The sequence below is a fragment of the Phaseolus vulgaris genome, chromosome 3, assembly GCF_000499845.2.
Source record: "Phaseolus vulgaris cultivar G19833 chromosome 3, P. vulgaris v2.0, whole genome shotgun sequence".
In the NCBI taxonomy this organism is placed as follows: domain Eukaryota; kingdom Viridiplantae; phylum Streptophyta; class Magnoliopsida; order Fabales; family Fabaceae; genus Phaseolus; species Phaseolus vulgaris.
The window spans coordinates 45761794-45833882 of NC_023757.2; the positions used below are offsets into that span (position 1 = coordinate 45761794).

The following is a 72089-nucleotide window of genomic DNA, read 5'->3' on the forward strand; positions in this document are numbered from 1 at the left end:
ATATATTTTACAGATATTTGTTTTCAACTAAACTATTGAAAGAAAAAATACTTATGCTTTTTTTTTAAATCAACACAAAAGATATAATAAAATTTAAAAACAGAAATTAAATATGTCATAACGTAACTCTTTATAAGATTATTAGAGTATTTAAATGCACCGTAATTAACTTAACTTAATATAGTATTATCTTCTAGTATGTTTATCAAATATATTGGAAATGTTTGTTTTACTATACAACACATCAGTGAACAATACTTTATTTTTAAATAATTTGTTGCATGCTCTTGGAATTAACAAAAATATCATCAGTGTTTTTAAATTTGCAAAAGATAATAATGTGTATTTTGAATTTTATTATAACCATTGTTAGGTTAAAAATCAAGTCTTCTTAAAGGAAAAAAGGAAAAATTAAGGATGGATTGTATGTTTTTCCCACGTTTCAGCATTCAACTAGTTTTTTACCTATTGATACTTCTTTAGTTAGACAATCTACTTTTAATCTTTAGCATTCTACACTTGATCACTCTTTTTTTTTAGGATGTGAAACAATTTAAATTAATGTAAAACATTTTTTTATTATTATCCATGTGCTAAATGTAATATTATATTTTCTATCACCTACAACTTTGTATACCTTCCTTTACAACTTGTCTATATTTATGTTTGGGGATCCTTCTCTGTGTGTGTGCGTCTAAGGGTGCTAAATATTATATTTCATTGATGGATATTTTTTTTATAAATATACTTGGATTTTCTTTCTTCATACTAAATTTCAAGTTACTGCAAATTGTTTGGGTGTGCTTGTTATCATTTGTTGCATCCTTACAATCGTCATAAGCTAGATTTTTGTTCTACTTGCTTTTTGTTTCTAGGTTATAGCTTGCAAAACAAATGATACATATGTTTTACGTCATATTATATTTAACGAACATGTTTCCTTACTCAAATCCATGTCATTTTTTCTGTTCTACCATTCCTATAAATGTTTTGTCTCACTAGTTTTTCTCCTTTAGTTGTCATTAAATATGTATCTCATCCTAATACTATTAATAGATTTATGCCTACTAATTTTACATAGTCCATGTTCTACTATTTTACCTTTTCCATCTACTAATAACAACCTTAATGCTTCTATTAAAACTCTAAATATTGATTTTTTATTTATTAAAACTCTAAATATTGATGATATCAATTCTCATGTTACTTCAAAAGTCACCCACCATTTGGTTATTAGAGGTAAGGCTAGAATTTTTAAACCAAAACTTTATACATTAAATTATTCTTTTGTTCTTTGTGATTCAACATCTATTAAGCAAGCATTATCTTCCCCTAATTGGTATAAAATCATGCAACAAAAATATAATGCTCTCATTAAAAATCTCATTAAAAATCATACCTAGACTCTTGCTCCTCTCTCTTCAGGTGCAACGATGGTAGGTCGTAAATGAGTGTTTAAAAATAAATTTAATGTTGATGAAACTTTTCAAAGGCATAAGACCATATTTATTGTCAATGGATTTAATAAGATATGGTGATTTAGAGGAAATTGCTTACATGTAACAACAACCTGGGTTTGTTTCAGGTAATTGTAATCTTTTTTGTAAGTTACAAAAAATTACCCATGGCCTTAAGCAGACACTACATTCATGCTACTATAAGCTAAGTTACACCTTGTAAGACATGGTTTTCAACTCTACAAAAAGTAACTTGTCTCTCTTTGTCAAATTATAGGAATCATTTGTTCTTTTAGTTATTACTTATGTTGATGATATAATCATCATAGGTACCTCATCTAATGTTATCAATTATCTTATATCAATGCTACATAATTATTTTTCTTTGAAAGATTTAGGGCCTATGCATTACTTTTTTGGTGTTGAAGTTTCTTGGACAAAATATGACAGCATTTATCTATCTCAGTCTCGGTATATTAAGGAACTTTTAGCTCACACAAAAATATTGGATTCCAAGCCTCAACCAACTCCGATAATTTCATCCCTTCGTCTTACTTTACAGTAGGACCTTTACCATACATTTTGATCATGCGACCATAACTTGCTTATGTTGTCAATTAGGTGTGTCAATACAAGCATTGCCCACATGAGCATCATTGGAAGTAGTAAAACGCATCTTGTAATATTTTGTTGGATCCACGGATCATGTTTTTTTCATTTGAAAAAAGTAAACATTTCATATCCTTGACTTGTGATTTCGATTGGGGCCTTGATGTTGATGATCGTAAGTCAACTACTGAGTATTGTATTTACCTTGGGTCAAATATTGTATCTTGGCCTTCGCACAAATATAATGTGGTATCCCGGAGTAGCACTGAGTCAGAATATATGAGTAATTTTGCGACTCTGGTTAAAATCAAAGGGTTGTCTTCAATTCTCACTAAAATTTGTGTTTTGTCCTCTATTCCAAATATCTTTGTTAGTCACTTCATCCTTGATTTTGCCTTATCTTACATATGAAGAGCACTTGGAAGGATAAACAGGTGAGTGGAGGGAAAACACGGACAAAAATAAGTAGTAGGGGTAGGAAGCTCGTGAGTAAGACCTTGATCACCATCAATAATGAAGTCTTCAAATGTCTTTACATAAGATCTTTGAATATTGTTTGAAAGATGTCTCTTGACAAGGTAAAGGGGAAAGAACCATATTATCAAAAGAACCTCAATGATAAAAAGTCTAGACAAGTCGGTCATGATCAAGATCCTCAATGATAAAAAGTCTAGACAAATTGTTCATGACTTTTATATACTCATAATCTATAATGAGTGAGTTTGTCCAATTCTCTACTTCTTTTCAGTCAAAAAGTGATGTTATCATTGTATTGGTTAACCACCATGTTAGATATTGTTTATATCTAAATGTTAACTCAAACTTAACATTATCTTTCCTCCTACTATTTTGTATTTATTGGTTTATATTTATATTTTAATTTTTTACGTAGTTTAAGTTTAAAAAAAACTAATTAACACTAAATAATTTATCACATGATGTTATGTGGAAATTATAAAAAAAATTGTAGAAAAGAAATTCAGTGTAACTATAATTTAAATTAAAAAAATAAGTAAAATAATTAAAGAATTTAATTTGATTAATACTTATTAAATTAACTCATTTAAATAAAATAATTTATTTATATAAAAAAATATACTTCTAAAAAATAAATAAAAGTAGTGAAAAATTAATAAAATTAAATATTTTAAAAATTAAAAATTATAATTATATAATAATATTTTTTAGAAACACAAATTTTATTTATATAATAAAAATTATCTAGTTATATATTTTTTTATGTTATTTTACATGTATCAACTAGTTATCTATCACCTCTGATATAATAATTGAGATTAAACTCACATGTATAAAAGTATAAAGTATGTGTAAGACCAATAAACTATTTACTAGTTTATTTGAGTAGCTTATGAACTAAATTGACTAACTCATAAGGTAAACCGTATTTGATAAGTAATTCAAAGTAATTTATTTTACAAGTTATTCAACTAGCTTATAAATTATAAATTGTAGTTTATATAATTTTCTTCTATTATTATCTCTTGTATTTTAATATATTTATCTATCATCCTTAATTATGTTTTTATCTATTTTGATATCATAGACACGATTAATTATTACACTGCTTTTTAATTTGTTGAGTTGCTTTTTAATTTTTTACGTAGTTCAAATAAGTTAAAGTAACGAATAATTAATGATGCTATGTGAAAATTACATATAATAAAAATGGTAAAAAAATCAACATAACAATAGTTTAAATTAATAAAAAAATATTTAATTAATACTTATATAAACTCATTTAAATAAAATAACTTATTTAAATAAAAAAATAAAAGTGTTAAAACATTTAATTATTTAAAACATATAAAAATTTAATTAGATAACATATATTTCTAAAATTTTATGCCATTTTATACTTATAAACTAATTTACCAAACATCTTTAACATGATGAGTTAACTTATTAGTTTTTAACTTTTTAAGTTAAAAACTTACCAGACTAGTTTACTAAATCGAAGCTAATTTATCTATCAATTACCAACTAATTTTGTCAAACACATCAATCAACTATGAGTTTATCAATTAATACCTAGCTTATGAACTGAGAATGAGCTTAAAAATTAAAAGCTAACGAACGTATCAACTATTTTAGTTAACTTATGAATTAAAAACTATCTTATCAACTACCAACTAAATTACCAGTGTAATTTTGTCAAATAAACTGTTAAGCTTATTAACTATTATCTTAAAAAATATCCAAAAAAAGTTGCTTAAGATTTCTTTTTTAGAGACGAAGCATGCTCGATCATTGCCGATGATTGGGGTATGATAGGGGTAGGGGTGGGGGAATTGTTACTTGTAAGTTCTCAATCTAGTAACTAAATTAATATGTTAAAAGATTATTTATTAATTGATAGATTAAATATTTTTTTCTATTTTTAAGCGAAATTAATTATTTTCAAATAGCTTGTAGTAAGGAAATAATTAAAATAGTACTATGAATTTGTTTTAACAACTGGAACATCTATTTAAGCCTTAATTAATTAAACATTTATTACAATATATTGGTACTTTAGCAGCTTGTTTTAGATTACTAAAAAACAAATTTTTAAATAAAATATATTTGACGATAAATTAAATCTTAACAAATATATTTAATAATAAAGTCTTTATATATCACCAGGGTTGACATAAATAACAACTTATGCCGTGATATAAGATTTGAGGAATAATAATATCACATATGAATACTTTATATATATGTTCAAATCATCTAGCATTAGTTATTTGTGAATAATTCTTACTAGGGGTTAAAAGTACATAAATAAGATCTTTATAAGCCACATTCGAAATATTTAAGAAACTTTTATAATATAATGATATCTTTCTAAAAAATATATATACATATGACTTTGGAATATTAAACTGAATGTTTTAAAAAAAATCATCACTCACCAACTGCATGACCCAAGAAAAGCAACCATGTGTAAGGGTGATTGATACTTTCTTATGGAGAAAAGAAACAACAATTTTTCTGTGTTTCTAGGGCTACCTCAATGTTTATATATTATCTAAAGGTTTCAATAGAATTAAATAACATTTAATTAATATAATTTTAAATTAGGTTTAAAATAAATAGGTTATTTTTTAAAAGACAATAAAAATAAAATCACTTTCTTATAAAAGCTTATAATTTTTAATATATAAAATCAACGAATTTTGGTTTTGATTTATATAATTTTTGTTTGTTTGTTTTCATTTATATAAAATTTGAAATCAATATTTTTAGTTCTTATAAAATTTATGAATTTTTATTTAGTCTATAAAATATATTTTTCTTTAATTTTTATCTCTAAAAATTTACAATTATTATTCTTAATATTCTTAGTAACATAGACAAAAAAATATTTATTTTATAGATATTAAGAATTTTCTAAGTGTCATGTCACAACACTAATATATACATGATTTAAAATAGTCACTTGACATTTTATTCAATACAAAAAATAATAATATATAATTTTATAATAAGAAAAAAAAATGTATACAAACCCAACTTACTCATTTCAGAATAACTAAAAACACATTTAAGCATCTCTTTAATAACTCTATACAAATTAAATTTTGTTACTGTCAAGTTACTGTAGTTTTATATATGTTAGAATTAGTAAATACATTAAAAATCAGATAAGTAAACAAGTTTGTTTGATTTAAAGAATTAACAAATATTGTTTGTGTGTTAGCAAAAATACATAATAAACATTGCTAACCTTTGTCTTAAATCTTTTGAAAAAAATCAAATTAAAACTTATTAATTGAGTGCATATTAACAAACCTTATTTATAATAATAATAATTTTAATTTTATAAATAATTTAATATTAACTGTTTTAAGAATAGTAAATATTAGTTTCTTTACCTGTTAAAGGAAAATAGAAAATGTTGATTTGGAAAAATAGGGAAGTGGATTACACACAGCACAACCATGTCGCAATAACAAACAACGATAATGAATAAAGTGTGACGGAACACACCACAATCATCCACCTTCACGGAATCTCCTAAACCTGGTAGTAGCGGTTTAAATTTAACGTTTATATTACAGATATAATAGTAAATATTAGAAAAAACAACTCAGAACGCTGCTGTAGAAAAAAAATAAAAAATAAAATAAAAATCACGAGGGAGAGGAGGGAAGAAAAACCCAATATTTTTTGTTTGTTCCTCGCAAGTAAAAAAGGAAGGGACAGACAGTGAAGATCCATCCCAAACGAACCAAGTGCCGCAGCAGCGCGCTGTTTGGGAGCAACGCGAAATCTGACCCACATTCCTCATTTTCTCACTCCTAAAAGCCTCATCCAAACAGCCCCCTCCGCCTCAGATCTCGCTGCGAGATGGATCAATTGTCGGCGATCAGCGAGGACCTGGCCGAGATCGACGGGCAAATCGCCGACAATTTCCGCTTCCTATCGTCAGAACCTCAACCTCCTTGCTTCCTTTCGTGTTTCGTTTCTACGTTGTTTTCTCATATGTTGTTCTTTTGTTTCTGCTACAGAAATGGATTTCAGAAGTTGGAGAAGATTAAGGATTCGAATAGACAGAGCAGGCAGTTGGAAGAACTCACGGAGAAAATGAGAGAATGTAAACGGTACTTTTCACATTCCATATACGTATCATTTGTTAAACGAGTTTCGATGTTGTTGTTTATCATTCGGTATTGGAATTGCATTTGTGTCACATTGATGCAAGCTTTGTGCAGGAGAGCCTGTATAATGTGTCACATGTTTCAGATCTGTAGTATTGAAAATTCATGACCAGAAACTTGTATATAGCGTGAGGTTTTGATCTGTGTTCAAAAGCTTGATTGTGTGATTTTCGTGAAATCGTTTGGCATTGGAGCACACATTGGATTTGAGGTTTTGCCGTGGCTGCTTCGTCTAGTGTGTTTACGGTTGGATCTCATTTTGCAGGCTTATCAAGGAGTTCGATAAAGAAGTCAAAGCTTTGGAGAATAGCTTTGATAGAGAAACCAACAAAATGCTGAATGAGAAAAAGCAGTCATTGGTGAGATGCTTGTAGATTTTTTTTGCCTATATTTTAACCGATATTATTCACATTTTAGGTTTATTGGTTTCCATAAATTATGCACGACGTTTGTCAATGTTACTTACAAGCATCTTCTATTTTTGTTGCAGATCAAAGAGTTAAACTCATATGTTGCTTTGAAAAAACAGTAAGTAAAAACATGGTATAAGCTATCGATTTAGCCCGTTTAGCAGACATAGGTTTTTCTTGCTTCTTCAACTTCGAAAGTCATTATATTCTGACATGATTGAATGTATTCCTTGATAGCAATGACCAATTCTAGTGTGTGCTATATTGCAATGCAGGTATGCTGTAAACATTGAGCATAAACGAATTGAACTCTTTGAGGGGCCATCTGAAGGTTATGCTGAAGAAAATGGCTTGCTAGCATCCTGTAAGCAGACTGATTTCTTTATGTTGTACATGCGAGTAGTTATTTTTCGTGTCACATTTTCTGCTGTCAAATAAATGAAAGTCTATAATAATTTTTGTTTTACTACCTGGTACATTATTGCTAGAACAGACATATATGTTGCCAACCAGTATGTAAGTCGGATAAAAACAGTATAATTAGAAGGAAATAAATTTGTCTAAAAACAATGTTGTTTCTACTTTTGCTTCCTGGGAGAAGCAATAATTTATTACTTCTCTTTTAATGTCATATTTTCTGCCTTCTTTGTCACTAAAAAACATATGCATATCTTTTGGTCAAACGCCTGGAGGTGTTAAACGCCTTTGAAAAGAAAGGAAACTAAAAACAAGCTGTTTAGCAAATAGAATTAAGATATATACTATTGTGCTTAACATTGACCATTTATGATTTATTACAGCAATGACAAACGAACAGCTAATGGAACAGGGGAATAGGATGATGGATGATACAGATCAAGCCATTGAAAGGGGAAAGAAGGTTGGTCTATTTACTGGGTATCACATCTTTTAAAATATGCAGTGTACAACCCATTTATTTGTAGTTTGGTTGCTGTTGTATTTTTTCTAGTCCAAGGAAACCAGAGTGAAATCACTTGGTTCCTCCACGTGTTTCTTGTATGTAGCAGCTGTGGAAATGCAGGGACCTTATGTTATCGTTACCGTCTTTCTGGTCTTCTTATTTTTCTCTCCTGCTATAATCTTATTTGTTTCTTGTTGTTTAACTGGCACTTGCTTGCCATTTTGCTTCCTACAATATATTTGCTACATGTTCTTCCTCAATTAAATTTATACATTGTAAACTTTTTGAGTTTTTTAAATTGACATTATGCTGTTGCAGAACTGCTGTCCCAATCTTGCTTTTGTTCACTCCCATTTTCTCTATCATCATCTTTGCTGGAATTTTTCTGGCTCTCCAGGAAATGAAGTAGGTGTGATGGAGGGTGAGGGAGAAAGAATATTTTTCAATAATAGTAGGCTATGCAAAGGCATAGCTATATAAGACTACAATCCCTACCAATTGGCAACATAGCTTATATCAATCATTTTCAGCACACCAAAATATCATTAAAGAAATAAAGCAAACAAAAAAGAGTGGGGGAACCAAACCAAATCCACTATTACTTTAGAAAATCTAGTTTGACAGGCCAAAACGATCTCTACAAATGTCTTGCTTAACAAAAGATGGGATATCATTGCAAAGAACTAACCCAGAAAAGTAATCCCATTGACCACAAGTTTATCAGCACAACTTGAAAATGTGTGAAACCCTAAAATACACACGCTTGATGAGCTCAGGACATTTCCACCTGTTTCTTAAGTTCCAAGGTACCAAGGATACATCAGAAAATGCTTTAACCATGAATAGAGAATCACATTCCAGCCAAAAACGCAGTCACCCTCTGCCATAAGAAATTTCAATGGCCAAAATAACACTCATAATTTCAACATAAAAGCACCCTTAACACCAATTGGAGCAGCAAAGCATCCTGATGCAGTAGTCAAATTATTTCTGAAAATTCCAACACAAGCAGCTGGTTCAGGGAAAGCCTCTAGCTGCCTATCAGTGTTGTTATTTGTGATACCAGCACAAGTACTACCTGCAAGATTAGCAATTGCAAAAATTCTTTTCTTCATGAGCCTACCATTGTCAAACCTCCATTTATTTCTGCTGAACCATTTTTCATTAATGATACCAATCACAGCAGCTTAGATAATGGTCCTCACCTGATCACTCCATCTTCTTTTGATAACAGACCAAGTAGACTCGAGAAGTGTGATCAATAGGAATTCTGATAAAATGGTAAAGTTAATTCCACAACCTGGCAGCAGAAGTGAAGAAAGATATGACCAGCTGTTTCCTCATGCTGACAACAATGACTACACGTGGAAACTACTGTACACCATGAAGGATTTAGAAGGAGAGATTGCCCTGTTCCAGATGTTTTTAGTCCTGGCCATGATCTGTCCATATTCTTTTATGTGCTTTTACGCTAGTCTCATTGAAAGCATACCATCAATTGTATTTTCCCATCTCAAACAGTCTTGGCCTTCACAAAAAGGAATATAAATTCTACTGATCTCAGCAACCAGATCAGAATGGTTTTGTACCAAAATTCCAGGAATATTTCATTTATGATTCTGAATAAAATCTGCAACAGAAGCTTTCAAAGAGTTAAGTTGTTAAGAAATATTGAGAGTTTCTACAATAGGCCTAGAGAGCCTCTTATCTATCCAAAAGTTGATGTTCTTCTCATCTCCTAACTGCCATGTAATGTTATTAAGAACTTCCTCAATATTGAGTTTTATCAGTGCTCAAATTGGAAGAAAGATTGAAAGGCTAGAAGGCTTAATTCTTCTCATAACCCTTGCTTGAATGATTTTGCCCATTCAGATGACACGGTTAACATTTCCCAACCAAGTTTAAGCATTGACGCATGTTGGATATAAAAACTTCATCTCAATCCAAGGCCCCCTTCTGTTCCTTCTGTTGCAGGCCGACAAACACCCTTGTTCAAAAGAAGCATATCTTATTTTATCTTATTTTAAGATGATTGTAAGGTTTTTTGTATGACATAGTATATTCTTTTAGACCAGTGTAGCAATTAGAGAAGTTATCCATATGCATTGTTGAATTTTATGTGGAAAAAACATGTGTTTTATGTGTAACTAACCTGAATGGCCATAATTGAACTACCTGTCCGCTGGAAGTTTGAAGGGATGAGAAAGTTGTGAAAAGAAAAATTCTTGATGATGTTTAATTTGAAGATTCTGTACATTTAATTTTTGCGTCCGTCTTGTGGGTATAGGGGGGAAGTTTGCTGATTGGAAGTTGATTGCTTTTAATCCCTTTGAATCATAGGTCGTTCAAGAAACAATAAATGTTGGTACAGACACTGCAGCAGCTCTTAAGGCTCAGGTATGAATCTTATGCATAGTCCCATACCCCAAAATTAGCCAAGAAAAAAAAGACTTGAATTTGACATGGGGCTAAGTGTACGCTCTTCTATGTATAGACGGAACAAATGAGCAGAGTCGTCAATGAACTGGATTCGATCCATTTCTCTTTAAAGAAAGCATCACAATTAGTGAAGGAAATCGGTAGGCAGGTCAATTTCTACAGAATCCACATTATTTCATTGCAATATAGTTGCTATATGAATCATTCATGTAACGTATAGGTGTTTTTATAATAGGTTGCTACTGACAAGTGTATTATGGTGCTGCTTCTCCTTATTGTCGTGGGAGTAATTGCTATCATTATTGTGAAGGTAAGAGCATATTACGTTTTAACTAAAGGTTTTATTCAGAACCGTTATCCTCTATTGATGTATTTCTAGGTAAAATTAATTGGGCCGGGAATTTTTTTGTACTTAATGGTAAAAATTGCTTGACAATGTGTAAGGATAAATCATGTATATGTTGCTTATGGAGGATATTATATTTATTTACCGATTAACCATGAAAAATAACTTCCGTTGCCAAGTCTTACTGGATACGGAATTAGATGGCCTTCATAGTAGTTTATGTATTTTTATGCGATATGCCAAGATTCATGTTTTTATTATTGATCAATGCAGCCACGGCAGACATCAGAAATTACTTCCAAAATCTATTTGCAATATGTTTGAAAAAGATTGTTTTCACCGTTACGGTGCCCAAAAACTAGTCCCCATCACTTCAATTCATCCTCCAAAATGCCGGTGGCATTGGAAAAATGTAAAACAAAAATATCCTTGATTGAGTCCAGGGCAGTTAAAAGTGGTGAAAGAAGTTCTAAAATTCAAATGTAGTTTCGGATGTGACAATTAAGAATGTGATTTTTCTTTTTGGTAAAAAGTTTCATTCACAACCTAATAGAACTAGATTCCAGAAGCCTATTGCCAAACTAGTTTTTATTGATTAAATCTTGACAGTGCTGAGATTATTATGACTTACTTTCAAAATTTCAGCTTGTGCATCCGGGGAACAAGGACATTCGCGACATTCCAGGACTGGCTCCTCCAGTTCAGAACCGAAGACTGCTTTGGAGTCACAGTTGAAAAGTTAAAATGAACATGGTGATGAGATGACTGGATAAGCGCGTTGGGGGCACTAAAATGAAAATGTTTATGACTTCATCAAATTGATTTGATGCTCTTTGGTTTGATGGTGATGACATTGGCTGAAGTTATTTCCAGAAACAGAGTTGCCATTAATTGAGTTTGTATTACATAATAGTGAAGAGGGGTTGGTTGGCCTGAGGCATAATAGAACGTGGGTCTAGGAATGCATGCTGGATTTTTTCTTGAACCGAACCAGTTTTACTACTATACAGGTTCTGTCTATCGAATCATAGGGAAAACCAAACAAATGAGCCCTCGAGATTATTTGTTGATTGTCTTGTTGTCCATCTTGTAATATACGGTGCCTTTTACTGTATACCTTCACTTCTAAAAACCTACCTAGTATTATCAATTTATAATATAAAGCACTGATTTATTATTTTTAAATCTTGCAAATCTTTTTGTTTTGGTTTAATCGATGTCCACATTGCTGCTCTCTGTCACGCATGGATCCATCAGCTCATGAATGGTTTTGGGGATTATTTTATTGCTGAGACTGAGACAATCTATTTGGTTGCAAAATTATTTTTTTAGGTGGTTCCTGTCTTCTAGTAGCTGCTTGCATGACTTTTGATAAGAATGATATTTTTGACGTTGACTGAGGATCCTTGTAGGGACTAGGGACTGTGGTCCATTTGTGGTCATGAGTCGAAAACCTTTTTTCTAGGTGACAAATTTACTGTCATTCATGTGCCAACTATTCGTGTCGTGATTGGTACTGCATTATATATATAATACAACACAAATAAATTAGAATATGAATTATTGATTCCCATTTACTATTTGAATTTCTTATTTACTTAAAAAAGTTAAAATCATATGATAATAATAATGATAACACGGAATCCGTATAATACTCTCATAAAAAAAAGCTATACACAAAAAATAAAATCATTATTAGTTGTTAGAATTTTTTGCTTGGCACAATCTTTATTTAAGAAAAAAATATGTCAATATAAAAAATATTATGAGTTTACGTCAATGGTATCATATGCTATATTAATAATACTGTGCACCAATCTTATTAACAAATGAATCATATAAGTAAAATTTTCTCTTAATATAATGCACTGTATTATTAATGAAAATTGACAGTATTTATACTAATGATTTATTTTTCTTAAATAAATAGTTATACTAACATACCAAAGTTGAATAACTATTTTTCTATGATATAACTTATTTAATTGATCAAATGAGGGTTTAGTTTAATTTAATTTTTAAAAAAATATTTTTTATATTATATTTTAAATTAAGAAAAATAGTTATCTACTAAAAAGATATTTGAATTCAACATATTCCTAAATTTTGGAACGATAGAAAATTTTGTAGACCGTGAGAAGGTATTCATTGAAGTCACTTTCATTTTGGTCCCCAATATATTAAACAAGTAGTATAAAACATATACTAAAAAACCGTACGGACATCTGTCATATCAAATTTTGAACCATAAATCTTTTTTGTTATGCAAAACTTCTTAGGAGCAATGCACTTATTCTTATGTGGTTTTGCTTACAATTATTTTTCATATGTTTCTTAATAATTAATTGAATATGTTTTTTTAAATAAAATTATTTGTTTGGATAAAAAAAAATTACTCTTGGCTCGTATTTCTAATGTAAGATTATTCCTCCAATAGAAAATAGTTTCACATGCTTTTATTTTTCATTACCTTAATTCTTGATTTGTAAGCTTATTCCTTTAGTTGTTTGCTTGATTGTTGATCACTAACTTATATACTTACTTATTTTAGACTTCCTTGAACACTTATTTTAATTATAATAAAACTTAATTAACTTACTTAATGTTGTGTTTTTTTCCTCTAGTTGAAGGAGTTTTTATGTAAAATTCTTAAGATCTCCTAATTTAGTTGTACTATGTAATGATATCATACATTTATTAAAATTCTTCACACAAATTATAGTAATTAAAGAGATTTATTATCTTATGCTACTCATTACATGCTATCGTATGATTTTAAAACCATTCTGCTCAAAAGGACCAAACTATGATAACACAATATTGCAAGCCATTTGATCATCAATAGAGAAAGCAAGAAAAATAATGTTAATGGTTAAAATTCCAAATAGATATAAAATTGTTTAGTTCAACTATATTGATAAGTAAAAGGTAGATGTATTTTTCATTACTTATTAACGAATATGAGTATGATGTATCCAAATTCCTAAATATCTACAATCTATTACCATTAAAAAACACACACACACACACACATATATATATATATATATATATATATATATAAATTTTTGCTTATTTTTGTTTGGATAGGTATTTTTTTAACATGCAGCAAGATAAATTCTCACACAGAGTGATCCAAAGTAATTGTATTCTTGGTCTGATTGGATCAATACACAGCATCATCTTTTTACTACTTTTAGGTGCATGACATTCTTGAAAAGTGAAAAAAAAATATCAACCAATATTTGTTATTATTTAATCATTCTATATTCTTGTGGAATATTTTTTAAAAATTAATATATGCTAAGAGTTAACATAATATTTTAAAATATAAATTGTTTATAATCAACAATAAAAGAATACTATATGAGGGTCTTTTTTTCTTCTAAACTTTGGCTTTTCCCAAAGTGACGATAATCCAAAATTCAGTTTGACCTAATTCAAAATCCAAAAGAGTTTACCAATATAAAAGGTGAAAGCAGACCAATAAAAAATTGAAAAGTCAAACATAACATGAATGTAGTTTTTACTTGTACAAATTAACATTATTTAGTTCATTATATATTTAGTTTTTAAATCTCATTCACAGTGAGAATATAACTTTTGTAGTTTAAAGCGAATTATTATCACTATTATTGACCCTAAAAAGTATCCAAGTAATTTATAATAGTAAAATAATGAGATTTATATTATAGATTGTAATTTGCAGAACATATTCACTCCAATGAAAACAAGAAAAGGAAAAAAAAGAACAAAATAATAGCACTATGCAGCAGAAAGTATTGATTATTGATTCTCCAACGGTACCGATAAAAGATTTTTTTTTCAAGAATTAAATAGTTCATGATTTATACTGCTAAAGTCACTGCTGGCCACAATACTACTTTCAAAACAAAATTTACAATTCTTGAACAGAAGTACTCTATCGTCAACTTTTGACATTATTTACATCGACCCATATAAGGTAATTATTAATGTCCACTTTTAAAAGATATGAGATTATTCACGTTAACTCTTAAGTTATATAAAATCATTAAATAATAATGAAATTTAATTTTTGAAAAATAGAAGTGTTTTGACGTCAATTCTTAGTCTATAAAATTATTAACATCAATTTTTAAATAATATGAAATTATTGATGTCAAGTTTTAAAAGATAAAAGATTATTGACGTTAACTCTTAACTTATATGAGATTATTAAATAATAATTAAATATAATTCTTAAATAAAATGTATTTTTAACTTTTAATTTATACGATTATTTACATTGATTTATAAACAATATAAAATTATGAAGGCGATTATTAAAATATATGAGATTATTGTTGTTAACTATGAGATTATTATTCAGTAATTAAACATATTATTTATTATAAGGGACGAGATTATTAGAGTTACTTTCAGTGTTATAAAAATATTATTTGGCGAAAGTTGGTGATGTCTCCAACACAAATTCATTGATCTCTTTCATAATCGCATTTTGAAACTTGCGCACATTCTTCCTATGCAGTTCAAAGATCACATCATAAATCATGGTAATTTGAAGACACAGAAATTTAGGAAAACATGACAAGAAAGAAAAAATAATAACTTTTATAAAGAGAAACTTTTAATGCACATCTTTTTCTTTGCTCTATCTTTCACCAGTAAATCAAAATTTGTAATATATTTTGTTAAAAGCATAAAGTAAACTCCATGCTTCAAATACTAAATTATATGTCTCATTGTAAATAACATATCGATTTGCAATTCAACCTTTATGCATGCAACATGTCTTGTTATTCAGAATTAAGGATGAAAAAAAATTTACTTATAATTTGGGGAGAGAAACTCCTACTAGTATATAATAAAAACATCTTACTTACAATTTTCTTATATTTTGATACATTATATGTGTGAAGATTTTACACAGATAATAGATTATATTTAATCACAAACAAATTAATGATAAACTCAACCTAATTTTATTTAAACTGTGAACTAAACAAACTAAATTAAAAGTATAATTCAATTTAGATTGTATATTTTTTTTTTGTTGATTAGTTATATCAAACCTAGTTTGAGAGTTTCAGTCAAAGAGATACAAAGGTTGTGCCCGTGATATTGGGCATGAAGAAAAGGACAGAATGAACACATTTTGTGAGTTACGAAATTAAAGATAGACATGACAAAGGAAGGTATGAGACACGACCCAATTTTTTGTGAGTCAAGAAAAAAAAAAGTACTTGTTAATTCCAGCTATCAGACACACAGACACAAAAAATCACCTTAACCTTTGAAAGGTCTTTCTTTGTTGGTCTTTTGGTCTTTCTTCCACACACACACAACGTCGTTAACCCGCTTTACTCCTGTCATCGTCTCTCTCTCCCCCACGCGGATGTGTTTTTCTTATTACTTTCATACCTTCTTCTTCTTCATCGTTCCCATTCAATACATTTCTTTCACTTCACGGAAGCTAACTTTTTTCCCTTTTCATATCTCTTGTTCCTTATCATAATTCACCATTCACATATATAATCAAGGTCCCATTTTCTCATCTGGGTCATCAACTTAATTATCTCTTCCTCTTCTTCTTCTGATCATTTCCCTTCTCCTTGGTTTGATGGTGAGAAGATGAAGTGTTTCTTCTTCAAAGACAAGTGTAAATCCGCCCCCGAATTGCATAAGAAGAAAAACCCCGCCGTGAACCGCGCCGCCAACTCCACCGGCTCCCTATCTTCGCCCAAGAGCGTGAAGGACTTGTACAGAGAGAAAGAGAACAGCTTCAGAGTTTTCACTTTGCAAGAGCTCAGAGATGCTACCCAAGGTTTCAATAGGACGCTCAAAATTGGAGAAGGGGGGTTCGGGAGTGTGTATAAAGGATCCATCAGACCCTCCGATGGACAGGGTGATCCATTTCCAGTAGCAATCAAAAGGCTCAACACGCGTGGCTTCCAGGTATACATGCTTCTTTTTCCTTCCTCAATTTCTCTCTTTTCTGTTGCTTTTCTTTAAAGATTTGGCTCCTATGATCATTATTACTATTACTCTCTTTTTCTTGCAATAGTTAACTGTTACGTTTGACCCTAGTCAACTTTATTTTATTGATGGTGGGTTATAGTTTTATTGTTTGTCATACCGTGTTCTCCTGAAGGAAAAATCTTATGCTTTGGGATCCAAAACTGATAGTGCACAATTCTTTACAGCTCGGTGCAGTGAGCACAAGAATAGTTGTAAGATATTTCTATAAAAAAAATAGCTATGAGATATTTGCAACTACATTGTTGTCTGTTTGATGTCATAAAAAATCAGATAATTATTTCTGCGTATGACATAAATGATCCAGAAGCACAGCAAGTGCTTGGCTTTTGTTTTTTTATTTGCCACTGAATTATCAAAATATGTGTTTTCTACGTTTCTAATGTACCTCCATTCTTATGGTTGTTATTTTTTTGTTACAAAGGGTCATAAAGAATGGCTTGCTGAAGTTCAATTTCTTGGCATTGTTAATCACCCAAATTTGGTTAAGCTTTTGGGGTACTGCTCCGTGGATGGAGAAAGAGGAATCCAACGACTGTTGGTGTACGAGTTCATGCCCAACGGGAGCTTGGAGGATCACCTATTCAATAAAAGTTTACCATGCATGCCTTGGAAAACAAGATTGGAGATTATGCTTGGTGCTGCTCAAGGATTAGCTTATCTCCATCAAGGACTGGAAATTCAGGTACCTCAAAAGTCCCATACTTTCCAAAAGTTGAGATGATATACTTGTCATTTCATTCAACTTTGTTACATGCCATTTTTGTATTTAGCATTTTCCCATGTAAACTTTAATCGTAAATCTGAGTTCCTGTCTTTGGAGGTAATCTTTTCATTTTTATGTCGAGAAGGTGATCTACCGAGATTTCAAATCTTCAAATGTTCTATTGGATGCGGATTTCCATCCAAAGCTCTCAGATTTTGGTCTTGCTAGAGAAGGACCACAAGGTGATCAGACTCATGTATCCACTGCGGTAAGTTCACTGCAGATAGTTAATGCCTCTTTCATATTTCAAGGCACCTAATTGTGGGAACTTAACATGCATACACTCATTATGCACACCTCTACTAAAGCTGGTTTGGTGATTTAACCTTAGCTGACCCCTTAAGATGTGATTTTAGCAACATGGCTATGATCGTATCAAAGGTTTTAAATTTGTAATGCTAGTCACATTTTGTTATGTTATTTGATATTGTGGATAATAAGACTGATGTGACTACAACTGCGGTCATGAACACCTTCAAAAGGAATAGTCGAAATTGCCGTCGCACACCGTATTTGAAGACCTTGTCCTATCTGTTCATTACAACAACAAAAGTTATGAACTCATGACCAATGATTTGTCCTTATTTATATTTTTGTATTCTTTGGTTATTAGGTGGTTGGAACACAAGGGTATGCTGCACCAGAGTACATTGAAACGGGTCATCTGAAAGTTCAGAGCGACATGTGGAGTTTTGGTGTAGTGCTGTATGAGATCCTCACAGGAAGAAGATCACTGGAAAGAAACCGTCCCTCAGCAGAACAAAAGCTTCTAGATTGGGTCAAACAGTACCCTGCTGACACCAGCAGGTTCGTGGTGATAATGGATCCACGTCTCAGGAACCAGTATTCTCCCCAAGGAGCTCGCAAAATAGCCAAGTTAGCGGATAGTTGCTTGAAGAAGAATCCAGAAGATAGACCATCCATGAGTCAGATAGTGGAAGCCTTGCAGCAAGCATTGCAACATTCAGAAACTTCAAACTCTTCTCAGGACATTGCTGAATCCTCCTCATCCCGGTCTAAATTGGTCAGAAAAAGTAAATAGTGAGTTTTGTTTTTTTGGAGGATCAAGAACTCCTGGGAAACTCACTATTTTAACCATCTCTTCTTATTTACCACCATCCACATGTTCTCCTCAATATTGAAAGTCAATTTTGGGTATTTTTGGTTCTGGTTCGTTTGCCCATTTCAAACAAAACCAAGTCATTTCTTGCTTTTTCAACTATTGGCTTAAATACACCTTGATTGTACGAAATTTTCAATTAATAAAATTATTCTTTACTTCAGAGAAAATATAAGAGAAAATATAAGGATGTGGATGGTCTTTATTCTCACAAGCAATAGCAGGACTAATTGAAATGATTTGTTTAGCCAAGTCAAATTAGAAAATAAAATAATTTAACAGGTAATATATATTATAATAAAACAAAAAACAGAAAATGTTTTCTAAGATCAAATAATAGTACTTTAAAGAAAAAAAGAACAAGATTTCTTTTTGTCTTTGTGTCTTCTAATTTCATGAAGAAAAGTAGAAGAAACGCACGGTGTACAGGTGAAAAGTCTGTTCCGGTAGAATGACACATGCACTTTTGAAAACAGGTGTAAGTGGTGTAGGCGTTTCTGCAACTAGTGAGGATTTTCATTGTCTAACTAAACCCATTTAACTTTTATTAATAGAAAATTAGAGCCTTAATGACTTAAGTTCTGTCGTAATCAATTTGAATATATTAATATTTGTATTCCTGTTATTCTGAGTTTGATTAGGGATCCGGGAAGATGAATAAAATAAATTAATGGTTTCTTGTAGAAAGAAAGTAGGTGTAATAAATGAATTTGTATTGAAGGGGCATACCGACTTTGACTTGAATGGTTAGAATATTATATTAGATTAACTATAAGACCGTCTAGTTCTTGAAAGGTTGTAGGGAAATTTGGTTTGGGTAAGTCCACAAACAAACCATGTTCGGTAAAGTTATTAAATTAAATCTATGGCATAATAGGATGATGCAAACGTGAGCATTGTTGTGATGTAGGCTGCAAATGTTTGTGGGAGGAAGTTGATAGGAAGATGAGAGATAGGAATTATTAATGCAGAGGTAGGACATGCCTTTCCCATTTTCCTTACTGTCATCAAACTTCTTTATAAAAGCTCCTCCATAATTACCATTTCAATCTTCTAAACCCCACCTTGGTTGGATCCCTTTACTTTTTCAACGTCAAACTTTATATTGTTTTGTTTCTATTGAGATGAACTAAGAGAGGTAACTGGATGGACAAAATGTTCTTTAAAAAATAAGTTTTTAGATTTTTGATGGGAAGAGTCCGGTCGGCAACAATACAAAGATGATATGTTGTAACAATACGAGAATTAAGAGTATAAAATAAATATATTGTATTTCTTCGAGAATGAGAATTTATTGAGAGTTTTTGATCATGATGGGATTATTTTTTTTGCTTTTTACTAAAATGGGATCTCTTTAAAAAAAATTACAAATGTAGGCAAGTCGTGCCAATAAAATTAAAAAAAAAATTATAACGTGGCAGAAGTCGTGCCAAGTTGACACGACTTCAGTTTGACAAGGCAAAAGTCATGCATAGTCGTGTCTAATTGGGACGATTTGTGCATATGAAGTTGTGCCGAATTGGCACGACTTGCCTAAATTTGTAATTTCTTTTAAACAGACCCCGTTTTGGTAAAAAGCAAAAAAAATAACCCTATGATGGTCAAAAATCCATTTATTGATCTCTTAGATGGTGATCTTTGGTTTGATGTGTCATTAATGTTCATGAAAGCTTAGTTACAGAATGTGCTTAGTGTCCAAACTCTTTCATCTTTCCATCCATAGATAGGTACATATTCAGTTTGTAAAAAAAGTTCATAAGTTAGCTGAATATTTCTATATTAGTACTATACTTAAATGGATGTGGCACAATATTTTTAAAGAGATAATTATGTATTTGCTCTAGTTTTATTAATATGAGCATTGGTACATAACATAAGAGATGTGCAAGATGACCTATGTAGCAAGGCAGAAAAGAGAGAATATATATAAATAAGAATCCCCATGCTATATGGGTGGGGAAATAAGAACCCCATGCTACCTAGAAAGCCAAATAATGAGTAATGCAGAAACATAATGCATGCAAGTTGCAACTGAATCAACAAAATGACAGAAGCATGCCACCTAGGGAATTTGCTTTGACTAGCTTTGTTGTACTGAAGGTCCTACCTTCACTCCATTTAAAGTCATGCATGATCATCCTCTCAAAGAAAACAAGAAGAAAAAAAGATCATGGTAAAAGATCTCCCACAAATATTCTCACTCTTCACCACAAAACCAAGGCTCAAAACGTAAACCTTTCACTGTAATAGTCGCAATTCCTTACGAGTTTGTTCAAAATTCTTTTCAGAACAATTGTCTTCTAAGTTTCTAATAAGTTTCCTCCAAAGTCAAACAAATGACAAATTAATCTGACGTAATATCTGAAGAAAAAATAGTTAAAATATTAATATTTTAGGATATATAATAGATTTATTTTCAATCTAATATATTTACATTACTATTATTTTTTTACATTCATTCTGTAACTCTATATTATTATTATTTTATTAAAAAGATAATTGCTATGTAGAAGTATTTAATGAATAATAGTGTAGAGTGATAATATTTAAAAAATAAATAAATAAAACTAACAATAATTTATTAAATAGTTAAGTGATTGTATTTACTGTTTGAAAGTGTCAAAGATCACTATTTCTTTTATGGGTGTCAAGGAATCAATAGCCTTCAAAAAAATAAGTTTAAAGATTTTTTATTAATATATTAAGAGACGGTTGTTAAGTGGATAATTTTAGAAGGACATGTCAAGCTATATTATTTTTAATTAAAGTTTGTTTGACATTTGTCTTTTTCTTTGATACTATTTTACACTTCTTTTAATAATAAATATTATATTTAATTAAAAAAAATAAAATTTTAAATAAAATAATATTATTTTTTGTTATGAGGTGAGAGTGTGAAAAAAAATTAGAGTAACAAAGTATTATTTTTCATATTTTTTTCTTTAAATGGTGATATTTTCACATCACCAAAAAAACACAATTTAATAACTTAATATGTTAATATTTTAGTCATTTTTTAACTTTCAGTACTAATATGTTATATCTTATTAACATAGGTTATTGAAAACAAGTGTTTTTATTTTATTTTAAAAGATGTCAAAATATTTCTTTAATATATTATTAATATGATGTATTTTGATATTATATTATTAATGTGAAATATATATTAACCCTTGACCAAAATATAACATCAATCAATATTAATAACCTTTGTAATATTTTGCATATATTTATATTAAATTTTGAATTGATGTAGACAAATCTTACTTTTCACTTTTGTAAAAAAAAAACATTACTAAGAATAAAAAAGATGGGTACGTGGGTAAGATACCACTATAATAAATTATGAAATATTAATTAATTTTTAAAAAATAATTAATTATTATATGAATGAAATTAAATATTATTTTATAAACTAAAAATTATTAATATTTATAATAATTTCTATCGTTAGTTAAAATTTGTAAAATAATTTTTAAATACTATTCAGTGACTAATTTAGAATCTAAGTTTTTAAAATTGCCTTCTGAAATTGGATAATACTGAGTTGGGCCTGGCGATGTTGAAGGCCCAGGTTGAAGGACGGTGTAATAGAATTGGAGTGATGTGTGAGTGTGGTAACTGAAGATTGTGGAGTGAAGTGTGGTAACTGAAAAAGGAAAGAGAAGGTTGAATGGAGAAGAAGCTTACTCTGGTTCAGACCATTGCTACTGCAGGCGTGTTCTCCGCCATTTCATTCTGGTAATCCTATTCAAATTCATTCTTACTCACTCCTAATTCTGTTATAATCACTTTTCTCACATTCCTCGCTTTTCTCCTCTCAGGTATGGCTTCATGTTTGGTAGAGAATCGTCTCGCAAAGAGCTCTCTCACCTAATCGAAGATCTTCGCCGCGGAAACCCTCCATCCCCCTCTTCCTCTTCCTCACATTCTTGATTCGATTAAGCTATCTCTTTCAATTCAATTTCAGTAATTACGCTCTGTCTCTTATAAACTCACCTATTTTCCCCAACAATTTTGTAATCTAGTGGTTTAGGTTGGGGTTGCTTCTCAATCCTTCAATCTGCACAAACAGCTGCACCTTTCCTTATATATTACGCTGTTCAATCATCTCTATCTCTACTATTTCAGAGAATCAGGTAAAAAAAGTGCCTGGATTCATTCGTTTTATAATTTTTGTTGAATCCCTTCGCTTACTCATAGTTTGACTCGGTTGTTTACCTAATGCTTCGACTATTTTCCTTATTAGTTTCATGTTTTCTATTTTATTGCGGTTGTATAAGAGAGAAAGAGATGCAAATTTATTTTGCATGGATTTCTTATTGTTAGTTATATTAGAAACAAGCTTTCTTTGTTTTCAGGAGGACCATATCCTCAGGATCTAAATCTCAACAAAATATGTATTACTCTATTTAAACCTTAGATTAATTAATGTTTTAGACAGCAAACTCCTTTACACATTGGTTGGTGCAGTTATTAACTTACTATGACTGAGATGGATTCTCTGATGTGAGATTTTCACGTGACATTGCCTTTTATAAATCCGTTTGAAGTCATTAACTTTAAATACACAATGCCTGTTAAAATTTGCTAAAATCAGGAGAGAGAGAGAGAGGTGCAAAATTTCCACCAAGTAATGTCGTGTAAATTCAACTTTACAGGAATTTGTCTTTGGACTAATCTGATATCTTCCAAAATTGTTGATAAGCCTATTTATAAATTGTTTCCTGAATAGTTAGAAAATTGTTGATACACCTCTTGCTATTTTACTGGTTTCTTCTTGGCATAATGTTATTTTTGTTGTAGCAAAGTTGTCATTGATTGAATCTTGAAACACAACAGTGATGTTCAAATAATGTTGGGAGATTTTTCTCTTTCGACATTGACATTTACTTACTTTATACTGATGTTAAAGAATGAGAGAAACCAATGACATTTGTGAATTTTTGTAGATGTGTTTCTGGGGATTAATTAATCAAATTAGAAGTGACAAACAGAGCATAGAGAGACAATATCAGTATTATTGGGTTTATAACGTAAGCAGACTAAGTATTTTTCTCCATTTGTAGTTGGAGTTATAAATATTAGCATGAAATAAAATAATATGTTCTCGATCATCTCAGGTGTTGGCATGGTATATGCCAGAGTTCTCTCTCATTTTTCTTCTTTTTCTATAAAAAATATACTATGTTGCTTTAAACTATACACCAAGATGCCTGAGCTTGGTATTTTATACGTTTACACAAGAACAGCCTCTTTTGTGTGCTTCTCCTGTGTTGATTTGATGTGCCCAACATAAAGATCACTCCCATGGGAATCAGATGCCGGAAGTCTCTCTGTCCTACCACCTTCAGACATGCTTCTTACAAAATCCACTAGGTGCCGCCAGTTATCACCTTCAAACAACCTCTTGTTCATTCTTAGATAAGTGAATGCTGCCAATCCGTTGCTAGATTCCGATTTACTTGTTGACAAAACTTGAGCATATGCATCTGCATCATATCTCTCCAATGCGTTTTCTCCAGCAAGTTCTGCTCTAGCTGTTGTTGTTGCCATCTTCACCTGCCGAACCAACCCTTCAGGTGAGCAGTTAGCAAAGTCAGGCTGCTCTCTGTCTTTCATTTCCATGCAGGTGAAATTGAAGACAACTCCATGTTTTGCCAGCATTCTGGCTATGGGCATATACCCATCGTTATTCCGCGTGTTATAGTAGCCAGCAGTTAGTTCAGCTGCGTGTGACCTTGCTCTGTAGTGCCAATGGATTCCAGCAACTTTCCCTGATAGTTTGACCCCTGATGTATGGAATATTCCTTGGGCTGATACGAGAATCTTCTCACCATGTTCTAGCAATTTGCCAGAGTACCACTCTAGAAAGAACCGTCCATATTCAGTGTTCCATGTCCCTTCCCTTTTGAAAAATCCAGTATCCTCAGGAAATTGATTGTACTGGCCAGAGTCATGGGGTCCACCTCCTCCCCATTCTTTCTTTCCAATGGCCTCGGCTGCTGCTGCCAAGGAGGCTTTCATATACTGCACGACAAACAAGTCATTTTAGTCCCTAGATATTTTTCAAATTTTTCTATCTTCAGTGTAATATCCTCGTGATAAGTTCATTGGGACCAATGGTTACGAAACCTTGCCAACAAAATCATGCTTTTGGATTAATGTACAAAAGAAGTTTAAATTAATGCCTATTTAAAATACCTTGTCATAACATTGGAATTCTCCAATTCCGGGAAACCTCCAAGTTCCATTTGTTTCTGGATATGATGGATATCTCAGTTCTCCACATGGACCCATGCCAACTTGTATTTCCTGCAAAAATATTGATTTTATATATTCAATTTTCGTTTAATGCAGAGTGATGCGAAAAAATACGTGGAAATGGCAACGTATCAAACATCAAGTTCCAAGATCCCCTTTTTACGTCTATTAACTAAAACCACCTGGATAGGCCCCAAATGTTTTCAAGTTTACACCGTTGTTATTCTCAGACTCTCTTTGAATAAGTTTCTCTGTAAGTATTTATAACAGAAAAAGAAAGAAAGAAAAAACCTTTTCTCATAAAGTTAAAATTGCCTCAAGCGAAACATTTAACTAGTCAAAAAAATAATTTTAACTCGGGCAATTTTAATTTAAGGGGGTTTATCTTTTTTCATTCTTTCTATAAGTGCTCGTAAAACCTCGAAACAAATCTTAACACTTCTAACACGACTTAATTGTAAATCTCTGTATGTTGCCTGACTCCGAAATTGTTGAACATGGATCACGCATTTTAAGGAATGGCAACACAATTTTATAATTTTATTATACGGCTAATTCTGTATTCTATATCAGCAGTATCTATTTGTAAGTGCAAGAGTTCGCAGCATTAGTTACTGAATTGCTTACCACGATAACACTGCCTAAGTAATCTTGGAATCTGTCACGAAAGCTTCTCATGTAGTCGGCGTACACTTGGAGGGGAGTCCTTCCTCTTAGAATAGGAACTGAATCACAGCCTAATGAGATGTACTCAGGATTCCTCCTCCCTGATCTGTCTGTGTAAACCAGGTCAGGGTTCTTGCTGATTTCTTCCTGCACCCATGGTGGTAGAGGAATGCTGAAAAATAAAATGCAACACAAAAAGATAATTGTCACACTTGGCCTTGGTCCCCGTAACAGACTAAATTAGCTCATATCATGTTCAGATTTGAAAATGTAACAGTAGCGCTTCCTTTTATTTAACCTTTAAATGTTTTGCTTTCCTGTCACTCACTGTTTCTCCACAGCACGGAATAATTGAAATAAATTAAAAAAGGATTACGCGCTTGCTTGATTTGAAAACATAAATTTACAACTAGGAGGGGCAAATAAAAAAAAATGAACTTTCAAAATCAACACATAAAAGCAAATAATCTGGTACCTGCAAGTGTCTCCAACATTTCCCCCACACTGATGGAAAGACATAACAACTTGAAGCTTCAAACCATGCATTTGTACCATCTGCACAAGCTCAGCATAGGGTTCCCAGTTGTACTTCAAAGGCCCGTCCTTTTCCACCAAACCCCACCACGCATCCACCATTACGCCTTCCACTCCTGCACTCTTCAGGGCCATCAAACTTGCATTCATTGCTCTGGGTTTATTCAAGCTTCCTCCCATTGTTACAGTGTCTAGTGGCAGCATCACATACACAGGTACTCTCTTCGAACCACTCTGACTATGAGCCACCGAAGGAGCATGCACCTTCTCCCATTTTTCGTTTCTCCTTGCTTCAGAGTTGAAGCTGTTGTCGCGTGCGTGGTGTGCCTCTTGCATGGAATTTTTCACTCGGAGACGAAACGATGGTTTAAGCTTTGCAAAACTAAGTATCGCAGGGACATCATCAGAAGTTTTAAGGATTTTGGTTTCCTTCTGATTAATAAAAGAAATTGAAGAACGAAGGGTTAGAGCCATATTTTGAAGGATATGTAGGAACTGCTGAGGATTGTGTGGGTGTATTTATAAGAATGAAGTCGAGCTGGGGAGTTTAACTCGACAACATTGGTGGGCTCTAATTGAAAAGTGGAAAAAGTGCAAAAAATCAAAACTAGTCTGTTCTGTTTGAACCTCGCTGACGTGTTTCCACCTCTTTCAATCTTATCTAACTCAAAACGTATGACCCCCAGTTTTTAGCTGTTTTTTTTATTAGGTGTTTCCTTATATGAGTGCTGTTTGGACCATATTTGGTGTATTTGCCTCCTCATGTTAGTAATTTAGGTTTTTCCTTACTATGTATGACTCGTTAACGCGGAGGATCTAAAAACATATACATTTATTTCATACGTACTTTTTTAATTTATAAATTTTAAGCTTAAACTCCAAAATTATAAAAGCTTAGGTTGGTCACCGTTTCGTTGTATTACGAAGTGAACTTTAAGCTTAACTCAACCCCATAAAATCGGCTCATGAGGTTGAGGTTTGCACCCACTTATATACAATGAAAAAGTTCTAATCTCTAGTCGATGTAGGATCTCCAACACACCCCTCACGCCGAGAATGCCAACTCGTGTGTGAGACTATATATTATGGGTGGTCCGATAGCGGTCCGATAGTGGGTGGTACGATAGGCCCAACACAAACACTCGTAGACTCGAAATGACTATGATATCATATTACGAAGTGGACTTTAAGCCTAACTCAATCTCATAAAACCGGCTAATGAGGTTGAGGTTTGCACCCACTTATATACAATGAAAAGGCTCTAATCTCTAGTCGATGTAGGATCTCCAACACGTTGTTTGATTTTTCACTCATGAATTTTTAGAAGACATTAAGCATAAGATTGCATGTATAAAATTATAGGAAAGGTCTGGTAAAAAGAATTAAAAGAGTGTTCCTTTGTTGATTGATAATAAATTTAGTGTATAGAGTATTGATGGTTTATAAAGTAGTAGATGAAATTAGAAAATTAAAAAAAAAAAAAAAAAAGAGTATTTGGTGTTTAAGATACATTGTGAGAAGATATGATTATGTAGCTTTGGGGTTCTTATTTTATATCCTAAGGAGATTATATTTTCGCTAGAGAAGGGTTAATTAAAGCTGGGAATCCATTAGTGCAGGCTAATTAAGTGTGTCTCGGAAGAACTTCTAATTAGAGCTAAATTAATAATAATTTTAATGGCAAAATATTTGAATGGTAACTAGGGGTATCAGATTGAGTCAATCTGACTCACATAAATTGACTTATCATGTGTTAAATTAAAACAAGACAACTCAATTCTCGAATAATTTTTTTAAAATAAATTTTATTGTAATTAAGTAAGTTGATTCATTTGAGTATAATTTGTTCTCCCATGTTTTATATATTTATCATTGTACAATAAAAATAGATTGACTTGAGTTACTTGTTTATAGTAATACAATGAGAACTTTCACATTTTTCACTAAAATCACAATTAAGAAGTGATATTCCAAAACAATGGTGTCAACCACACAACAGCAGAATTCAAAATAGTAAATAATTATGATAAAATATAATGATAAATAATATAAAAGATTAGATGATAATTACAAGTCATTCACATGTAACATGATTCGACCTTTTAAGTGATAAGATTTAATTTAAATCATATTTAAAATAATTATATTTTTTCAACCTAACCTAACCAGAATGCATTACAAATCTGCTTAGTGGTTTGAGCTTATAGAAGCAAATTGAAGAATAGTAAATACATGTAATCTTGAAAAAAAGATACGATTGTATTTTGGTATGAGGGTTTGTGTAATCATTTCAATGTTATCTCCTTATTTTTATTAAGTTTTGTATTTAATTTCTTACTTGTTTTTGGTAACAATGAAGTAGGAAGGTGAAACAAATTTTATGTCAAAATATTGATATGCTTAATTGTTTATTTTTGTTGCCATGTTGAACGATTTTTTAAATATTTTTAAGGGGTTAGTGTTAATTTTCTTTTATGGTGTTAATTTTTATATTAATTTTCTTATAATTATTTTATAAAGTAATATATTTAAAAAAATCATATTTTAATTTAAAAAATTAATAAGAAATAAATAAATAAAATAATACAGACTATAAGAGAGAGAGAAAGGAAGAGAAAATAAAAATTCAAACAAGCATCATTAATTTTCCTTTATTATCAACATAAAACACACTGTATTCACAAGGTACTTGGAAAGGACCATTGTTCTTTGATACCCGCTGTAAATAGAATGTTTAATTATTTATTTATTTTCCTTTTATGTTATATTGACATATTGGTTGGTGTGATAATTGGTGTAGTTTTGTATTTCTGCCATATGACAAACACCCTTGTCACTGGTTTCTGTCCTATGCCTTTTCCTGCAAACTGGGTTTTCGTGGATGAAAATGTCTCATAATTCAAATATTTTCTTGGTTCTGCTTCACCTTGTTCAGGATAAGAAATGTTGAATGCTCCTTTTGTTGTGAAAACATGTGGTTCAGAGGAAGTCTTTGGTTTCATTAGTCTTGAACCGTTCTTTCCGCGTGTTTATGATAACTATTCTCAATTTTTTCATATCATTTCAGTTTAACATGTGTTTGAGTGATGGACATTAATAGAATTTTAATGTTGACCAATTATGTATAGCCTTTCAAAGTGAATGAGATGTAATACTTGTCATCTGGTAACAATTTTTCTAAGACCTACCACGGACTTTTAATTTTGTGGCTTCATAAAAAGTCCAAAATATGACGCCTAACAGGAAGAATTAAAATGCTCATGAGATTCTCCATTGTTAATATGTTGCACTTTGATGGATTCCTACGTTCCGTGTCAGATGAAACAGAACAAAACAATGTTTTGTGGTACATATTCGGCAATTTTCAAATTGCTTCATGTTTTATGTCCATAAGTTGATCGCACTGAATTGGGTGTAGAATTGGCTAATAAGGTATTGGCAATATTCAAAAGCTTGCACTGTTTTTTTCCTAATGATTTTTGGAAGTGAAGAGTAGTGAGGTTCCATGCCTCCTCCTCCCCTATCCCCACTTACCAGATCAAAACCAAACAAATCTTACACTGCTGATAGATTTCCCATAAGTAATAACAGTACGTGCTTAAAATAACTATACAAATAAAAAATATTGTTCAAGATCTCACATAAACTAAAAATAATATGAAAAAACACATCTCACTTTATAAAAATTTATAAAATTAAATTAGATTTAAGATCCATTTCTTAATAAATATTATTAGTGGGGCACTGGGACTACATGTTAGGAGGAAGAACTTGGTTAACAAATGTACATTGTAGGCGTCAGATGGAACGTGGAAGAATTCAAGTTTGATTTGGAAATCGAGCAAGTTGATCTTGTTTCAGAAATATGATTCGGAATCTTCCAAAATGCTTGATTTTTGATATTTTGTACTCTGCTGTGAAGGGTTATTGAGATGAGCTGTGCGCACGTAATTCATACGACAAAATTTGTGGAGGAAATAGAACCTTATCTTTACGTTTGTCACATTTCCTATATATCTCAACTGAAACAATATTAGATGGAAAAAAAATTGATTAATCAATGACCAAGGGAAAAGGAACATGCAAACAAGTTAGACTTAATTCTTAGTAAGAAGTTAGCATTTTAAGATATGGAAATCTAACATAACATGACAGAAGCCATCGACGTTTGATTTGAAGATTGTTTTTTTAGCACTAGCTTCTCAGGGAGTAAGAAAAAAAGACAGCTTTCTAAAATCCCTCGTGGTGAAATTCACTGATTTCACAAGATTTCTATCCGAAGTTGTCCAAAAGGAAGGGAATCTCTCACTTTCAGAGGAAGGCATTTCAGTTCTTATTTTTTGCATGTGCAAGTAGGAACCATTCTGATTGGTGATGAAGCTAATAAGTTCAGTTCAAATTTAAATGGCAAATGCTGTGAACACGTGGAACCTAACTTTTTGATCAGTATAATCAGTCTCTTTCTTCAAGAGAACCTAATTTCATTGTCGTGATACGAAAAGCTCTTTCTTATGGACAATACTTATTTTATCTATACCCAAAATCGTGGCACAAGCTGCACTCATTGATTACTAGCTACGAGTGAGGTGAGGTAAACACTATATACTTCTTGTTCTCCATTTGCTATACGTCTACACCTGCTTCAACACCTCTTTATCCTTCATTTAATCACACTTGATTTTACACAATTTACTAATCCAATAACTTAGCAATGATTGTTGCTGAACATGGGTGAGCTAATGAATTAAAACTTGGAATTTTCAGAACTTAGCATGAAGTTATGTGTAAAATGTAAAGTGGAACAGTTTTCAAAAATATCTAGAGATCTTTCTAGATATTTTCGTAAGACATAATATCTAGGAAATTGAGATATCTTACGCAAATATCCAGTTCATACATGTATCCAATAAAATTTTCTAGATATTTCAATGTATCATGCATATATCCCCCTCTAAACTTACGCAAGCCAGCAGAATCTGAGATGTTAATAAATAACACATAATAGCATATCGTTAAGGGCTGAAGGAAATAAAATAGTTCTACAATAAAGTATGTACTGCTGTAAATATTCCGCTACCTTGTACTACTTGATCTAATTGGTATTGGTGTCTTTACAGCCATGAACTGTAAGTTCTCATACTAACAAACAATTTCATTGGGAACAAATATTATCATTGCTGGAAACTGAAAATTCAAGAATCTGCAATGGGGAAAACAGATCCAATCTTATTGCCAAAACGATAGCACTTGATATTAACTGCATATGGACCGAGCTGAATGTGGTTATCCTCCCTACCAACATAGAAACACAGGGTATACAAAGCAATTTCAAATTCAGGGCTCACTCCAACCAAAGTGCTTGATAAAGATTTCAGAACACCATTCCATTCAAACTGAATAGTCAGAAGCTGAGATTCCGAGTCAGGCTGCAAGTTATGATGGCAGAGAGCATTAAAAATGAGGGGGTTACAGCATAAAGTATAACAAATGTTTACCAACAAGCCAACATAATCGAGCTAAGTAAAAGATTTTGTGTAATGAAACAGAAAATGAATTAAGGCTTACATTGTTTTAGGAAAAATACTAGTTGCTGTTGAAAAATATTTTCAACATGCTTTGATGTCTACCTAATGATGAGTTTATTACTTTCATGTGATTGGTGCACCAAACTTCTATTTCTCTGCTTGGATTATTGCCAATAAAATAAGCTTAACAAATAGTTACTCACAATTTGTCCCCGTCGACGGGGCAAAATATAGCCCTGATAATCAACTTTCCCCTTTTCTTCTTCAAGGTAAAACTGCCAAAATACATCAACATGTGAGATTGAAAAAGTGACAGAATTACAAGTTCAAATTACAAATTAAAGAAACAAAAAATATCCTTGCAGGCTTCATCTACTTATCAGATTAATGACTTCACAAATAGCAAGAGAGAAAAAACTTAATTATCGGCAAAAAAAAAAATAAAAAAATTGGCAGGTCTGAGTAAGTATTTATAGTTACAACTTGTTATTGGGCAAACTATTGACTATAGAAGACTATTGCAAAGTATTCTTGGCAATTCCAACTGTTGAAGTTATTCATCAAGGAATAACACTAAACTGTGCAACAGTAAACGAATCCACAATAATACAATATTGGCTAGTCAGTGAAACTGGTAATGTCAGAATAATTGCAGAAAGGAGCACCAAATATGACTTCCAATATTATAAATTGGTGCACCTTCAATTTGGCATGAATATGAACAGATAAACAGGTATTAGATATACAAAACAGGCAGAAGAAACATATGAGGTCATACCTGCAGCCAGTTATGGAAGCCAGAAACTTCGTCACTTTGTTTGATTTCTCCAACAAAAACATGTTCAAAAGAAGAAGAGGAGCCAGAGGTGCCACCACGGCCATAAAGGTCAAACCACAGATTGGTCATCATTCTTTTGAAATCTTGGAAACTCCCTGATGCAATTCCCTTGGATGCAAGATACTTGTAAATATATTTAATCGGTGCTGTTCTACTGATTTCTTCTATGAAAGAAGCTTGCTCTTGTCTCTCTTCAGATGTGACTACTTCCTTACATCCTTGATGTGGATTGTAATTATCTAAAAGTGAGAGAAAACGAGCAAATGTAGGCTTTCTGAATACATCATCACTAACCCAAGTAAACAAGTTCCCCTGTGCCATGTCTTCCTTTTGGAAAGCCTTTTTCCCTTCACCACAGTCGATTTCATAGTCTTTGCCAGGTATCAACCGATTTAAATCAAGATCCCAGAGTTTATCACAAGCTCGTGCTAGATCAGCAAGTTCATCTTCTGAGGGCTCCAAACTAGCACCAACTTCAGCCTCATTAGAGTATTCTTGTTCATCAGAAGGTCGCTTGTAGCTCTGCCAATTTTCCTTCGGAACCTACATCAACTTAGTAAGATCCGTCATTCAGATTCAGACAGGGATGAAGCATAAAACATCCAGAACTGGTTAGGTCACAAATTCAGTAACAAAGTTAACATACAGTAGAAAATTCAAAGAAGAATACCTCCAACAACAATATCAACAAAATACAAATTAAAACGATTCAAAACACTGGAAAAACCACATAAGCTTTTATATTAGACATATTGATGAAAATTCAAAAGAAGAACCTTGTGTGTCCGCCTTGGAGGTTTTCCAACAGTCTGCCATCCATCTTGATCTTCATCCACCTGCAAAAAGTAAAAAACGAGTCTCACCTTAATATTTCAATTCAATTTAATAGAAAAAAAAAAATACTTCGCATTGTATACGGCATCACATGGAAAGAAGGCAAAGCCTATCTATTGTCCAGACTTTCTCAACATGTTCAATGCTACCATACTCTCTCTCATGAAGTCACATTCTCAACTACCCAATTCAGTGGAACATTTATCTTATTATTTGAAGAAGAAGAAAAATCTCCCAGGGTCTTTCTCCAACAACAATCTGAAACTGTATCCAGAGACAGAGATAGATCTGAATGAAAGCAAGTGCCAACGGAATGACCATAAGAGCTTAAATTCTTTACATACCGAGCACAAGCAATGCAGCACCAAAATGTAACAAATCTGATAGCACAATCTTTAAAATTTAAAAGATTTAGCACGATCTCTTGAGATATTCAAACACATCATTCATAAACTTTAAAGCTAAGACACAGGCAAGCCATAACTTTCTATGTTCAAAGTGTTAATATTGCAAAGTTTCTACGAGAGGAGGGAGTTACCTTGTGGCCAGTGTTGAAATTTTGAGATTGGCTCTCCTCATGCTGAGGACGGTATTGTTCCTGGTAGAGAATAAGTGTAGTTATATGAAGGGTCTACATATGAGAAGAGTATGGTATTGTGTTTAAGAATGGAGGACAAGTGACTGACATTCACCAGATGAGGCCTGTTGGAAGGTCTGTAACTGTGACTATCCTCTTCTCGCCGTTCTTCCTATAACGATCATAACATTAGCAAACGAGTAAGATTACATATTTTTTGGGGGGTGAGAACAAAGATGAAGAAATGTGACCTTTTGGGGTGAGTTGGACCACTGTGTCTGTTGCTGGTGGTGGTGCTGCTGCCGGTGATGTTGAGGAGGAGGGTGATCCTGCAAAAATAAAGATTGAAATTTGATATTACGAGATCCTGACAAAATAAAAGTTGAAAAATGGGAATGTTGAATTGACATAGTCGAATAGGAAACCTGATCCTGATCGCCGGAGACAAGGTCGGCCCAGGAACGTTCACCGCGTTCTTCTTGGCGATCGTTGTGATCGGCGGCACCGAGAGCAACATCGACCAAGCCCTTGATGAGACCATCCATGATGATGTTGATGATGCTGAGGTTGTGGAAACAGAGACTCAGAGAATGAATCTGAAATGAGTTGGTTGGATAAGACAATTTGAGTTGTCACTGACAGTGGCGGGTGATATAATGATGATAATAATATCAGTAATGATAGTAAGAAGATATAAAACATTTTTTTCTAAACAACTAAATAAAATAATTTAATTACAATTTTGTCCGTAAAATTTGAAATGATTTTATTAGTTCTTTAAATTATTTTTTAAAATAAAATATATTTTAGTTATTTAAATTTAGTAATCATATATTTTAAATTTTGAAAGAGAAAGGCTTTTTTAAAAATCTGAGAAAATAATAAAAAGTAAAATGTGACGAGGATTATCCTAAAGACTAAACCTAAAATCCTAAATAAAAACTAAATTATTCGTATTTAAGCATGATTAAGGGAAATAAAATGAAATGGGATATGGGAGATACATAATTATTGTTTTCTTGAGTTGCCGACATGGATGAGTGGAAGTGGGAGATTTAACGTGATGAAAATGAAAGTCAAAGGTCATCCTCAGTCACATGACATTACATAATTTTTTCTCTCATAAATAAAAATATCAAATGTTATCAGGGTGATAAATGATGCCAAAAATTAAAAAGGAAAGGAAGAGATAGATAAAAAAAATGGGGAATTAAATGCAAGTATGAAAAAATTATGAGGTTTTTAACATTTTTATATAAATGAGAAATGTAATAAAAGTTTAAGGGTAAACTTTACGGTGATGGTGATGCACCAACTAACTCTGTAAGGTTGTTTCACCACACTTAGTCATTCATGTTAGTGATAGGGTGCAGGTTGAAAATTATTAGCTGCAGGAAGCAATTGCCAAAAAAGTGCCCTGTAGAAAACTTGAAGTGGATCAAGCCCAATGGGCTGTTTCTTCCTGCTCCTCCATAACTTCTTTTAACACTCATATTTTTAAAATACCAAATATATGTTTTATTCTATTGCTTTTTTTTATGTTGAGATGAGTAATTTAGAAAAACTTCAAATTATAAAATCCAAAAGATATTTCTGATTAGAAGTTATAATATAAAATACAGATTTCAAAATAGATTTTCGAATTACAAAATTCAAAAAGTATTAATATATTCTTTTAAAATAAAATATCTTTTCACCTGAAGTATAGGTGCAATAGAAGGTACGAGGTGCAGGAAGAATTTGCAAGCCCAATGATGCGAGTGGCCCAGAACCGAAATCATTCCCAAAAATAAGAAGTGCCTCAGCTTCCCCTTTGTTCCCTTCGCCATTTGTTTTTAACTTTTTATTATTCAGTTCTGTTTCAGGCTTCCAATTTTCATTTTCAATTTCAAATTCGCGCGAAGAAGAAAGGTGAAGGTGGGTGTTACCGTATTCTATGGCGGCACCCAACAGCAACAACAACGTGACGCCGAAACCCGGAACCCTAGGCGTTGGTGTAGCCCCTACTCCGCCCAAGTCCCAACGCGGCCACAACAAGCCCAAGTGCAAACAGTGTGGCAATGTCGCTCGTTCAAGGTGTCCCTATGAGTGTTGCAAGAGATGCTGTTCTAGAAATCAAAATCCCTGCCACATCCATGGTCCGTTCTATTTCTCTCTCTAATTACATACACACAACGCAAACTTTTTAGCTTTTCTTGGCTACCCTAAATTGTCACTATCTCTCTCTCTGTGTTGCATTGGCTGTCTATGATAAATATATTGATTTAACGGGCTCTAACTTTGCGTTTTGTTGTTGTATGTTATGATCTCACCTCTAAGCTATTTGTTAAATAAGGCGAGAAGCACTGTAGTTAAGGGGGTAAGAATATGTTGTTTGCTTATCATTTCATTTAGTTCAGAAAAATTAGGGTTTTGTTTTTCCCTGTTTTAGTACTTCCCCGCTGTTTAGCCCCTCTGATTTGCTTTACTCTTTATTTCGTTTGGTTCTTTGTTGTAGTTCTTGCTATTGTTGACTTGTTATAGTTATGCACGCCTTAGATTAATAATGATCATGCCATTAAGCTATGAATTCAGTGTTATTTATAAAACTGACTTCAGTTTTGTACTTTTATGTTATTTGTGCTGTATCCAAGGTATTAAATTGCTGTTGTGGTTTTGCCATGATCCTCAACATTGCCAAAATTGTAGGCAAAAGTGGCTGCAATTGCGGTTGTGGTGAGCCCCAAAACGTTGATGCACGTTGGCACACTTAGCTTATGTTTGGAAAGATGTCTCTAACGCTAATTATCAATCTTTGATAGTGGTGTAGTTGTCAATCATGTGTGATAGCACTGCAGGCTAATGGAGTGGAGTGACACCCTGCTACTCCTCATAGAGCTGTTGTCGAGAGTAACTGGCCTTTTGTGGCACTTTTTGCGATATTTTGTGGCCAAAGAGGCGTTGATTTTCCTTGTAGTTTTCTAGTGAGGTAGAGGTGGTCTGCAGTTTGGAGCGAGGCAACCTCTATGGCTCTTGGTTCCTTAACCAAGATTTGGGGTTCGATTCCCCGCATGGGCAAGGAGTCATGACTAGAGAGACCACTTTACCTATTAATTGTTATATAGTTGTGAAGGTGAATTAGTTGGGTGCTAAATAGAAGCCTCTAATACCCTCTGATTACCAAAAAAAAGTTTTTTTCTGTCCTAGTTTAGGTTTTAGAAGCCACTGATAGGTTTCCTTTTTCTGAGAGAAAATGGAGTGAGGATGGGGTGGCTGATGGGGGAAAGTGGCTTGGTCTTTTTCTTTCTTGGATGGGCGTTGGTGTTGGGCCTGCATCCAAATTGGACCACAATCCAACCAAAATTGTCTGTGTAGGTTGTGGCTTTGTTTTTTTTATTAATTGCGTATTATACAATTATGATTTGTGCAATTGACAATATGATTTGTACAATATAATTCAAGTGACTGTTGATGCAAATTGGATGCTGACTTGTTTTGGTGCTTCAGTCACTGCTAAATCGTAGGAATCATGGTTTTGAGGCTGAATTGCATTATTCTACCACAACTGAGTCAGGTCATGTGTGATTTGATGCTGAAAACCCTAATTAGTAGAAAAGAGAGGGAATTGGCTGGTTCTTTCCTAGTTTCCCACTGATCAGACCCAGGGTACCCCATTCTTCATATGTGACTCTTGCCTCTTTATGCTCTATTCTTTTTTGTTCCCCTATTGTGCTCTGTGCGTTTCTCTTTTTTTCCACAATATTTTACTATGAGTTCTGATCTCATTATGCCACTATACTATATGTGTGTTTTGAGAAATATGTTTTTACTTTTGGTATGTTTCTTAATGATAAAATGCCCCTAATTTTGTGCTTTTATGTCTTTGTTAGCTGTATACGCATCTTTATTTTATTATGGATAATACATTTTACAATTCATGATACAGTTCAGTTTCTGAATCAGAAAATTGCACATGAATGGTTAGCAATAAATGCCCTCTTAATTTTGAAGCAAGATTACCTTATAGCTATGAAGCATGAATACTCTTAAATGGTCTCTGTACCTGTACCCGTATTAGGTACTGGTAGTCATTGGGTAATGGCTACACACATTATACACAATACTAGAGTTGGAAGTAGACCGAACTGGGCCAAGTTTTGGTAGTCTTGAGTTTGGCATCCTTTTAATAAAAGGTTTGGGCCTGGTCTATTTACCTGTCATAGGCCTTTTCTAAAGGCTTAACCCGGCTTACATGAAAGCCTAGTTTGACATAAAAGCATATTTGAAAATTTCTTTTGTTATAAGGTCTTTAAAAGGCTAGTAGGCTTAATGTATTGTTGGCCTAAATATGTCTATTAGTAATTACAATTTTCTTATATTATTTATGTAATATACCCATTGTGTGTATATGTTATATATAATAGAACATAATAAATTACTTGTTTAAAAACGTGTTTTGTATTAAGGCCCTTAAAAAAGGTATAAACTTATCTTTGAGTAATCTTATAATTTTGACTTTTTATGTGGGTATGCTTAACAATTAAAGATAAATAATATATGATTTTAATAATTACAACCAATTTAATATAATAATACTAACAATTTTTATATTTACTTAAATAGGCTGATCTGTTAGGTTTACTGTTTTTTTAATGGCCTAAGGTCTGTTCACACTTCACACTGTTTTTTTTTTCAATGTTCACTGTTATGTTCATAAGTTTCTGTTCAATATATAGTTTCAATACTCTCAGATTTTCCTTTATTTATTTTTTACTAATTGTAAAATATGAATCTCTTTAATTTCTTGTAATTTTAAAGTTTCAAACATTTTTATATCTTTAATACGTAGTTTTTTTTTCTTGTATTTTTATATCTATATTATATAGTTTTTATATCTTGTACCTTATAATTTTGCTTCAGTAGCTATCCTGGTATTTGCTATTCCACTGTAGCATTTTCGAGGTTTTCTTTTACACACTGGTCTCTCATAACCTTGAGGGAACTTTGCCACAAAAGCTAGCCAATATTATGAAAATATACCTGGCCGAGTGTGTCTGTTATTCCCCTATAACATTTTCAAGGCTTCCTCTTTCATTCTATCTGATAACAATCTTGGTAGAACTAAAATTGTGATATCTCTCTGTATAATACATAATTTTGTCTCGAAACGTTGTGTTGAGAGTTCTTATCATAATTTTAGTGTAACTTGTAGCCGTGCAAGTTAATAACCTTTTTTTTTTCTATCTCTCTTCATGTTCCTGTGCCAATGTGTATACCCACATTCAGATTTGGTGGAGGAATGTAAATAATGTTTAAAAATGCACGTGTTCTGAAAATCTACAGTTGGGTTCAGAGTTCTTATGATAATTTCAGTGTAACTTGTTGAGGTGCTAGTTGACCCCCTTTGTGTGTTTCCTTGTTTAGAAATTGTATTGTACCTCTGTTCCTGTATCAATTCCAGTACTCACATGTGTTCATACTACACAGCTTTAGTGGGGCTGTACCCTTAATAAGAATTAGTGAGGGGAGTTGGTTACGTATACATTGTTTACCTACTAGTAGCAGTAAAAATAAGAAGTGAAATAAGAAAATCATTAAAAAAAGATGAGTGTTTGTTCTGTCAATCAATCTATTCCCAAGATTGAAATTTTCTGATGATAAGTTTCATATTTCCCATAATATAAGATCCTAACAGATTTTTACACTCCTGATCCTTCACTCTGATGTCTTATGCTGAATGCAGTGTTAAAAGCTAATTCGACGTTTCCGGATAAGACACCCTCATCTGGTACCTCTCCACTTGATCACCAACCCTTAGAACCACCTCAATCAACGTAAGTTATAAGCACCAGCACCCTACACGTGCATTGCATAAGTTTTTTTAGTTTATGTTTTAAACATGTTGTGCTTCACTGGAAATGTCTAATTTATTTGAAAAATAAAGGTAAGTTCTTTACTCTTTTTTTCCTCTTTTGAAAGCCAGGCTGGACTAAATAGTGCGCTTACAATTTTCTGATATTTTACCTCACACGAATGGCTCAATATTTTGTGTTCCTTTTTTGCATTATCCGGTTATATGTTATCACTTTCTTAATGCAGTACTTTTCTTGAACTTCCAGTGACTTGTTAATTCAATTATACAATCAGCGCTTAAAGCTTCTTTCAAATTCTTCTATTTCCCCCTGAGCAGAGGATTTTATTTTGCCTTTTATTTCAGAAGTGCAGGAAGAGTTGCATCACTTCGACAACTTTCTAATAGTTTTGCTCAGTTCAATAATTTACACCTTTCACTTCGTTCGAAGAAGCCATTGACTAGAAAGGTTTACCATACTTAACAATGCTTGGTTTAAGTGTATTACAGTTTTGGTGACCTGTATGTTGTGTGAAAGTAATATCATTGTGATTACAGGATGCTGCAGCTATTAACGAATGGAGATTTGCCAAGTTAAAGGAATACAAGGAACGGAGTGTTGAAGTGGAAAATGAAGCTTTTGACCGATACATGCAGAATGTGGATTTACTGGAAGAAGTATTAGCTGTGAAGACGTTGGATACCGATGTATCCTCTGCATCGGAGTCTAATCCTAGTCCAGCAGAAAGCAATGAGACAATGATCCCTGGGTTAAAATTGCAGCTAAGATCAAGCTCTATGAGAAGTGATGGTTTGAGAACGAGAATACAAGAAATTGTAGATGAGGGATTAAAGAAGCTTGAGAGAAGTTCTGTAGATGGTGACATGAATGAATCAATTGATGATGAAGGTAATAAAGCTTCAAAAAGGGGAAAGGGGACGGAAAGGTTATCAGCTATAAGTGATCTTATGGATAAAATTAATAAAGCCCGAAGTGAGGAGGATTTAAAGTCGTACTTGGAGATGAAGTCCCAACTCTTCAATTTGGACGAAGGCTCTTGCGTGATAGATCTTAAAGACAATGAAATTATTGAGAATCAAACTGCTGAAAGTGAGACGGTACCAGCAAAAGAATTGGATTATTCTTTACCCAAATTTGTTACCACCGCAGAAATTGATCAAGAAACTCTCAACACCATAGACAAACACTTTTCTTCCCTAGAGGATGTAGAGCAGTTATGAGGCTAGATTTCTTAAACGTTGAGATTTACCTTGAAAGAAACAAATATAAATGTTGTGTTCTAGGAAAAGGCTCTCTAATTAGAATTAAGCGTCAAATGCAAGTAAGAAATGTTTTAAAAGTTAATCTGGACACTTAACCGGTTGAAGTGACATTATATTCAGTTTCAGCATTATTCATATCAATTGCGTTTCTGATTAATCAAATCATGACTTTAGCTCTCTCAACTTAGTCTTTGTTAACTTCTAATTCCATAGACATCGGCTACAATGTTATCGACTAAAGTAATTGAACAAATGAGTAGTTTTCACTATTGCTATTCCAATATCCTTATTTATTTCTACCCTACTTTCTGACGCTGTCGAAACATTGTCACGATGCAGCTGTCTCATTTTATTTGGCAAAATCCTGTTCATATTTCGGTATTTTAGCCTTGTTAATGTCGTTACAGGGCGATATCCTTTTACAATAAATCGAATATTGTCACTGATGTTATGATGGGATGTTATAGGCTAAAAGGACCATGAACCATCAACTCTCTTTATGGCATATTACTGTCGGCAAATTATCTAAGATATTAGAAATTGAGAGATAGCAGTGCTCATCGTTTTCAAGTAGCATTCCAAGTTTATGTTGTCCTGTAGTTAGTTGCAGAGTTTGAGTAGAAAGCACAAACATCTGGGTGGGTGGGTAAATAGGGTGATTGTGGTTATAGGAGCGAGGGATTGAAGTATTGGAGGAGTTGAGGTGCAGTAATTTCCACCAGTCAATACTCAAAGGATTCTCTGAAATCTGACTAGTCTGATTTTGACTTTTGAAGGGAATAAGATAAAGCTGCATAATAGCTTACATTGGTTAGGGCTGCCACATTGTGCGAAGATAGTGGGTCAATAGCTTAAAGCTAAGAAGGTGATCAAAAGCATGCCGTACATATTCCTGCCCCTATGGCTATGGATGTTTTCCTCTGTTCACCACCTTAGAAGTGAAGAAACCATTGAGAATATGTGCTCTTGCCCCTTCAATAATTAATGTTCAGGGCAACCGACAAAAGAAGGGCGAACTCTTTAGTTTTTGGGATATCATTTATTTGTGGTAAAACATTGAAACAACATATACCTAATTACCACCATCACTCACCCCTTCAAAGTGCTACTACACGTGCAGCACAGCACAGTGGTTTTAGAACCAAAAGTTATAGTTTCAATGGAGCAATCAAATCAAATCAAACACTTATCATTATGCATAGTTTATTTATATTTGAATCAAAGACTCATCCGTTGATTAGATTAGGCTTGTTGGTTCTTGCGTCAAAAGAATCCTAGATTGGTTTGGAGGCTCCAAAGGCTAATACCGTTGAGACACACAAAAATTCCCTCTTTCAGCATTTCTCCTCCCAACTTTTGATATACATGGGTATAGCCTTTTAGGCTATGTGTGTTTCTTAATGTAGAATAGAAGACCTTTTTTTCTTGCTTTATTCTCTCACATTCTTCTCGATCCACAACTACTTTCTTGGTGGGAATGAAACTTTGAAGGACGTTTTTCCACCCTTTACACATGCTCTCAATAGTTCTTTCAAGTTTCAATGGCTATACTCATCTCAACATCAACTTTTTAGAGTCTCTCTGCTAATTTATCAAACCCATTATCATGTCCCGTGTTCTCAACCCCTTGATCTTCGTAATGATTCTCTATTATAAGATTTTGATTCATTATAGAGTATCTTATTAGCCCACCAGAAGTAAAAAAGAAGCAGACATTAAAAAAGAGCCTATCCAAAGTGGCAAGTGCTTATCACATAATCAACGTCATCTCACTTTTACTCAACTTTTGAGCATGGGTAATTTGTGGTGCAAATAACTCTATCAACACTCCAATTTTATATTTATATAGCTTGTTGATAACATAAACAAAATATATTAAATCTCACTCAAATCCATTTTCTAGATTCAACCAAATGTGCTGTTCGTTCCATTTTCTAGATTCAACCAAATGTGCTGTTCGTTCCAAGCCACAGATCTATAATCTTGTTGGGTGGCAAAAATAGAAGAAAGTTAAGACTTGGAAATGGTGATTTGACTTCCCAGGGATCAAATATATATATATATAACAGATATTTACATAAACCTTAACTCTGGTAAGTGCTGGAGATGAATAGAGAGCATAATTTTTGTTTGAGTCTTCTTTTCAAAAAGTAACCCATGTGTATGGACAGCCAAGCATCATGGCTTCTAGGTCATACGAATCATGGCTGCTCTATAATTTTGAACAGTACTGTTAGGGATTGATGGCATCCCTAATGGTCAAAACAGTTCCACAAAGCTTTTCCCTATGAAAGAAAAATAAAGCATGGAATTATTATAGAATAGGAAAATATTTAGTGATCTTGGTCTGTGAAGTGTGAGGGGCTACATGGTTTGGGACACTGTTTTGAAATGTGTAGACATAAAATCTTATTTCATGGCTTAAATATTAAGATAGTTGGCCAATACAGGAATAGCTATTAGGTGGATTTTGTATGAACAACTCACTGACATGTTACATGTTGCAAACTTATGACCCAATAAGAGAATATCATGCTTATATAATGTTAGGATAATTTCATGTTTAGGGATAATAAACTTGTAAAAAAGTATTTTTTAACAAATTTGAACTAAATAACTTATCAAATATTATGTTTTCCCTATGAATAAATCAAGAACATTTCTTTACCAAATTATTCTTTCAAGTCATAAAAATTATCCAAGTGAACTTCAATTTTTTTTTTCCAACGAAGTATTCTTCAATACTGTTTTGTTTATTTCAAAATGAGGCTTTCACATTTTTTTTATTTAAATCTAAAGTCAACTCTTCAAGAACTTAAATTAACTGGAAATTCAAAATTATTTTTAATCTATTCAGTCTCTTTTTTTGTTAAAAAGATGATGATTTACTAGATGCATCAAACAGGACCATGTACAGCTTTTGAGAAGTATAATGTTGACATTATTTTAATTTTTGATAGATAAAAATGGAGAGATAATAAATTACTATTAAAGAAATTTAATTTAGTTGGTTGAACAATATGTATGAGTTATTTTACATCAAGAAAGAAACAGGTATATAAAAGAGTTTAGGTACCTAATTTCATTTACATTGTCAACATGTGTTGATGTTCATATGTAACTGGATTAGGTAACCTTTTTTTTCTTTTGTTAAATGTAATATGTAACTTTTCTTCCACTCAAAAGTTATTGTATTCAATATTTGAGTTGAAAATGATTAGCTCTTGAAGTAATAAATTCAACAGAACTTTTCGAAAGGGTTTAGATTTGAGGTTTAGTTTTCTTTATGCATTGTTAAGTTTCACCGAAAAAAGTAAAAAATGTAATGAATTTTTAATAACTTTCTAAATCAGTATACCCAATGACTTAAACTGTTTAAGTGAGAGTTTAATTGGAATTACTTTTTCAACCACCTATTTTTTTTAGACGCTTCATCCATTTTATTTGGTCAAAAGACATGTCTCGTATTCATTTGCTTTATTTCGTAATCATGCAAAAAAATAATTAATTTTCTAAATAAAACTTTCGTAATTCCTTGTATATTTTCAAATTAAAATTGTGGACGTAGACTATAAAAAATTCATTAATTGAAATTAATTTTATAAAAAAAATATTTATATTTAAAATCAATTTTATTATTAATAAAATATTGTAAATTAATTTTTAAGAGATATTTAATTAACTACCAATTTTATATTTATAGTATTAGTTAAAATCTTGATAGATATTAATTTTGAAAATAGTTTATAAATTTATATTAAAAAATATATTAATAATTTTTTTAATTTATAAAATAATATATAATTTAAAATATATTAACTAAATATTTTTTTTATATTTAAAATTAATTTTTTTAATAATATTTTCTAATAATATTTTCTCAATTAGAAAGGTTATGTCCTCCACAAAACTAGTCTAACGAGTGCGTACATGCGAATGATACATGTTTTAGTTTGATTTAACTAGTCATTAAAAGTTTTAAAGCAGTATGGCATTATAAAGCATTTTAATTTATCATTCCAAAATTATAGTTTTGAAGTCCATTTTTTGTTTGTTTATCATGGCCATTTCACAAACTTAATTAAAAACTCTCTGAAAGTTGAAAAGGTTGCACATCACTAAACTCACTTATTGAATTATATTTCTTACAAGTCATTGAAATAGTTAATAAATATAAATAAAAACAATTAAAATATATTTTATATTTACTTTATTAATAAATACATATTTTGATATATTTAATATTTACTTTTTAGATCATTTTAAACTCTAAAATTAAAAATTATTACTTTCTTCTGGTATATTATGTGACACTTTCGTGTATAAGACAAAAAAAATTACAATTTTAAGTAATATATAGTGTTTTTGCTATAATTTTAGTATTGGATACCTCTAAGAACATTTTAAGATCTATAAAATAAATATTATTTATTAATAAAAATTTATAAAATGGTTTTTAATTTGATATCTAACCATTAATTGTAAAGATTTTTTTTTTTTTATAAAGTTTTCGTGTTAGGCATCACTATGCAACTTGACATCTCAGCTAAGCTGACACCTCAAGTAACAACAATCATCTGCCACACATGAAAAAATATTATTAAAAAACTGTAAAGATTTTAATTACTTACTACTTTGTATTTTAAATTAGTTTCTATCAGTATTTTTTATACTAATTTAAAATATAAAATATTAGTCGTTAAAACTTAGATAACTAAATTAGATAAAAATTTAGAAATTATTTTAGAAATTTTTATTAATAATAAAAATCACTTTATATAATAATAATTTTTAGTTTCTAAATTAGTATCTAATTTAATTAATATAGTGACTAATTTTTGTTTTTTTTAAATTTGGTTACTATTTGATGATTTTTTTTAGTGAGATTTGTTTTTTGGAAATTAAATCAAACTTATTTATTTTGTAAAGAATAAAAACAAACTTTATTTTTTATAAAAAAAATAATAAATAATTTTTTATTAGGATTAAAATAAAAATAAAAATGTATTCAATTTATAAAGACTAAAAATATATTTAAGTTTTTGGAAAAAAAAAAGTTAAAAACTAGCCAAATGTATTGTGAAACCTAATAAAAAAAATCTGAAGATTGTATAATTGTATAATTATATTTTAATAACTTTTTGTTCTGAAAATTTAATTACAAAAAGTATAATTTCGAATTTCTTTGTAGTATAATTTTAGAAATATATTTATAAATCATCAAAAATAAAATTGGAAGTGTATCTATATAGTTACAAAAATGTCTAAGATATGTTTTCAATATTATAATTCTAGAATATAAAATATACGAAGTTCCGAAAATGAGAAAATGAGCATTTATTATGAGTATTTTTAGAAAATAGAAAAGGGTGGTGCGAATAGTAATACCCAAGTTAACTTAATTGAGTTAAATTTGATCATAAACCACATAAGATTGGTGGGTTTGGTTCATATGTTTTGGGTTGAAAAACCTAGATATATCAAGTCTTTAAAATACATTGCTTGAAGCATGTGATGATCCAAGAAGGCATTAGGGTGATGAAGAGGTGAATAACTAGATTAGGATCATAAAATATGAAGCAACGATCTTCATAAAATCAAAGGGGTCAAGAAAAGACGTGTCTTGCAAACGAAAATGATACCATTAGGTGAGAAACGAAAGAGTGTTCATAAAAGTACAAAGTAATCACACATGTGAATCAACCTCTAATTTTCTTACCTTTTCACTCATTTTTATACTTGAATGTTAGAATCCTTGCATGTGAGAGTTGAAGCAACATTTGACATTAGCTAAAAGAAAGTGATAGGAACTATAATTGTCTTCTAATTTGAGGTTTTTAATATTTGTAGTTGGAAATATCATCTCATTTTCACTTCGTTTCTAATTAATATTAAATTATCTAAGAATGAATGAAATAAATCTTTCGCAATAAAATGAGATGACACTTTCGCAATAAAAGAAATCTTAAACTACCAAATAGTCTTATAGAGAAAAGCGATTACTAAAAGAAAATCAATGAGTTGTTCGTGTGTTTCATTTTTATTAAATGTGCTAAATTTGTTTGTGTCTCATTGTTTTGTGAACCTTCTGCTTTTATTTATGTTTTTTTTTATATAAAATGTTTACCTAATTACTGGGGTATTTTGTATCTTTGAACAACTTATCCAAATTGTTCAACAATCATTTAGAACATATAATGGAAGCTAACAAACACATAGATAGTCCATGGGGGGTTAGTAAGTTATAATCAAAGGAATTGGATAATGATAAATAGATAATTTGAACCAAGGTCTTCAAATGTCCTTTAGAGTGATGATAAACATGTATTGTATAATAATTTTTTTTGAATTATACTGAAATCATAATAATTAGTTGTCATAATCTTGGTGATTATTTTTAATTACAAGAATTGTAAACATCTAAATGGGCACTAAAGTTCCTTTAGATCCTCACTAATTAAAGTAGTCAATATTGAATATTTAAGGGTAAATCTTGAACATATAGCATTTGAAGAAGGAACCTCATGATGATGGCTTATTTTTTTCTTTATAAAAAATAAATGAAATTAATTAACTAGGTCAGACATCTTTCACTTGTTTATGTTTCTTTGGGAGAGGGTATTTATCATTATTACCTAAGCTCATGTGAAAATGACAAAATTAAAGAAAGGCAAGGAGTGGGGACAATGAAGATTAAAAAGCTTAGATTCAAGAAATTAAGCACTTCTCATTATGCTACATGGTCCCTACCACACCCTCAATTTCTTCAACAGTTCTAACTGAAACAACCAAACATGTATTCCAAGTGGCTGCCTGGATTATCAAACATCAATTATCACTACCTTAACAAATGCCTAATATTATTATTATCATTGATGTTGTTGTAATTATAATTATAATAATAATAATATGGCTAGTAATGCTTCATTGACACGGCGCAATTGGGTTTTGTGGGATCAAGTCAAAGAAGGGTTGCAGAAATTTTGGAAATTCCCTCAAACACATTCACGACGTGTTCCAAAAGGGATTTGATCACCCAATTCAAACTCAGGAAATTCCTAACGCTGCTTAACCTTTCCACAAACTCTACTTGTTTTCACCTAGTCTATATTCATCACAATCGTTCAATCAATTCAACACCTTCTTAGATTATAGACACTAATCTCCATAATGGACATGATAATAATAGCATCGTTTGAATCCATTTCTCAATTTTGCTTTTTCACCTTTTTGCTCCAACGGGTTTATATATTTTTTAATCAAAGGAAATAAAAGTTTGATGGAGATTTGTTTGGGTTTTAACTTTAGCTTAACTTGATCCGAACATGAAACCATTCATGTAAAAGCAGCCCTATTAGGAGGCATACAAGACACGACATTTTAGAATTCAGATAACGATTTGGCAACCCCCAGCCTAAAGAGTTTGCACGATTTGATTGAGCTAAGGAGTACGATATTTTTTTCTTCTTCTTTTAATTTATATATTTATGTCACTCGCTTGAATAATGCTTTTAAGCTAACCCAATATATAAAAGCACTCAATCATGATCGAAATTCTCAAATTGTACGCTGGCTATGCGATGGGATTAGGTTTAAAGATTCTCCGAGTTGAGTTTTATAACAATTCAGTAATTTGTAATTGGATCCTCATATCTACACTACTTCACTTTTTCCTTATGCTTTTGTTTGGTATTTTCCTTTGCATCTTTATCTCGTATCTAATTTTCATCTTAAAAGTCCTAATCAAATAGCATATACCTTGTAATCTAGTGTTATTATCTCTAATGTGTAATGCTTGAGATTCCCATTTTGTTTTTAGGGAAATACTTGCCAAATAACCTTTTTCTTAAAAAACCACTTGACGTTATCTTTGAATTTGAATGTGCACATGCACTTAACAAAACTAATTTGGGAGGCAATGGTGATCCTAGATCACAATTAAAGCAGACAATAAAGCTTGACATTCAATTGGATTTCATGAGGCACATCAAGGATTGTTATCTAGATTTGAAACTTTGATTGAGAGGTGTTGGTGCAATGGTGCGTGCATAGTTGTCCCACACCCTCCAACGTCGTTTTTATAAGTGTTTCATATTTGGTTAGTGGACTTCATACATAAGTAAAGTCCAATAATGCCTAACCTATATGTACTGGGGCAAATAAATAAACATATTTATGTTTTTCTTTTCTACTCAAACAAAAATCATCCAAGAGTTTTCTGAGCCTGTTATTATCTCATGTGATATCTTATTGTATCATTATTATTTGTGACGAAAGTGTCATACATGTTATACCACTATTCCATTACTGATTAGCATTATTGGTATGTGTAAGGCAATTAGTCAAAGACAATAACATATAATGAGGGGCTAATAAATTATGTGAAATGAGAACCTAGAACGAGGATGGATCTTAATCGTCCACCACCAAACCACAGTCCATAGTTTGATCGCGATAATGATAACATAAATAATTGTTTTTTTTAACAGAACTTCAATCATGTAAGTTGGGCATATATATGTGCAGGAAGGTTGAGTGGTTGTATTTGCAATGATCGGTGCATTTACATGAAAGCAACTATAATGAAGGAAACAAAACTGTGACGACTGTGGTTGCTGAGATGGCTTCACACTGATTCATTGATTGCTTTATTTTAAAATTAATTGTGTATAAATTCAAAAGTTGTTAATAATCTTCAATAATAAGTTCATGATTAGAAGTCTAAGCATTTGTGGAAGGAATATGGAACACTGCACTATCAGTTGTTTTCGGAAGAAAAAAAAATAGTAGTCTTAATTAATGAGTAAAGAAAAGCACCAGCACCCTTGAATTTGGGTTAGTTGAAGAGTGATTTATTGTTGTGCTGAGTATTGAGAAAAAGAGGGTTAATGGGTAAGATTTGAAAAGAGAAGAAAAATGTTGATAATTAGATAGAGGGTTGTACAGGGTGTGCCAAAAACAAACTACGGGGGACAAAGATTAGATCCACGGATCTTACATGTACACTAAAATTTGTACTGTTAGTTTTAGCCATCCACATGTCCCAGGTCACATGTTAGTCACATGATGTGTTTGATATCCCTTGTCACCCATTGTATAATGACTGAAAGGGATATCATACAAATGCATGAAAAATGGGCAAAGATTGGGGCCCTAACAATTTGTGATGGAAAGGACAATTGGATCCAATTAATTAGGGTTATCAGTGGGTCGGATACCAGTGTACCTAATATGGTCCTTTTAGCTTAGTACTTTAGCCCGTGTATCATGCGTGGGTCCCAAATCAACTATTTTCTTTACTATTTTATTCGGATACTCCACCTTTTCTCCCCCCAAGGCCATTACAAATAGGAGGAGGAGGAGGAGGGTCAAAATCAAATACTCATGGGAATTACCTTTTAATGCTGTAAATTTAAATTATCTCATCTCATTTATCACTGTAGCCAAACAGAAAAAAGAAAGAAAGTGGTGATTCAATAATGTCACATCTTGCATTTTAAACCCTTTTTGATAGATGTAATTGGTCAAATTAGTTTTAGATCCAAATAGAAAAGTTCAAAGTTGTAATGTGAATGAGGATCATTAGATACATGAATCAAATTATGTGAATGTTTTTTATAATAATTTTGTCCTACTTTAACAAAATTATGGTGATAAAAGATTCGTGTGAGAATGCAAGTTGGGTAAATTATGTATGAAATAGAGCATAAAGTTTAAAAAATTGGATCTGAATGAGTAATATAAATTTGTGAAGTAATGAATGAAGTTTGGTTAGATTGGAAAAATGCAATGGAGAATTGTGAGCATAGGTAGGTGAAGAAATAATATTGAGTGGGAGGGAGGGATTGGAAATGGGGATACGTGCCAAAATAAGTGAAGGGATGAATTATGGCAATGACAGAGAGGAGGGTCATGAAGGCAACAAAGCAACGTGGAGGCAAAGGAAAGGAAACAAAAAATTGAAATGTATCAGTGACAGACACCCATATGCTGTGACCTGTGTGAGCCTATGGGATGATGGGTGCTCTATTGGTGGAACAAAAGATTCTGCTAACTCACCCTTCCTCATCTTATCTACCCATATACTAAATACTATCACAACAAAATTCACCCTTCCCACTCACACCACACTAACACCATAATTAAATTCATCTTTTAACTAATCATAACACTAAATAAAATGGATTATGCAATTTATTTTAAAGAAAAGAGATTGGTATATATGCCAATTGCTCAATTCAAATCACCCCAAAATCTATCTTTCATGTGAATCTGGCCTTCTGGCCTTTCCAAACTTTTAATTTCTGCCACAGTACTAGTTTCGTATGGTCAGAAAATTTCTTCAAAGTCTCTCTCTCGTGTCATGAAGATCAAACTTTGATTTTTTTTATTTGTCGCTATAATTGAAAAGAGAAGGAAAAACCAGCTTAATGCACAAGGGTGATGAAAGGTCTATATTTGTTTATCTGGTCTAGAATTTCGGTTGCCCAAAGTCTTGTGGTTATATTATATTGGTGGATTTTATTTGAATAATGTACAGTGCTCTATGATCAGCAACGAAGATGCATGAATAAAATCGTGGATGGATGTAGTGAATTTATTCTTTCTCAAACAGCATGCGAGTTTGGTCAATTTCTGTTTTTTCCTCCTTTTAGCTAGAGGAATTAAATGAACTGTAAAGAAAAAAGTTTTGAATTCTAGTTCTAAGAGAGTCCCACATGGAATCGTTTTGTATGTTTAGGACTCCAAGGTAGGTTTTTATGCTTATATCACATTCCACCACATCCGCATATACATATTCTAGTTAATATTGGGTATTGTTCTTTCTTTCTTGTTTTATTTTCCTTTCTCCATCTCTTGTGCAACCTATTTGTTTACAAGAAAATGACTTGGACCAAATGTGTCACACAATAATTTTAGTACTAACTTCTTTAATTTGGAATCAAACCAAAACCAAAGCTGTTGAAAACTACTTTATCAAAACATTAAGGTTAACAAGCTGCAGATATAAAAATAGATGTAGCTCTTTCCTGCTCTCAAGAAACCAACCTCGAAGAGAAACAGAGTCACTTTTTAACTTTATGGTAATTTTGTTTTGTACTTTCACGTGTAGCTTCCTAAGGATAAAAGGTTAGGCCTATTCAAGTGTATATAGTTAAAAAAAAAATCAAAAAACAAAACGGTTAACTGTGATTAATTAATAGTTTTTGCTTTTGATCAGTATTGAATGAAGTAAATTTGGAAAGAAAAGTAGATCTAGCGTGTATCTAGATTTTCATGTTATGTGTTGGGGATATCAATGTTACGTGTTGGTGAGATGGGGTTTGATTCTAACAAGAAAAGCTGCAAGAATCATACATATGAGAGGGACAGAGAAGAGAGGGAGGTATTCTTTCTTTACTACTTGGTTGTTATTTGCATGTGTGCGTCTGACGCGTGAGCGTTCTTAATGGGTCTCGTTTTTCTAGAAAAATAAGTTAAGTTTGATTAGGTTTGTTTGAAAGTACTCTGAAAGGAAGAGAGAGAAATTAAGAAAACCAATATTTTCACACAATTCTTCTGATCTTTAATTATGTAGGCAAATTCTTGGTGAACGTTACTTACCCTAGTGGTGTTCCATGGCAGACCCGTGCTTTCTTGTGTTGTATGCCCACATAAAGAGGTAACCAAGAATCTAAAACAAAATCATCTAGAAAAATTAAAAGGAAAAATAAAGAAGAAAGTTATCTGGGTGAAGGCTACTTTTCCTTACCAGTTTCCCATTCCATACATATCATATATTCTTCACATGTCCCACATACAACAATCTTCCTCACTCCATTGGATATTTATGTGGTTGAAATTGAATACACAGTTTAGCCCAACAAAATAATGACTTTGTGTTTTATCATTGTTTAGTGAAGAGAGATAAACTTCTTCACACAAATATTGATGTTACATATGTTAAGTTATGAACAAGGTATGTATGGAACTGTATTGTTGGAAGGAAAAAAGGAAAACAAAGAATGGGGTGATTTAATGAAAGATAGGTGTTGAATCTGATCCACCTTAATTGGATAATGGTTTCATTAGAAAAATGAAAAGCATGATTTAAGATTTGTTAGATGGGTCCACTTCACCTTTTAAAATTTTGAGTTCCACTTGTTTTTTTCTTCCTTTTTTCACAAAGGTCCACTTGCTTTTCCGGCATGTGTTTATAGCTTTTGTTTTATTGGAATCCATGGAAACGGTATTTATGTTCACCAAAATATATATGCTAGAGATATACCCTATCTTTTATCAACTTATGTGTTACCTCTTCATCAGATACAATTTCTAAAGATACATTCAACAACTTCACTTCATTCACCTCTACACAATTTCACAACATATTTTGGCTCATAGCTTTCTCATTATTTAACAATTTAAAATTATTTTTTATTATTTGTTATCTAATAATAACAAACAAAAAATTTATGATGTATTTTGTTTACAAATAATAAAAACATTATGTACGATAAAATTGGTGATTTTATAATGAGAATGATGGTTAATTATAAATTATACTTTGATAATTTACGCAAATAATATTGATTGTAATGATTAGTTTCCATTAGTTATCAAATTGAAAATATAGTTTTGAACGTAAAATTTTACATGGATAAATTAATGTAAGTGCAACATTATATTATTATTTTATATTAGAGAATATCATACAGTAAAGACAATAATTAAGTATAATATTTACACCTTCTGTCTTATCGTAATTATTGACATTAATTATTAAAGTGAAACTTTAATTTTATTAGAGAATATATTCTTATTTCAGTATAATGTACTCAACTTTTGTATTTCCAATTTTAATATTATATCATCAAAAAATATATTGTTTTCTACCTCTTTTCAACTTCTTTTAAATTTTATTTATTAAATTATAATAAAAATGAAAAGGAATGGGAATAAAAATGGACAAAATCTTGAATTTTTAAAAAATTATTGTTCTCAATATAAAAGTCATGACTGACGGTTAAAGAACAAATAGTTTTTATTTCCAATTTTTTTTCTTTATAATCTAAATATTTGTATTTAAATAAATTTAAGCAAATTAGTTAAATCTCTAAACTTATCATTTTGGAGAGAGCGAGCGAGAGAGAGAGGAGAGAAATTTTAACTGACTTGTATCGTAACACTTGATCTATGTATTTGAGTGTTTATTCATGTTCTAACTTTCTTAATTTTCTATGTAGATTAAAACTGGTGATACTTACAAAAGAAAAAAAAAACTCAAGTGTGCTTTGAAATATTTGAATATTATATATTTGGTGTTTAGTTTTATACATAAAATGTTTCATGTTTATTATTGTTCATTAATATAAAAATACAAAGTTTTTTAAAACAAATTGTCATCACTTTTGTAGCTAAAAAAGTTACATTTTTTTAATTGTCATTATTATATTTTGAGTAGATTTTAATATTATTTTGTATTCTGTGAGATAATGGTGAACCCCTCGTTTCACAAATCTGTCTAATTATGCAGCTAGCTCAACTCAAATTCTTTACAGGCTTAATTATGTGCACTGAATTTTCATTTTTTTATTGTATAAAAAACTAAAAACGTTACATTATCTTATTCTGATTTTAAATATTTCAAATTAAAATATTGAAAAAAAATTGTCGTCTTTATTGTTTAATCTAAACTAAAATGAAAAATGTGAATTTTTCGTATATTTATAAAAATAAAAAATATATAAACTCATAAAGTCATTTTTGTAGAACGCAAAATATCCTAAGTGGAAATGGAAGGGAAGACAAAAAATAAAACTTGAACTCAAAGAAAAAAAAGATATGTTTATTAATATATACAAACAAAGCACTAAAATATTACGACTATTAAGACTGTAGAACTAAATAAAGAATAAAAGCCCCTGAAAGTGGTTTTTAAAGTTATTTTCCCTGTCTTGAAGAAACAAAAAAGAATAAAGCTAAATAAGTTAATTTGGGAGAGACAACACTCTCTTTCCCCTTCCTTGGCACCAACTCCACACATAAGAAGAAGAAGAAGAAGAAGCAAAGAAGGTATCTAAAAGTGAGGGGTTTTTGTAGTTGGAATAATACATATTACATATATTCCATTGGCACCTCATCTTTGAAAGGCAATAGCAGCTTCCCTTGTTTGCATCAAAAGTTAATATATATAATGCCAGTTAACAGCAGAGTCATTATAAACTATATGCCAACAGATGACATGACATGTCATGGCATGGCACAGCATGTTATGTTGTGGCATGTCATGATTTGTTCCCTCTTCACCAAATATCCATCCCCTTAACATCTCCTCGACTGGTCCCCGTCACTATGAGTCCATGATCACGATGGAGAAACCTTCCAGACAGAGAGAGAATCTGACTGTTAATTTCCATCTAATCACACTCTTTTTAATTTGTTGCTTCTAAGTGAGGACAAACCCATATAATTCAAAACCAGAGAAGGGTCATGATCGTGCCTCCTGTATATCTTAACTTATAGTTTGCTTGGTGGCTAGTTATAACAAAACAAATAACTATAACCAAGTCATCTTTTTCTTATAATATAAATGGTTTGGCTTTGCATCATAATCGTGGTTGCTAATAATCCTTCTTTTGTATTATAGCACCACACGTCGCTTTCTCTTCTTTCTGTTTGTGTTATAGCAGATTGTTTCTTTCTTCACTAAGAAACATTTAAAAAATGAGAAAACAAATTAAACTTAAGCTTGCAACTCTCAAGCTCTTCCTTCTGTCTACATGCTTATCTATTTACGTTCATATGTTCCACTCATGTCAAAAAACAAGTCATTGATTGCTTGTATACATGGTGAATATAAAATGCACTCTGACAACACCAACAATTAATTAAATGCAACTTAAGTTTACTAATACCTTGCTACGTTATTAATATAATGATCGAATTATCGTATCATTCTACAAATAGTTATATCTCACTCCTTTTATTAGTTTCTGACTTTATGTTATATATGCATTAACTAAACTGTTTACATTATGAGTCTCTCAATAATTTTCATAGAGAGAATGTCAACCCTATCACACCGCCACTTTTCTCTATTCGAATTGTATGGCAGGAATTCGATTTCCACCTCCTAATTCATATTATTTTCTTTAAATGATTTCACATCACTGAATATCACTCGCTTGACAGAACTATATACCTGCTGCATGTGATGGTTTCTTTGGATTAAAAATAATTCTGGCCGGCTAAATATTTCTGAGTAAAACCAATGGTTGTGTCATGTGGTTATTTACTAGATTTTATTTGAAGATCACGTAGATTGAATATACAATTTGAGTGACGAATTATATATGTGGACATATAGTTGGGGGGAAAACAAGAAAAAAGAGTTGGACATGTCTGCATAAACAACTAAATTGAAGTATCTTAATCGTACACGAGTTTTTCAGAGAAAAAAGCAGCCATTTCAATTAATTCCATATTCCACTAATTTGCTAAGATGTCACACAGTCGCATTTAACGCCAGAAATTCCTCTAATGCAGCGTAATCCAAAATTCAAGTTTCCTTTTGCCAAATTGCAAAAGAAAATAAATTTTACAGAAGTTATAACAACTAATCAAAACTTGTGTTTTCAGTGGATGAAATTTTAAGGTGTGTTAAAATTCAAAGTACAGTGTATATTGTAGGTCATTACAATACCTTATCAGCAAAACTTTCACCTAATCCCAGTGTGACCTGAAACTAGGGGTTTCTATTAGAAATAAGATTCTATATATTTAAGTTCCATCCACTAATCCTGGAGTCATAAATGGAGTTTTTCATAATTATATATGTGATTTTATAATAACTTCAAATATAGGTCAGTTAATAATGAACCGTGCAAAGTATTTACTGGATCGATTTATCCCATAAAATTGTGGTGACTGTAAATAGGGTGTACAGCTAGCTAGTTTAAGTAAAAGGGATGGTTCTTAATTTAATTAAGCATGAGATACCCTTGCAGTTAATTAGGTTACTGGTCCATAGGGCAAAACCAAAGGGTGAGTTGGTATAAATAGTAAGGCCCTATGTGTACGTATGCTTAGGAGGAAATTTTGATGCCACCAAGTGTGCAAAAGAATTCACCTAGTGAAAATGAAAAGAGTGATGCATGATGTGATGGGCACAGTACTATTATTATGAATATGGTACCTGTGCTTTCATCCGTTGGATCAGGGGACCACTGTCCTCTAGCTTGGGGTATTCAGTAAAAATTGTTCTTAACTCAAGATGCTTTTCCTCCATACTCATTCTGGTCTCGGATTTTGGGAGCTTGCAAGGGTTTCTTTATCGTTTCAGAAGGCAACACGTCGAAAGTGATCCATAATTTTGGATTATTTAATTAAATTCTAATGTAAGAGTTCTCCTGTAATGGGGTCAACTTTTCTTCTGTGGTCCACTTCCCGTTTCCAAATATTTCTATTCTACTCATTTAATTTCCTTGGGCCCGAATCTATACTTCTTTCAATCTGATTCAAATGTAACTTCAATTTTATGGACCTAATTTCACAACCTAGCTTAACTCCCAAGTTGGATAAACAAAATTATTGTTATTCGCTAAATCTGTAAACAAGAAAAAGGACACCATGCATATCTCAATTTATTTCTTCCACTATGTCAGATTTTGAGTTCAATAAAATGACTAAATATATTTTTTTTTCTACGTTTGCATGACATCATCTATATCTATATATACACACACACGCACCGAGTGATGAATTGATTTTGTACAAAATTTATGCTAATCGTGTCATTCACCCTGGCTAGGTTAGATTACCTGTTGACAAGAAAACGAACACGTAATACACTTTACATGCAGGGTTTCTCTTAATCTTTTGCCTTGGCTTCCATAAAAAAAATGATGGTCCAAGTTGAAGGTTTTTGTATTAGTAATTTTTGGATTTGTATTTTGTTGGGAAAGGTGATTAATTTGAAATGGTGATAGGTTAAATTAGAAGGTGAGCATTGTTGAAGTATACATAGATCTGAAAGGAAGGTAGGTAGGTAGCTAAGAGTTTGCATGATTGGAGGAAAGAATGATTAGTGAATGAATTTGTGAAGAAACTGAGATGAGAAGCGATGAAGAATGGGTGCATGGATGGATGCGTGGGGCCTAGAGGGATGTGAATAGAGGGAAGAGTCAAAAGAAAAGGTGGTGTTGTGCACACTAATGAATGAATGAATGAATGTGCAGTAAGTAGAGGTTGGGTTAGAGAGTTAGATAGGTATAGCTATAGTGTTTTGATTCTTTTGCAGCAAACACAGAGAAAGAGAAAGAGAAAGAGAAAGAGAGAGAGAGAGACCCACCACCACCTCCCCACACCTTGATGTTGTTTCCTCATTACCTCTCACGAGTCCCTTTTTATTTCCCTTCCTTTCTCTATCCCTCTCTCTCACTGCTCTCTCTGTCTCCTCTACTGCTTCTTCTTGTGACTGCCATTATCATCATCATCAGAAACGCAAGCCAATGCACTCACACACTGCCTCATCAATTATACCACCACCCACCCCTACCCATCCTACCAACACTCCCAATTCACATTAATATTTTCCTACCATTTTTAACACCATTTTCCCTTTCCAATATTTTTCTTCTCCCACGCCTTTTCCTCCTCAATTCTCTTTTTTTTCCATTCCTTAATGCTTCTTATTACAATTTCTTAAACACTATAGTTTAGTGGGACTATTATTCATCGCACCACAACTCTACATGCATTACCCAAAAAAGGTTAACATCGCCCATCAGATTTGCTTTATTTCTTACTCTCTTACATCATCATGCACGGTAGCTGTGTTACCTCACAACTACCCATCAAATTACATCTCAATAATAATAATAAAAATAATAATACATAGGTTTCATTCACTATTCAGTGTGTGTATGAAGCATATACGATTTTTTTTTAGAACCATAGTAGACATTAATAGTTATCTTTGGCTACCTATGCCACCCCACTATGAAATTTCAGAAAAAGAAAACAAACAAAGTGAAAGGCAAGACGCGTAGAGAATGCGTTCATCCATTTGTTGAACGTGATTGGTGATTTGGTTGGTTTAGGTGATATGGTTCACTTCACTATTATGTGTAGGGCAAGAAGAGATGCGAGTCACTAATCTTTATAAAAGCCCATGGGATTCGCGCGGTATTTTTTCTCTCTCTTGAGAATTATATACTATATGATGTCGATTAGTGTCAAATAATCACGTGTTATTAGTTGTATCGTAGCGAGAAATGCATAAAAAATTGTAGATGAGAAAAATGGCATGGTGTAAATCGTTGAAAGTTTGATGGTAATGGAGTGAGGACCTGAGTGGTCTTGAAGGGAAGGACAAGAGGAAAATATTTTTTTTAAAATAGAATAAAAGGAAAGGAAAATGTAAAAGAAAAAGGCATAACCAAATAGGTACGTAGTGGATTGGACTGTGGAAGTGGGGGGAGTGGTGAACAAGTTGGTGCCCATGTAACTAAAGAAACCCCAGAAAAATATAAATTGTGATGCAAAGAAATGGTAAGAAAGACAAAGTGATGGAAAACTCTAGAAAATGAAAGGAGTTTAGTTTGGGTTGGAAATGTGTGGGTCAAAGAAATCGGGGTTATTGGGTGGACGAGGAGAAAAGAACTGTGTTAAGCAAAGTTGTTGTTTTCACCCAGCCAAATGCTCTACGTCTCATAACATTTCTTCAAGATGGTGACTCACATTAGCACCTTAATTTCCTCATAAGATCCTTGTTTACTAAAAAAAAATAGCACAGTAGTTTACTTCATTTTGGAGTTTCATTTGATCATGTTTTTGTTTATTTTTTCGTGGAGTAGATAATCACGAGTGGCAGATTCATTTTTTTTAAGAGATTGGTGCTAAATCCAAAACGTTTAGACTTTTGTAAAGTGTACGGTATCATATATGATTTGACCAAATTGTTGTTTTAATTGATAATAATCAAAGTTAAAATAATAAAGAAGTAGAGGTCACGAAAGAGTTGGCTGGGAAGGGGCAGACAGGCCAGAGAAGGGAAAACAGTGATATTGACGAATTGCTTTTACAATAGCTGCAAATCTCAAAATCTCAGCAAACTTACCACCTATATATCTCTTCTTTTTTAACCCAAACCCCAAGAACACGAACAACTTCACCACCATCAAGAGACCAAAACTAAAAAAATATAAAACCTCCCAGTCCACATATTCTCTACCTAGCATAATCATAACTCCTCTGTCTCACCATACCTTTAAATTTTACCCCAAGAAACAACCCCTTTGACCAGGCCCTTCACGCATTGACTCCATCATTCATATAATATTTAATATATAAAACATTTCACACATTATTTCTCGCAACAGGAGTCCACAATTTCTTCTTTTCTAATATTAATTAGATTCTTTTTTACGTATTTTTTTCCTGAGTCTAGACTTGATATAAAAAAAATTGAATTCAGTTTTTTTTTTTCAAGTAACGAATGTGGTGGTAGTAATCAACGATCTAGCTCATTGGTTTGAAAAAGTTAACGAGATCCTTTGATTTTGAAGGCAAACAGGAGATTTGAGTCTGGATCCAACCTTGGATTATGGATTCCATATTATACATGTTCCACTTTACCTAACAGTATTGTATAGGCATTGATAATTTGTGGTGGAGGCGTTGTGAACACAAGATTATTTTTTGTGCATGAGGTCAACCGAAGGAGGGTGTTAGTCCAATCTTGATTTGGGGAGAACAGTTTCCATAATTCGGGGTAATAATTGTCAAAGCTAGAGATCTAATACTAGAATGTAGGTAGGGTTTAAAAAAAATTAAAGAAAAATGCATGAATTATGAGACATAGAGAGAGAGATTGATATATGGGATGGAGGAGGTGGTATTATTATGGAGCTAGGTATGCCGTTGGTGGACCAAAAGAAAAAGGTATGAAAAATAAAAGAAGAGACGAGAGAGGAGTGTGTTGATTGATTCATCGATTCATGCATTAGGATTTATGAAGGAAACAAGGGAAGACAGACAGGTTGTTGTCCTATTAACTGTATAAGCACCAACATTATGTACTGAAACAATAAACAAACAAAGCAGTGCGCAGATGGAGAAAAGTGGGGCTATACTGATTAAGAGGGTTAAGAAAACAATGTCTGAGAGAAAGAGAGAGAAGCGTAGGAGCATATATATTTGGCGTGCAGGGTTGCAACATTAGCATAAGAAGACTCATTAAAAATTAAGATATTATAGTAATGAGAAGAAGATGGGAGAGGATACATGGTTAGCCGACCCTCTTATTGGGACCTAACCAAAGACAAATTATGTGATGCCATTCCAACCACTCTCTTTCACATTTCCTTTCTCTTTTTTCTCCCTTTTTTTTTAGTGCCTCTCTCTCTCTCACTCACTCTTCTCCATTAATTAAAGATACAAATTATCCTTCTTGGTTTTCGGGGAAGATCACCCAACACGGGCTTCACCCTTTTTCTTCTTTCACTGCAACAACTTAATTTTCACCGCCACCCAAATACACACCAAATCAACTACAACTAATGTTTATAGTTTCTCTTCATTTTATAAACTCATCAATCCTTCCAATTCAATCACCGTCAATTCTAAACTTTTTCTCTCTTAAATTCTATGATTGCTTCAATTAACTGTAAACTTCACTTCAAATCTTCATTTTAACCTACCAATCTGCCCATCTGCCCAACCATTCTTCAGGATCTGTCTCATTAGATTTTATCTTTCACAACATCCATGTCTAGAGTTTATATATACATATACATTACAAACAAAAAAATCATAAATTAAATTTAAAAACAATAAATAATTAATCTATATATATATATATTATATTAAATATTATTTTAAAAACTAATAAAATTATTAGTATCTAAAATAATTTATATTATTAATTTAAAAATTAATTTTTAAATTGGTATCTAATTAGTCAATAATTTCAAAATATAAAGTAATGGGTAGTTAAAACATTAGTAGCTAATACATAAATTTAAAAATTAGTTTTAAATTTTATTAATAATATAAACTACTTTAGATACTAATAAATTTTTTAGTTTCTAATCTAATTTATTTAATATAATGACTAATTATTATTTTTATTTAAAATTAATTTTTATTTAATTTTTTTAGTAATATATAAAAATATAAATTTTGTATATGTTTCATAAAGAGTAAATCAATAACTTCATATCTAAAGTATTAATAATCTCCCCTGTAACAACGTGTCCTTAAATTAGGTAAAAAATATCAAGTAGTCTTGGAAATAATAATTATATATCTTACTTCAAATATTAAAAAATAAAAAAATATTCTTAAATTTTATTATAATACGGCAACTTATTCAATATTTTAAAGATTATTTAATAAATTATATATATATACAAAATTTTTAAGATAATAAAATATAATAAACTCTCTAAAAACTAACAATCAATACTAGAAAATTATTAAATTAAAACTAATTTTATAAATTAAAAATAATTAGTTACTATACAAAATTATTTACTTTTAAAATAATTTTTATTATTATAAATTAGTATTTAATTAATATTTTTTTAATTTTTAAAATAATATATAATTTAGTCAATATAATAATTAATTATTTTTAATTTTTAAAATTAATTTTCATTTAATAATTTTCTTGTAATAAATTCATTTAGATTTAGAGTTAATCTCATTGATAAAAAATGTTATTTTATGTGTACAAACATAATAAATCAGGTATGTGTTGTGATATGAATAATTGATTTTCTATTCACTAATTCAGATTTTGTACTTTATCTTTTAAGATGAAAAAATCCCCTTTTTAATAAAAGAATGAAACCATTTTTTATTTCACAAGATTTTTTAGCAAAAAAAATTCTAAATCATGCATATTTGAGTAAACATTCAAAATGAGATGTTATGAAAGAAATCATTAAATCTTACTTCGTATGACTGTAAATTTTGAAAATTTAGAGAAATCATACTCATTAACGTATGAAATCTAAAATAAAATATAAAATATGTCAAAGAATGTTATATTTTTTTTCACCAATTTGCTTGGTATATTTATCTAATACATAGTTAATTTAAAAGTGATGAGTTTTTTTTTAGCAAAATCGTGCATCTTAAAGTTGTAATATCCAACTACTTTGATGGATCAGTAGTATAAATATCAGAAATTTTTCTGGTTTTTATCGCCCTAATTTAAGTTATAAGAAAAATATAATATTAGTCAATATAACCGTGTCGTGAAGGCAACATGCAAACCTAAATATTGAATGAAGGAAACAAAATTAGGGTGATGAAGAAAAAAAAAATGTTGGTTTAATTAAGATAGAACATATTAGCAACTAAAAAAATTATAAACAGATTTATAGAAAAGTTGGTTTGTATTGGGTTAAACAAAAATAGTGAATTTGTTGTAACTAATTAAATGTTGTGATGTTTGAAAGTTTCTTTTAATTGTGCACTACTGATGTGGGATTAAACTTTGGTAAGATAGTTTTGGTGGTTCATTTGAAATAGTCTTAAATCCTTATAATTAGCCAAATCCCTTTCCATGAAAAAGGAAATTAGCAAAGAAGATAACTCAACATAGCTTTTCCAAACTGCATGCATCTTGATCCGGAATACCTTAATCTACTCGTAGTTTTATACGCAAATTATCATGAGCAAACACAGCTGTTTAACAGTTTCAACATTCGGGACCCAGTAAAAATTAAACTTTCCTCTACCATTAATTTTGCTTTTAAGATTTAATTAGCAGTAAGAAAATTGCCAAATTTATCAATTTCGGATTTCAGAGACAGAAAGTTTTCAAATTGAGTTAAAATTGGAGTCAGTTACAAATTAATCCTAATTAACACATACGTGTTTCTTACAATACTAAACTATTGAGAACTTTTTTTTTTATCAAAACTCTTAATTTATTCATTAAACTGTGCATTTAAGTGAATATATAAAGAAAAGTATATAAAGTGACAACCAAGTTAAAAAAAAACTCATTATGGTATACTTAATAAAATGTATCAGATAAAAATATATGTAAGATATTTATTTATTTTATAGAAATAGAAAATTATTTAGTGTTTTCATTTAATAAATGGAAAATTAATAAAACATTTTGCATATTTCTAAATACATAATAAATTTTATTTAAAATTAGAAAAAGGAAAAAAAAATTGAGCATGGTACATAATACATCTACTATCTAAACTCAATATCTTACCAAGTTTGAAAATCTCCTATCAATTTATAGAAAGAAAGAAAAATTAAATGCCTTTTAATGCATCATTTTATTGAAATGTCTTGTGTTTGTATAAATACATAGTAAAAAGTTTAATTTTAAAACCAAGAAAAAAATTCAAGATGTTATATATAATACATAATACATATGCATAATTAAAAATCAAACCCATTTGCTGTATAGATTAGATGAAACAATCAAGTAAAGAAAAAGTTTAACACTTTTAATTCCGTTTATTAATTAAAATCAAAATACATATATAATACGGTTGCTTTTCTTTATTTTATTTTTATATAAAAAATAAAGAAAATTAAAAAGCTGTATTGTGATCAAATTAGATAAGTAGATTGAAGGAATTTATTTGTTTGATTGGGAGTGAAATTTGAAAACAAAATTATGATAAATAGATTGCCATACTTTGAATTACTTTTTGTTTAACATTTCAATAAAAATAAATAATATATATATATATATATATATTACATTATGTCTTATTGTTTTACTATTTTAGATTATGAATGAAGATATAATATTTTGCTATTACATTCTTACAATTTGAATGTAGACTTAGAGAAATATAAATTATATCCAGAAGAGATATAATGTAATTAATGGGAGTAACATATTAAGAAGTTGTGTGATAAACATTAAAAAAATATAAGTATTATTAAATAAAATGTTGAATGCAAAAGAAAAGAAGATGGAGAGAGTATTAATTATTACATAAAAAAAATGAAAAAGAAAAAGATGGTGAGATATATGTATGGTAAATGAAAAGAGGTGATGTGGTATTAATGGACGTGGAAGTGCAGCATTGTGTGAAACTTGTGATTGAAAAAGAAATGGTAATTTTGATGGGATTTAGAGTAAAAAAAAAGTAGAAAAATAGGAAAGAAAAAGAGGTAGCGGAAAAAGCAAAGAAAGGAAGGGAGAGACGCAGGGGACATGTATATAGAAAGAGGATTAGCGGTAGCGGCAGAAACCTGTGTACCTCAACAATGCCAACCTACAACAACAATACATCACCCATTTACCAACGTCTCTTCATTTACATGCATAATCTCTCTCTTCTTCAAATCATAATTTAATAATAATAATAATAATAACATTATTATTATTATTATTTTAATTTTGTTTCTATCTATTTGTCTCATTCCTTTTGCGTCTCTCCTCTCCTCCTCCTGTGGTAACTAGAGATGAGATGGAAATGCAAATCTCGTGTTGTTACGGATTTACCATGATTGTTAATTAATTATTATGGGGCAGGGTGAACGCGATTTACGTAGTTAATAATAGTAGTAAAATGTAATTTAGAAATATTAGTTGGGAAAAGTATTTAAATAATATGATGTGTGTAAGGAAGGATAACAAAGAAAGAGGAGACTAGTTCTTAAGCGAACAAGAGAAGCAAAGGAAAAGAGAAAGAAGGAGCGAGCAGAATAAGGTGTCTCTCTTGGACTGATTCCCTTCAATCGCATCTCTTCACCTCTACCACTCTCTCATCTATTCATTTATCTACCTCTTCTTCCCTTCTCTTCTCTTCTCCTTCCTTCCATACATCAAACTGGACACACCTATTTCTTCATCTTCACCTTCATGGCCGTTCAAGCTCAATATCCATCCAATGTTCTCTTTCTAAACAGGTTACACTTTCTTTCTTCTCCTCTTCTATCTTCTCCCTTCTCCCTTCTCCCTTCTCCATTCAATTCATAATCTTCTCTTTCTAACACCAGGAACAACGCCCAAGAAGTCCTTGACTATTCATTGCCGCAGCAACAACAACAAGGAGGCCTTTTAAACCAACCCCACATGCTATTCAACAACGACAATGGAAGTATGTTCTCTAAACTCTCTCTGTGCTTATTCTAAGCCACAATTAACAACCGCGTATCATTAAACATTTCAAATTTGCAGGTAACAATGTCAACAACAACAATTGTCGGAAGAGAGGCAGAGAAGACACCACTGTTGCAAACAACACAATGACCACAACAACTTCTAATGTTATCAATCCTTTCTCTTTACAATCTCAGCCTCCACAACTTATTCATCTCTCTCAGTTACATAATCATCAACAACAACAACAAAATGTCGTCTCTACTGGTCTCCGCTTATCCTTCGATGACCACCAACAACAACAACAAAGACTACAGCTTCATCAAAATCAATCTCAACAACAACTATTACTACATGGCTCTCACTCTTCTGCCTTCTCGTCTCTATTATCCCAAGGCTTGGCTTCTCAAATCAAACAACAACGCGATGAAATTGATCAATTCCTCCAAGCCCAGGTACTAATTTTTCTTCCTTTTTCAGTTTTAAATTCAGAAAGCTAGTTCTTTATTCTTTAATTACAAAATTTAATTTCTTAGGAGATAAAACAATGATGATGACTGTTGTATGGGAATATCAGGGAGAACAACTACGGCGGACATTGGCAGAGAAGAGGCAGAAGCATTATAACGCGCTGCTAGGCGCGGCGGAGGAAGCCGTGGCACGGCGGCTCCGAGAGAAGGAGGCGGAAGTGGAGAAGGCCACGCGGAAGAACGCAGAGCTAGAAGCACGGGCGGCCCAGCTGAGCGTGGAGGCGCAGGTGTGGCAGGCCAAAGCCCGGGCCCAGGAAGCAACGGCGGCTTCTCTCCAGGCTCAACTACAGCAGACCATGTGTCAGGGGGGCGAGGAAGCGGCCGCCGGCGTATCGTGTGCCGTGGAAGGCCAGGCTGAGGACGCGGAATCGGCTCACATCGACCCAGAGCGCGTGGTGTTAGCAGTGGCGCGTCCCAAATGCAGAGGGTGCACAAAGCGCGTGGCCTCGATCGTGGTTTTGCCGTGTCGGCACTTGTGTATCTGTACAGAATGCGATGCGCATTTCCGAGCGTGCCCAGTTTGTCTCACACCAAAGAATTCAACCGTTGAAGTTTTTCTCTCTTAACAACAAACCCTTTCAATTTACTTAATTACCCTTACCCTTTCTTTGTCCATAGCACTGCCATCCAAACAGGCACCAAAACAAACTTTCTCATCAAACAAAATATAAATAAAATAAAATTACATTTTTGTTTCTCTCTTAAACTCACATGAAGAAGCTGAAATTTCACTTCATTATTTTGCAATAGTAAAGTTACCTCCTGCAATGTACAAGGTCACGTGACTCCCAATCTCATTTTTTATTTTTACCTTTTGGATATCTCTTTCGTCTGCTTGAATTTCAATGGCTTTGATGTATAATATTAATTAGTATATATATAATATTCTTTTTATCAAATTGTTTTTCAATTTAAAAATGTGAATGATTTTAAATTAATGTGACAGAGTTTTGAGAAGGTCTGTTGGTTAGTGATGTTTGGTTTGAGTGGGATTAATAAAGTTTGTGTGTTGAGTGTTAATTTAATGTTTGATTTTTTTTTCTCATTAATTGCATGAGGGGTATGGCTCAGGTGAAAATGGTTTTTCAGTTGTCAATTTGAGGGGCAATGTAATGTGCATGCGTGCATATGCAGTTAACCCTTTCTCTTATTCTATTTTTTCTCTTTTTTAACTTGGAAGGCATAAGAGTATGGACGTAGATTTTGAGGCATTTAGGTTGGGTGCACCGTGTTACAGGTACGAAAAAGATGGTTGAATTATAGAAACTGATTTCTTTGTGTGGCACTGAAATTGTCTTTGAAACTCACTTCAAATATTCTCACTAACCCACTATAGGGTAGGAATGCTGCATTGCATATTATTTCAATAAAGCATACATTTCCTTGCAAAGGTTTTTGCCTGCTTTTTCTTTCTTTTTTCTACTCTCTGTTTCAGGATTCCATGTGTAATTGACAAAGGATACTAATACTTTTCATTTCTAACGTGTATAATTCATGAAAGAAAGAGAAATATTCCAAGAAATAATGTGAATATTACGTTCATCTTTTGTGTCTGTGTATTCAACCTATCAAATTCTTAATTCTAAAAGAATTAAGATTGTAATTTTTAATTGTGAGTTGCTGAAAGATGTTGCAATGATAATTTGAGAAGAGATGAGGTTATTACAGTTTAGTAGGAAAAAATCAGTGAATCTAAATTGCTTTGTGTTAGGTAATTGTTTAAGAAGAGAGACTACCTATTCCTTATTCCTTATTTAGGGAAAGAGACCTCTAATCTAAGTGATGAAATGTTATTATAATGTCTAACATTATCATACCAAGATTATCACCACAAGATTATTATTATTATCATCAATTTTTATATAATTGAAAATCTAATAAACTTTATTTTTTATTGTTTTAAAAGATATATATTTAACAGTAATTGTTAAGTAGTTGACCATTTCGTTTTTCATACAAATAGTTATTAAAATTAAGCTTAAAGAAAAATGTGAAGAATTTACATGAAAGTAAAAAAAATCACAAAAATCAAAAGGCTATTACGTTAAATACACAAATAATTGGGTAAATACTCGTTATTGGGACTTGAGAATAATTTTATACTATTTTAATTTCTTAAATTCTATGTATACAACTATTTTAATTTAAATAAAATAAATACCATTTTCAACAAAAGCGTTTATTTTTGTTCCCGAGTTATCATTTGCACACAAAAAATAATCCATTATTTCACATTTTGAAATTATAAAAACTACTTAATATATTGGCTTAAATATTCTTTGACAATTTTTTTCGCACTTGCATTAATGATGCATTATTTATCAATATATTCTTATGCTTTATAAAAAAAACTAAAATAAAAGGTAAACACGTTTAGTTTCTTGAAAACATTATATATTGTTGATGAAATAGGAAAATCAATGGGAAATGGTTAAGTGGATTTGGAATTATTCTTAAGGAAATGAAAATGTTATATATAAATTTGGCAATATTATTTGTTTATATAATGCTATTAATTAAGAACTTGGGTAAAAAATAAAAATGTAAATGCGTGTAATATCTTAAAGACATAAAAAAAATACTTCATATATTTTTATTTATTCCGTTTATTTTATTTTATTTTGTGATTTTCATACTGCTTAAGAGAATTATCAACTACAACAATATTATTTAGTCAAATATTTTTTAGAAAAAAATATTAAAAGAATTTGAAGTTATTATACTTATAAACCCATTTAATATCAAACAAAAATAAGGATATTAATGAAAAATAATTAATCCTTAATTTTTAAAGTGGTAAATATTTTGAAAGAACACGTAGAGGGATAGAAGGACTAGTAAAAGATTTTATCAGTAAATTTAGAACATTATTTATTTATATTGATTTTAATCATAATTTAAAATTATATTAGTACAATATCCATCTAATTAATTTTTAATATTGAATGAAAACATTTAAATTAAAAATTAGTAATATTTAAAATCATGTATTTAATAAGTGAAAAATATAAAAGTAAATGTTATAAAAAAATTACAAAATTATTCTAATAATTGTTAGTACGATAGGTTGGTTATACGTGAATTTAATGAGAAAAATTGAACAGCTTAATAATTCATAATTATTGAATACTAGTTGTACTGGCAAATAATTGTACCATATCATGACATTTTCATAATTTAATTGAAATAAATGAGGGGGAAAATCAACAAGAAAGGAATAGGAAAAAGTGGATGAGAGCTTTAACTTGTTTCTCTTCTACTGGCCAAAAACAAAACAGTTTTTTCTTCTGGTAAAAGAGTTCAGTAATTTTTTTAGAAAATTTTCACACTATTCATCTAAATTTGTTAAGCATGTAACGTTAGTTCTTTATTAAATACCATTTAAAAAATATATAATAAATATTAAATTTAGTATTTAATTTTGATCACTAATAAGATTATTTTGAATTGCTTTTTAATAATTAATTAATGATAAAATTCTCTGGAAAAATACACAGGAGGAAAGCTGAATTGAAAGATTTATTTTATTAATGAAATTTTAAGAGTATAGGTTTCATGTGTTTTTGTCTTTTAACAAGATGGCAAATTAGCTCAAAACCAAAAATGAAAACAGCACTAAAGCCCAATAAGAAGCAACTTACAAGGAGCATAAGAAACTTAAAAAGGCCCAAAATAACTCTTCTTGATTAATAACTATATTCACAAATGTTTCTTCAAAAGAAATAACATTTCCAGTATAAGTTATATTCTGTATAATTTGAAGTATTGAAAGAACTATGACACAAACCAAGGTTTGATCTAAGAGGAAATAGGTTGTATAAGTGTGAAGTAGCATAAAGATTAAATTCTTTATCAAATTTCTTGCAAGCAATTAAATAGTAAATATATGTATAGGTATCATGTACTTGCACATAGATAGTGAGTGGGTAGAAGGTTGAGGCCTGTTTGGGTTTTGCATGCATGCTCCAAACCCAAATCTAAATAAAAGTAAAATTCTGATTGTGCACACAAATATATGCAGCAGGATTCAGATGTATTGACCCTTCAAAGTGAAGCAGCTTAATAAGCCCTTTTAAGTTCACCAAGACTGGTGGTAGGACACTGCAAACAAAGGCAGTTCAATTGATTCCCAAGAAAAAAAATAATAATAATACTAAAATGTGAATGCCCTATCTTTGTCACTGTCACCACTCTCTAATTTACTAGATTTATGCATTTACTATCAAGTGAATTCATGCATTGCATAGAATAGAACAGAACAGAGTCAGAAGAAAGAAAACAAAATAGTCTCTCTGTTTCAACTTCCAAGAAAAGACCCTTTAATTTTTTATGAGTGGAAAAAATAAAAATAGGAAAAAAGAAGCAAGGACAGTTTGAAAAAAATAAAAAAGACTACTAGCACTACTCTTGGTTGTCCTGTACCAAGGAAAAGGAAAGCATGATGAAGAAAATGTAGAGGAAGCAAACAAGGAATTGGACAAGACTTGAGGCATCATCATCTGATGTGAAGTCTTCTCCTTCAAGTTCAATTATCAAAAGTGGTGGAACTCAATTCAAAGACAAACTGATAGCAATTTAGCCAAAATCAGGGCTATCAAACAAGTGAGACAAGTAATGGAGAGAAACACAAGGGTCACTACTATTAATACCCTCCCAATATAATAAATGTGTGTTTGCTTTCTCCTCTCTCTCAATACATTCAATTCAAACCTTACTTTTAACCCACCCATAATTTCAATTCAATAATAAACTATCAAGTATCAAAACTTGAACCCTAATGAGTAAACTGATAAAAGAATTATTTCAAAGTTTAGCATGTTGAAACATAAATGTTGAGAAAAGATTGTATTGTCCACACATATATTTGTTAATAAATATGAGATCGTCCTCATGTGATCCTAGTTCAGTTTGTCCACGCTGGTGTTATATTCTATGTACTCTCTGACTGTGCATCTCCCTGAGAAGAAAGAAAATGAATTAATTTGAAGCAGAAAAGAAAAGTAGAAAATAGAGGGGAAAAGGACAATAAGAGCTTGTGATTTCTGCGAGAGTAACATGTAAAATTGGTGGTGGTGGGAAAAAGGGTTTGCAGATGAAACAAGTTTGAGCTGTCATGGATGAAAGGAAGGCACGCTACATTGCTGCTATAATTTCATTCAACCACGATCATTACTCACTTTTGCAAAGTTATGTGTGTTCTTGAAATTGATGATTGCTTTCAAATCCAAATCTAGTTAGCTAAACCTTTCTTAAGGAGAAGGTTCATTAATTAATTTCTCTAGCTATTCCTCTGGGTTGGTCAATGAATCACACACTTGAGCTTATCAAGAAGAACGTGGCACAGAAAAACACTAATACATCACTGGACTTTAATT

General features: G+C 31.5%; 6 protein-coding genes and 1 long non-coding RNA gene across 8 annotated transcripts; 5 read left to right on the forward strand and 2 right to left on the reverse strand.

Moving 5' to 3' along the window:
* Positions 1-6070: 6070 nt before the first annotated feature.
* Positions 6071-12032, forward strand: LOC137808140 (novel plant SNARE 11). Its single transcript, XM_068609104.1, has 10 exons — positions 6071-6496; positions 6581-6673; positions 6996-7089; positions 7221-7258; positions 7416-7504; positions 7941-8020; positions 10403-10459; positions 10557-10649; positions 10737-10811; positions 11493-12032. Exons 1-10 carry the CDS (start codon positions 6420-6422, stop codon positions 11580-11582), a joined length of 786 nt encoding a protein of 261 aa, XP_068465205.1. The 5' UTR covers positions 6071-6419; the 3' UTR covers positions 11583-12032.
* A 3961-nt stretch (positions 12033-15993) lies between these two features.
* Positions 15994-18942, forward strand: LOC137808142 (probable serine/threonine-protein kinase PBL19). The gene is made up of 4 exons (XM_068609106.1): positions 15994-16784; positions 17290-17550; positions 17717-17839; positions 18245-18942. The coding sequence occupies exons 1-4, from the start codon at positions 16461-16463 to the stop codon at positions 18671-18673; spliced, it is 1137 nt and encodes a 378-aa protein (XP_068465207.1). The 5' UTR covers positions 15994-16460; the 3' UTR covers positions 18674-18942.
* A 3401-nt stretch (positions 18943-22343) lies between these two features.
* On the forward strand, positions 22344-24655 carry LOC137808143 (uncharacterized). Its single transcript, XR_011080673.1, has 2 exons — positions 22344-22492; positions 22576-24655. It is a non-coding gene; the product is annotated as an uncharacterized lncRNA (long non-coding RNA).
* Positions 23753-26909, reverse strand: LOC137808141 (beta-amylase 3, chloroplastic). Its single transcript, XM_068609105.1, has 4 exons — positions 26157-26909; positions 25643-25853; positions 24956-25066; positions 23753-24781 (listed from the first exon to the last, which is right to left on the reverse strand). Exons 1-4 carry the CDS (start codon positions 26687-26689, stop codon positions 23990-23992), a joined length of 1647 nt encoding a protein of 548 aa, XP_068465206.1. The 5' UTR covers positions 26690-26909; the 3' UTR covers positions 23753-23989.
* A 4290-nt stretch (positions 26910-31199) lies between these two features.
* Positions 31200-34668, reverse strand: LOC137808144 (uncharacterized). Its single transcript, XM_068609107.1, has 8 exons — positions 34415-34668; positions 34241-34318; positions 34099-34161; positions 33951-34010; positions 33355-33414; positions 32519-33121; positions 31944-32015; positions 31200-31641 (listed from the first exon to the last, which is right to left on the reverse strand). Exons 1-8 carry the CDS (start codon positions 34532-34534, stop codon positions 31408-31410), a joined length of 1290 nt encoding a protein of 429 aa, XP_068465208.1. The 5' UTR covers positions 34535-34668; the 3' UTR covers positions 31200-31407.
* A 1131-nt stretch (positions 34669-35799) lies between these two features.
* LOC137808145 (uncharacterized) lies at positions 35800-41286 on the forward strand. Of its 2 annotated transcripts, none has more exons than XM_068609108.1 (4): positions 35800-36127; positions 39712-39802; positions 40186-40288; positions 40378-41286. In XM_068609108.1, exons 1-4 carry the CDS (start codon positions 35926-35928, stop codon positions 41059-41061), a joined length of 1080 nt encoding a protein of 359 aa, XP_068465209.1. In that variant the 5' UTR covers positions 35800-35925; the 3' UTR covers positions 41062-41286. The 2 variants fall into 2 exon arrangements, with proteins under 2 accessions (XP_068465209.1, XP_068465210.1); XM_068609109.1 differs by having other exon boundaries at positions 40189-40288.
* A 24051-nt stretch (positions 41287-65337) lies between these two features.
* Positions 65338-67411, forward strand: LOC137808147 (BOI-related E3 ubiquitin-protein ligase 1-like). Its single transcript, XM_068609110.1, has 4 exons — positions 65338-65991; positions 66082-66182; positions 66263-66639; positions 66762-67411. Exons 1-4 carry the CDS (start codon positions 65945-65947, stop codon positions 67278-67280), a joined length of 1044 nt encoding a protein of 347 aa, XP_068465211.1. The 5' UTR covers positions 65338-65944; the 3' UTR covers positions 67281-67411.
* The last annotated feature ends 4678 nt before the right edge of the window (positions 67412-72089 follow it).

Bases quoted from the DNA above. Each gene is read 5' to 3' on its own strand.
- LOC137808140 (XM_068609104.1), top strand. From the start codon at position 6,420: ATGGATCAATTGTCGGCGATCAGCGAGGACCTGGCCGAGATCGACGGG. The intron at 7,505-7,940 runs GTAAGCAGACTG...GATTTATTACAG, and splicing joins AAATGGCTTGCTAGCATCCT to CAATGACAAACGAACAGCTA. The intron at 8,021-10,402 runs GTTGGTCTATTT...TTTGAATCATAG, and splicing joins CCATTGAAAGGGGAAAGAAG to GTCGTTCAAGAAACAATAAA.
- LOC137808142 (XM_068609106.1), top strand. From the start codon at position 16,461: ATGAAGTGTTTCTTCTTCAAAGACAAGTGTAAATCCGCCCCCGAATTG. The intron at 16,785-17,289 runs GTATACATGCTT...TTTGTTACAAAG, and splicing joins TCAACACGCGTGGCTTCCAG to GGTCATAAAGAATGGCTTGC. The intron at 17,551-17,716 runs GTACCTCAAAAG...TATGTCGAGAAG, and splicing joins ATCAAGGACTGGAAATTCAG to GTGATCTACCGAGATTTCAA.
- LOC137808141 (XM_068609105.1), bottom strand. From the start codon at position 26,689: ATGGCTCTAACCCTTCGTTCTTCAATTTCTTTTATTAATCAGAAGGAA. The intron at 25,067-25,642 runs GTAAGCAATTCA...ATATTTTTGCAG, and splicing joins ACTTAGGCAGTGTTATCGTG to GAAATACAAGTTGGCATGGG. The intron at 24,782-24,955 runs GTATTTTAAATA...TTTGTCGTGCAG, and splicing joins AATTCCAATGTTATGACAAG to TATATGAAAGCCTCCTTGGC.
- LOC137808144 (XM_068609107.1), bottom strand. From the start codon at position 34,534: ATGGATGGTCTCATCAAGGGCTTGGTCGATGTTGCTCTCGGTGCCGCC. The intron at 34,162-34,240 runs GTCACATTTCTT...TGATCGTTATAG, and splicing joins GGTCCAACTCACCCCAAAAG to GAAGAACGGCGAGAAGAGGA. The intron at 33,122-33,354 runs GTTCTTCTTTTG...AAGTTGATGTAG, and splicing joins CTCCAAGGCGGACACACAAG to GTTCCGAAGGAAAATTGGCA.
- LOC137808145 (XM_068609108.1), top strand. From the start codon at position 35,926: ATGGCGGCACCCAACAGCAACAACAACGTGACGCCGAAACCCGGAACC. The intron at 36,128-39,711 runs GTCCGTTCTATT...TGCTGAATGCAG, and splicing joins AAATCCCTGCCACATCCATG to TGTTAAAAGCTAATTCGACG. The intron at 40,289-40,377 runs GTTTACCATACT...TTGTGATTACAG, and splicing joins AGAAGCCATTGACTAGAAAG to GATGCTGCAGCTATTAACGA.
- LOC137808147 (XM_068609110.1), top strand. From the start codon at position 65,945: ATGGCCGTTCAAGCTCAATATCCATCCAATGTTCTCTTTCTAAACAG. The intron at 65,992-66,081 runs GTTACACTTTCT...TTCTAACACCAG, and splicing joins AATGTTCTCTTTCTAAACAG to GAACAACGCCCAAGAAGTCC. The intron at 66,640-66,761 runs GTACTAATTTTT...TGGGAATATCAG, and splicing joins ATCAATTCCTCCAAGCCCAG to GGAGAACAACTACGGCGGAC.